The 72,089-nt window shown below is 35.2% G+C and overlaps 3 pseudogenes; 1 reads left to right on the top strand and 2 right to left on the bottom strand.

Annotated features, from left to right (window-relative positions):
• Positions 1–29,116: 29,116 nt before the first annotated feature.
• LOC136219656 (uncharacterized) lies at positions 29,117–29,947 on the bottom strand (annotated as a pseudogene).
• Positions 29,948–41,784: 11,837 nt separating this feature from the next.
• On the bottom strand, positions 41,785–43,066 carry LOC136219647 (BTB/POZ and TAZ domain-containing protein 3-like; annotated as a pseudogene).
• On the top strand, positions 43,067–44,114 carry LOC136219641 (BTB/POZ and TAZ domain-containing protein 3-like; annotated as a pseudogene).
• The last annotated feature ends 27,975 nt before the right edge of the window (positions 44,115–72,089 follow it).

Raw genomic sequence — 72,089 nt, 5'->3', positions numbered from 1 at the left:
AATATCAAAAACAGATTTTTAACGGCGTACATGACCAAGTCCAAAAAACTTTGAATCAATATTCAACACATTCTCTTAATTCCACTTCCCTTCTCTCTCTCTCTTCTCTCTGAGTTTTTGATATTGAATGGGAAAGAAGATGGATTCTATAAAGACATTGAAGAATCTGAGTTTTTGATCTTCAACGGCAAAGAATATGAATTCTATGAAAACATTGTGGAATAAAACAGAGTAAATAAAGAAAGGAGAATTATCAAAACCAACTGGACTAACCTTCAACGGCAGAAAAACAAACTCATTTGCATAGGAATAGAGAAAGGAGAATTATCAAAACTAGAGTAAATAAAACAGAACATTGTGGATATTTTACACTAGAAATCGAAATGAAAAACTAACCTTTAACTGGACTTGGTGCAACCCAATTATTCAAGAAAGAAAGCATTAAATTGCAGTAGATGAGGAGGGGGTATTGGGTAAAGCAAAAAAACCCTCTATTCGTCAAAGCATCTGAAGCTGACAGGCTGCCATCACAAATCCAGTTCTCGAGGTCCAAATACAAAATAGTTCTTCACGAACAGAATGAAGAATAACTAGCATAAAACAGATTATCATTAATGACACATTAAATCAATTTAGAAAAAAAATCTATGTAAAAATATCCAAGAGGAATTAAAGAACTTCGTGAAAGCTCCAATACTCGTATTCTTCAATGGAAAATACTGGACCCATAGAAAAACAAATGCATTAACCAGAGTAAGCAATTAATTATTAACTATACAGGAAGCAAATAATCAGAAGTCCACAAAGAAGACGATATCCAAGAAAACCCTTTATTCGTCGAAGCATCTGAAGTTGACAGCTCCAATCACAAATCCAGTACTAGAGCTCCAAATAAAAAATAGTTCTACCGGAACCCGAACAAAGAATAACCAGCATAAAACAAAGACTCATTTAAAGATCTGTATTAAATCATTCTCGATATCTCTTTAATAATTAGCCACTAATAAACCATTAAGTGAATTTTTAGGAACTAAAGTTTTACTCGGTCAAAATAATAATAATAATAAATTTAATACCTTTCTTTGATTATATATTTTTACAGTAATATTTACATTGATATAGTAGAGTGGAGATTCAAAGTATTCTAAGGCTTGTATTTAATCAGCCTAATGGGTCATATGAGCACAACTGTATATTTTAATATACTTTTGATTTCTACTTGTGTTGATATGCTAAATTAGTTTCTCCTTCATCTGCACTAATAGCTGATTAGTTATGGAAACCGACACAAGCACCGGAAAACGTTGTTTTCTAAGGTTTGGATCCGTGTTATGATTACAGATGCCCCGTATGCTTAGGTCAATATGAAGTGGATGAAGTACTCAAGAAAATACTAGCTTGCTGTCACACATGTGAATGGTGAAAAAACCAAGAGATCTTAAGGCTACTGTTTCTAATCCATATCCTTGTTTGAAGAGATCTTTGTGTGCCCCAATCAAATTTTATATTAGAATGCTACAGTGGTGGAGCCAGGACTCCATATTTTAAGGGACTGAATTTAGTCTTATGGTGAGTGGTAGATCCATCTGGGTAGAAATTAAGGGTAATTTTCTCAAGTCCAAACCTTTAGGAGCAGGATAAAAAAAATTTGGCCTTCAACACGATAAAATAATATCATTTTGATGCGCTGGAAGTTAAATATTAAATGAATAGAGAGTCCTACAATAATAGGAATTAAAAAAAACACAGACATAATTTATAGACCCGACCATGGAAAGGAAAAAATGACAGACAGAAATATCTGTTCTGTCTGTAATTACATTATAATAAAAATCTGTGGAATTTTACAGTAATGAAAGATTGGCAACAGAATAGTCCGTTGTTGATACTTAGTCCAACCTCAACTCGTAACTTTCTTTATTCCAACTCCAAGAGGTCTCTTGGTTGGCCGTAGTTTAAAAAATAAGTTCACTTCATTCTTGTAATAACTTTTCATTTAGTAGGGTTTTTTGGATAGAAATAAAATGGTAGAGATATGAAAACTTTAATGGTGTTGCATATATAAATTTTTTACATATATAACTTAATTCAAACAAAAATTGCATGGGTGCCTAAGGCTTGTGGACGGAGGGATAGGGTCATTCGGACTCCATCGAGAAATAAAATGAAATTAGTAATACTTGTTGCCACAATAATTTCACAAATATTCAGAATCTATAACAGATATGGCATCAGAGATGAAATATGTGAAAAGGCTTATGTATCCTAATGCTTAGCACCCTAAAGAAATTTCTTTAAAAGTGTTGTTAAAAGCCTGTTTTTTTTTTTTTTTGTAATGAAACTGTAATTTTTAACATATTTTATCCATAGCCAAATATGTATCTCTGGGTATTTTGTTCTGTAAAGAGAGCTATATATGGTGAACTTAGAGTAGGATAAATGATGTTAGTCACGTCGGAACTTAGACAAAATTAACATATCATCAACTACAGAGACTCCAATAATAGTAACGAAATTAAAGTTTATAAGTAATATGTACTTACATATTGTTTCAGACCGGGTCATAACATCATAGAATGTTGATGTTTGAGCAATAATTATACCAAAAAATGAAATGAAAAATATTATGATTGCAAGAAATTTCATAATGCAGGGCATGTTTTAAGAATGGTGGAGATAGGTTTAGTTCTTATATATATAAACTTAGAAAGCTTAATTAGTGGGCAAGATTTACGAATTATGGAAATAAAACAAATCATATATTTAATCAGCAATTACTTCCTTTTCTACTACTATTTCTACCATAACACATAAGCAATTAGCTAGTATATTTTATAGAATGATCTAAATGGATTCATTTCCATTTCCAAGATATCTATAGTTAGTTTTGGTAAATTACTGATTAATATATATATTATTCTTACCAATCAAGATATTAACTTAATTACTTTTTGATTGATACTTACCTTTTTATTTATTCAATCCCCATTAATACTGATTTACTTAACCCCTAATTACAAATATCAAATAATATACAAATATCATACCTGATAGAGATGGCAAGGGGTAGGGTACCTGTGGGTCGTGTCAATCCCAAACCCTTACCCGTTTATTTTTTAATTACTCGTACCCATCTCATACTCGTCCCATTTAATCCGGGGGTACCCGCAGATACCCTTACCCGTTAAGAATCAATAAATAAAACAAAAAATATTACAAATTTAACAAAGAATAAATTTGATAAATCATCAATTTAAAAATTGAACCTTAATCAGTAAGAAAAAAATAGCTTAGTTATATCACTCAATGGTTGAAGAACAAAAGGATTGGCTTCAAATATCACATTTTACATCTAAAAAACAATAATATTTTTAGTATATAAAAAACTTATAGGGGTTAATGGGTACCGGGTACCCTGTGGTGATACCCATAGCATTACCCTAACGAATAATAGTTTTGATCACATACTCATCTCATACCCTTTTATATTGGGTACAAGTAGTCCCATTAGGGTCGGGTAATGCCATACTGCAGGTACAATACCCGTTGCCATCCCTAATTTCTGATTGCAAAATAAGAATTTAATAAGGAAAGAACCAAATTAAAAAGGACACGATCAATAATTATTAATATTGATTGAACCTAGAATAGGAAATCAATAGTTCAGGAAAATGGCTTCATGGACAGTCTAGCCCGTCTAAGCTCACGAAATCGAGACTTCATTTATTTTCCTTGATTAGTCCATTTAGGATAATAAATTCGTAAATATATAATAATATGATGGTTATATCTGTAATTATTCTCTAAGGGGTATTTTTGTAATTGTCTGAAGTATAATATACAGTATATGACATATGAAAAAAATATAATTAAGCCCATGAACTTTATATATTTTAAAAATCAAGCCTCTGATCTATTATTTTTCAACATTGAGTCATGCATTATTGATTTTGTTATGGATTTGACCCTTATTTAACTGAGTATTTAAAAAGTTATAGAAAAAAGGCAAATGCACTAACCTTTCAGGAATCCCAAAAGGAAATTATAAAATTAGTAATGGTGGCTCTGTTTGTAAAAAAAACTCAAAGTAAACCTTTAAGAGTGTAGTTGAGTCAGGCTGATATTGTTCCGATCATTCGTTGTGGAGCAGACCCAAAAATATTCTTGGGTCTGCTCCACAACGAATGACCGGAACAATATTAACCTGACTCAACTACAGTTTTAAAGGTTTACTTTGAGTTTCTTCTACAAACAGAGCCAACATTACTAATTTTATAATTTCCTTCTGGGATTCCTCAAAGGTTAGTGCTTTTGCTTTTTTATGTAACTTTTCAATTGCCATTGTGTAAATAAAATTTCATGATGCTGGGAAAGTCTTGAGAATGGTGGAGAAAGGTTTTGTTCCTTGCTCTATATATATATATAAACCTATAAAGCGTAATTAGTGGGCATGTTTTCGAATTATGGAAATAAAACAAATTATATATTTAATCAGCAATTACTTCCTTTTCTGCTACCATTTCTACCATAATATATATATAATTCTTACCAATTAAGAATATTAACTTAATTACTTTTGATTTATTTTATTTATTCATTCGTTACTATAATATTGATTTTCTTAAGCTTTAAAAATGAAACAATAAATAATTATTAATATTGATTGAATCTAGAATAGGAAATCAATGTGTTCAGGAAAATGGCTTCATGGACGGTCCAACGGTGTCTAAGCTCACGAAATCGAGAATTCATTCTTATTTTCCTTGATTAGTCCATTTAGGCTAATAGATTTGTAAATATATAATATGGTAAATAATTATAAAGTCCCTATGTTTTTACTTAACTCGCTAGTAGGTCCATCATGTTATTATAAAATCCTTAGGTTTTATCTTAATCAACTCTTTAGTCACTTTATTTATTATTATACATATAGGTACAAAATTACCCCTAATTATACAAATAAACAACTTCTCATTCTAGTTTTCATATTTAATCAAAATAGTTGTAATGAAGTTTGTTTAGTGAAATTCTTATACTTGTGTATATTAATTGTAAAAAAAATTATATTTCTTATTCTCTTAAAAAAATCACTTTTATAATTTTATATAATTATACTCATATTTTGATAATTTTTACAATATTTTTTATTCATATTTTTAATGAATAAGTTCAACACTACTAAATTAAAATTTATAGTTATATGAAAATTAATAAAACAATTAACTAATAGTGGAAAGATTATTATTAGGAAGGAAAAAACATAAAATAGGAAAAATAGATATTTAATTATTGTGAAAGTTTATTTATTTGATCCAACATCCATAGCTTCCACTACACTCTCATTAATAGCCACACCAGAAGAACTCAACTTCACATGAAAAAAATTCTTAATGACGACCTCCGGTCCTGACTCTTCGCAGCGCCGGCTCCAGAGGGAGGCCACCTAGGCGGCCGCCTAGGGTCTCCGACTTACGAGGGCCTCCGATCAGAATTTTTTTTAAATTTGGTAATTATTAAAATTGTTATGGTTAAAAGGTATATAGACTTAGATATATAACAAAACAAATAGTGCTAGGTTGAATGGTAAAGACATAGTGTAGATGTTTATAAGACTAAGAGTACAATTCTCTAGGTTAGCATTTTTTTGTTCACATTTTCTCCTTTTTTTTTTGACATCACGAAAGTATAAATGATTACTTTGTTATTGTAGTTATTTTTAAATTTTTTATTTTTTTTATAAATTACAAGATGAAATTCACTTATGAATTACAATTTGTAATTTGGTACAAAATGTTATTTAGACTCTGATTTATTTAAAATTTTAATATTTGACCACTAATTTATTATTTGGTCACATTTAGACTATAAACTATTTAAATTGATGAAATTTCACTCAATTTTAATGATTTCTTGGATCATCATTTCTTGGTTTATTTTTTCTCTTATTTTTTCTTTCTTTCTTTTGACAACATCTGTACTGCTTTTTTCTAAAGTTTTTTTTTCATATTTGGAAACAATGTATAAACGATTATTTTGTTATTGTAGTGATTTTTAAATTTTTTATTTTTTTAATTACAAGACGAAATGCACTTATAAATTATAATTTGTAATTTGGTATAAAATGTTATTTAGACTCTGATTTATTTAAAATTTTAATATTTGGCCACTAATTTATTATTTGGTCACATTTGGACCATAAAGTTTTCAAATTGATGAAATTCTACTTAATTTTGATGAAGTCTTGATAAAATTGTTTCCTTATAATATGTGGTGATATTTTGACATATGAGTTTGACATGTCGTACATTTTAAAGTTGATTTACCCAAATAATTAAAGAGATTAAAACAAGAAAATAAATCTCTAAACTAAAATTTATCAAGTCTAGTTATGAAAATATCATCATATGTCAATAATAAGTTTCCATCCAAATTGGATTGAAATTTCACCAATTGGGATAGTTCAGTGGCCAAATGATAAAATTTTGGATAAATCAAACGCCAAATGACACGATTCCTTGGACCAATTTTTAATCTCGAAGATAAATTCTTCTCTTTCTTTCCATAGAATCTTGCGATTAGGTTCGAGTTCAGCCGTTCAAAATTAATTTCCAGAAATTAATACTTTGCCGTCTGTTTGCTTCTCGCATGACTACTGAGAAGAAACTTGATTTTAGATATATAAAAGAAAACTCGATTTTACATTTATTCTCTCAATATTCAGAGCTTCCACTACACTCTCATTAATAGCCACGCCAGAAGAACTCAGCTTCACATGAAAAAAATTCTTAATGACCACCTCTGGTCCTGACTCAATTCCCGACCACAGTAGAAGAACAACAACATTATTTATTTAATAACACAGAAGCTTTCACATCTTCCCAATTGAAGGCCGGAGATTTTATTGTCATGACTGTGATTGTGAAGTTTCATAAAGCTGTTAAGTGAGAATTAGAGATGTTGAAAGGGTAGACGATGCCTGAATTAATTAGAAATGTCGGTACCCGAAACTCTGGTCGGAATGAGTAAATCCCGATCGGAATAATTATCAGCAGCACCATACAAAACCAAAGCACAAAGTTACAGTTAGGTTCTTCTTCTGTCATGACCATGTCTTCGCTGTGAAAAACCAGGTTCAATCGGAAACAATGGTTTTGTTTCCATCTATTTATATAACAATAGTAATAATATAATAATTAATAATATTAATTATAATGGTTGACTTGTTTGAATGAGAAAGAAAGAATTCTAAAAAGCATTGTTTTTTATACAATTAAAGTAAAAATTTGATTAGATTAGAATGGTTACAAAAAAAAATCCAAATTCACTCTCGTCAATAATTGAGTTTGTAATAAAACTAAAACTCCTTTTGGTACGTTGTAATGAACGTTGTAATGGAATGTCCATTACTATGAATATTCATTACCGTGTTTGGATTAGTCATATTGTTTTTGTCGTAATTGAATCACAATTACATTATTCAATTTTTCTTTACAAATTTTTGTAATGGGGTTACATAAAAAAGGGAAATTTACATCGAAATTCAACTTTTAAAAATTATTTGTAACTTTGTCACTTAAAATTATGAATTATATCAAGTGGGTAGTTGGCGATTTTCCACTACAATTTCATCAACTAAAGCAGTTATGAAATTTGACATTTATCAAATAAAGACTTATACTTTTGATATTATATTAATTAAATTATCAATATTGACTAAATAATAAATATCATTATATATATGAATTTCATGTAAAAGACCCCATAAAAAATATACATGAATTCTCATTACGACTGCCCTAATATATATTTTATTATTTATATTTATTATCCACAGTTCTTATTAAACCGTAAAATATAGAATGAAAAAAACAGCGAAAATGTGAACAAAAAAAACAGAAAAAACAGAAAAAATGTGAAAAATACAAATTGTAAAAAAACAGAAAAATGCGGAAATGCGGAAAACAAACAAAAACTAATAAGTTCTTGACCATTATATATTAAGGATGTTCCCATGCATATGAAAATTTGAGAATAATTGAACTTTTTAACTACATTTGACGAAGCAAACATAAATATTGTAATATTAATTACATTTCATTAATTTTTTACATTACATTGCATTATTGTGTACCAAACAGGACCTAAGAATAAAGTACAAACAATATTTTGTTAAATAAATACATGTGGATTTTTTTTCATACAAGGACTAAAGTTTGTTGTTAAGAATAATGATCTAAAAATTCAAATGAGCGTCCGGGATCTCAAAATAAAAAATCCAAATTCTTGATTATATTTTAAAACAACTTCAACTCTTCAATTTTTTTAGGTCATTTAGGTGTTGTTTTGTAAGGTGAGAAAAAGTGAATCTTTAGAGAGAGAAAGCTCTGAAATTGATGATTTTGGAAAATAAAAAATTTGGTTCTATAGTAAACTTTGTACTAAATAATTTTAATTTTGAATTTTTTTATTTAGAGGTCGTTAACGGTCATTATTTTTATAGTGAACAAACTATAAGATCCTCGTTTTTAGCAAAACGAAAACCCGAGTTCCCTTTTGGGAAAACAATTTCCACATACACCTATTTCACAAAACGTTAAAGCACATGAGTTTTTTTTTTTTTGGACTTTACCCTAAAAATAAAGGTAAAGTCGAAAAATATTTCAAACCTTAACCTCTATGAACAATTCTACCTCTAAGGTCTGTTAATGATGCAATTTTACTCCTAAAGATAGCAGTCGAAGGCAACTTTATTCCTAATGTTGACAATTTGGGTCAATTTGAAAAATATATAATTCATCAATTTGTCTTCTCATTCATGAATCTTCTCATTTCCACTGCTTATGTACATCATTATATCACTTTGTATATTGGGAAACGATTGTTAAGAGTCGCAAAATCTATCTTAAGGAGATTGATTTGATCAGGCCTCGGATTTCTCTACCATTCAATTTCATGTTTATCCGAAGGTTCATTATATCCATTTTCTTATAATTTTATTTTTTATTTTTTTCTTGAAATTAATTAATAAAATAGTTATTCCTGTTATTATTTTTTTGTGGCTTATATTGAAGATTTTCGTAAGGCTTACTTAGAAATTTGGAATCTGGATTTTCAAATTTCCGTGGAAGCCATAATTATTATCACTTTGAGATTGTTTGATTTATTAGTTGATTATATAAAAGCATTTTATTTTTTATTACATAATCATTAAGATAGAATAAATTCATATAAGATGAAGTGAGATTATACTTTATGAATCTAATTAAATGACAATAAACTTAAGCGTAAAGTCCCAAAAAAATCCTTGTGCTTGCAGTTTTTGTCAAACAGGTATTTGTAAAAAAAAATCTCCAAACAGGGACTCAAGTTTGCATTTGCGACTAGGAGATGACTTGGTTTTCCCTTTACTAAAAATGAGTACCTCAAAATTAAAATGAGCGTTGACCATCTCCAAATTGAAATATTAAGAGACTTGATGATATTCTAAGCAATTTTAGTTCAACTTTTTAATTTTGAGATCATTTAGGTGTTGTTTGGTAAGGAAAGAGAAAACTCCGAAAATGATGATTTTGAAAACAACAAAATTTGGTTTCGTAGTAAATGTGGTACTGAACAACTTTAATTCTTGGAATTTTATATTTTCAGGTCGTTAATAGTCATTTTTATAGTGTCAAACTAAACGATCCTCGCTTTTATAGCAAGACAAAAACCTAAGTCACTATTTGGGGATTTTTTACACGTAATAGTTTGATAAAAAGTGAAAGACTTTTTTAGACTTTACCCTAAACATAAAGATCCCAAGTCAAGCATTATATTACAAGATTGATATAAAGTCGTTGAGACTTCCATGTAATGATGTCTCCTATTTGTAAAACATGGAGCTGATCTAGCAAGTTTTAGATATGAAGATATCTCAAAGAATCATCAAGGGTATTCTGGATTATGTAGTGTGATGCTTTGGTTCAGTTATCATGCATGATCCATACGGGTGTGTCCCGAGCTGCTTTTGTGTATCACATGAAGTAATCAAATGGTAGTTGTATGATAGATTGGGCATTCATCACTCTCTATAAGTGAGAGATATAGCATAGGCTACTTGTGGTAGAATTACTCTAAACCTTTCCAATGTGGTTGGTTGAGAGTGGATATGAGATTTCATTTAACCTATTTGTTGGGAGTGAATTCAACCTGAGCAATTAAACAAATGTCTCTATATATGTGACTTGGAAATTTCCATAATCACGATTCATTTTGGATATAGTTGACGAATCATCGTATTATACTACTACAATTAATGAAAAGGTAAAATGTCAATCTATTTGATTCGGCGTTATGTGAATCGCAATAAACGTATACATTTAGTTGTGCTAAGAACTTAATAGGTCACACACTATGAATTGAAAACGAATGGCAAAATTATAATTTTAGAAATGTTCCATTAGGAGAGAGAATTATGGGGGCTAAAATTTACATATTTAAATTACGGTTTAAATTGTTTAATTAATTTATAATTTAATTAAAATTAGATTATAGTTAAATATAAACTAATTAAGTGCAGTAATCTTCACATGGACCCTGATGAACAAATCAAATTTTGTCATCTATCGTTAGATTTAGGCTGATTGAAATCATAGGGTGGAGAATTAGAGATATTATAAGGGTAGACGAAGGATGAATTAATTAGAAATGTCGGTACCAAAAACTCTAGTCGGAATGAGTAAAACCCGATACGAATAATTAGGGGTGTTCATGGGTCAATCCAATGGTTATTGGATCAAAAGACCAATCCAATCCAATAAAGGAAAAAAATCCATGTATTGGTTGTAAAGAGGGACAGATTCGGGATTTGTAGGCAGTGGAGGCAAACTATATATGTAATGTAAAATAAAAAATAAAAAATAAATGGGATAAGGTCAAAATGTATACTTAACGTTGATAGCCAGAAGCAATTTTACTCCTTAACATCTTAAATGGTGCAATTTTATCTTTAATGCTAGCAGCAAAGAGCAAATTTAACTCTAACGTTGACAAGTTGTTTCAATTTAAGAATTAATTCATCAAACTGTATTTTATACTAGTTGGACAAAAAAAATTCCAAATATTTCATCGAAATTAAAAATATTAATATTCAATTCTATTATTAAAGCACAAACAATGTGAAATATATTTTTTTGAACCAATTATTGATAACTAGTACATAATAGAGAACAAAATATTTGTGTATTATAATATCTGAAATTGATCTAACTTGCTAATGTTAACGGTAAAATTGAACAATTTTAAAATAAGATTTATGGCAGAAGAAACAGATAAGTCATATTCTGTCAACTATCTCATTGTTTATACAAGAAACTAGAAAAAGCCTAGGAAAAGCCTATCGATATGAAAGTCTTTAAATAAGAAAGTTGTGTAACCTAAGGACTGAAACAGAAATAGTTTGATTGGGTCCTACCATTGGGCTGCTCGAATTTAGATTTGGATTCCTGTTACACACAAAAAGGAGTCGTTTTTGTTACCGGAAATTAAAAAACAAAAAGTGAAACTCATCTAATCCATGTTCTTCTTTAACCTTGCGACTTGACTGCGGAAAAGCTTCAACTTTCTCTTCTCTGGTAACAATGGAGTCTAGGGGCAAACTCCCAAAATGAAAAAGTATATACACAGGGTTTTATGCATTTCTAGATCTCAGTGGGGACAGTGCCCCTTTGCCCCCAACTGTAGGTCCAACTGTAGATCCGTCCATGGTTGTAAATAACCAATCCATTCTATAGACACTCTATAAAGTTGGATTGGATTGGTTTTGGTTTGGATTGGTTATGATAACTTGTGGAAAAATCCTTGATCGGAGCACTTCCCTGTGAGGCGCCGTTGGGATAGGCCGGGGACACTCCGATGCCAAAGTCAGTAATATTTCAGAGAATAAACTGTAAGCACAAAAGTAGAGAATCAGTAAGTGTACCTCAATAGCTTGGGATGCAAGCTATTTATAGTCATGTAGTTGTAACCCTCGGTAACTAGAAAGTCTCCATTAATGCTCCATTAATTTACTGATCTTATTCAAGTATGACCGTTAGCACATTAATGAGTTATTAGTTGCCTTTATTGGGAATCGGCTCTGCCGTTGAGTTGGCGTATCGAGGTATGATGGCGGGTCTCCCAAGGCGTTTGACTCTTTGTGGCGTGTTGGAGAATCTATAGATCTGCCACCTATGAGTCTTTCTTTATACGCCATCTGGAGATTCGCCAGTGGATCCTTATCCATAAGAGTATTGATGGCGGATCCTTCATTCTTTGTCTAATTATCCTTTTTCCCCATGTATGATATTTGGATGTTATGGAGATATAGATGAACAGTCATGTCATTACTCATCTTTAATTGCTATCAATTCTCCATTAATCTCAACATTTATCCTTGAAACCCTCAGAGTTGAGGTATTCGAACAGTCAAGTCTTTATTCCGCTTTAATGACTATTAATTTCCATTTAATTGTATTTATTCCCATTCATGGATGGTAATAAAGGCGCCTTTTGGTATTCTTAGATCTATCAAGGCGTATGTACGCTCTCCTTGAGAGCTATGGCGGGTCTCCACTACTCGCTCTCATCGGACGTATCTCGTTATGGCGTATCTCGCCATGGTCCACGTGGTGTGGCATAATGCTAGAAACTCCTTCCTCTTCCTCATTATTTGCATATTCGTCCATGCATTAACCCTGTATTAATTATCATTAATTCCACATTAATCATGCATAAATATCTCTTTTAGAAGGAATAATGGTTTGCCATTATTTATATTAATTTTCCCTTATTCCTTATTCAAGAATAATTTGGGTTGTTATCAGAAGCCCCCCCTAAAGGTATAAAAAGCTCTTTAGGGCTGTTTAAATGGTGTTTCATTTTTCTATCTTGGAGGAAAGTGGACCCGCCCTAGATGGGGGATCACTTTTTCCTATCTTTGAGGAACGTGGACCCACCCTAGATGGGGGATCACATATGGATATGATACGCTTTTAGGGGATTATGCTTCTTCGTGGATAGGTGGCCAACCGTATCCATTGTTAGCCTCTAGGGGCTTCTTGAGAGTTATATTTCTTTTAGAAAGGGAATAACCCGCCCTTTATAGGACCATTTGTTCCTACCGCATAGGATTATGATTCGCCTTAGGGACTTCTTTTCTTCAGTTTTGCCATATTGAGGAGAATGACCCGCTCTTAGGGATCATTAAGAATGATCAGCCATTTAGGGACTTTTGTGCATTTTGTGAGGGGTATGGACACTCTAGGCATTTGCCTTTTTAGCCTTTACTCATTTTCCAAAGTGTTTTTACTTTGCATTTGTGAAGACGAGACTTCGTTGCTTTTGATGAAGATGAGGCTTCATTGCTTTTCATGAAGACGAGGCTTCATTGCTTTGATGAAGACGAGGCTTCATTGCTTGGATGAAGATGAGACTTCATTGCTTAGATGAAGACGAGGCTTCATTACTTGGATGAAGACGAGGCTTCATTGCTTGGATGAAGACGAGGCTTCATTGCTTGGATGAAGACGAGGCTTCATTGCTTGGATGAAGACGAGGCTTCATTGTTTTGATGAAGACGAGGCTTCATTATTTGGATGAAGACGAGGCTTTATTATCTTGGATAAAGACGAGGCTTCATTATCTTGGATGAAGACGAGGCTTCATTATTTAGAGATGAAGACGAGGCTTCATTATTTTGATGAAGACGAGGCTTCATTGTTGGATGAAGACGAGGCTTCATTATTTAGAGATGAAGACGAGGCTTCATTATTTGGATGAACCCTTTTCTTTCCAGAACTATTTTTACTAATGCATTATATCTTTTAGCAAGTAACTTTTTAGAATCTTGTTTAGGATTTCTCCGATTGTTTAGGGTAGGTGGCCAGCCGTACCCCACTGTGTGAACCTTTGTGAAGGTTAGAAGCTTTTATTCCTCGTGAGGAAGTTAAGCTGCCTTAGGCGATCGATTTGCTTCCTATCTTTGAGGTGAATCGATCCGCCGCCAGGTCTTGAGACTCTTCATTGGGAAGAGTATTTGAGAGTGTAAAGTTCTCACGTCTGAGAAATGTTTTAACTCTGTCTCTGACGACGATCAATCGTTTCCTATCTTTGAGGTAGATCGATCCGCCGCTGAGATTATTGTTCTCCTATCTTTGAGGAGAAAGTTTAGGGTGTAATTTTCTCATGTTTGAGATAATTTTAACCCGCTTTTGATGGTGACTAATATTTTTACTGTCTTTGAGGAGAGAGTTGAGCTCATTTGAAAGCTCTTGAGGGTCTGTGTTTCTTATCTTTGTGGAAAGGGGATCCGCCCGTGATGGGGATCAATTGTCCTATCTTTGAGGTAATTGATCCGTCTGTGGAACTTTTCATTCGCCAACCACTGGGCGTATATCAGGAATAAAAGCTAGGCAAATGAATATAAGAAGTATGGCGAGAAAGAATAAATTATAAAATATAGGATACTATAACAGTTTAATGCACATATAAGAATACGTAAAAATACTGATTTTTAGGCCTATGGTTCCGTCTTTTCTGAGCAACTAGAACCGCATCCTCAATGATGTTTAACTTATGAGTAATCACATCTGGGCTTACTTCTGTGGGGATCTCCTTCTCCTATGCAAATAGGCTTTCTGACTCAATGAGAACTTTCGTAACATCCTCCTTGATCTCAGGTTTTAATCCTTTGGTGATCCGCACCCGCTTTCCATCAGCAATAAGGAGCGTTTCTGTGTCGCCCAAAGCTGTAGTGACAAGTTCATCTTCCTCACCTTCGTCATCTTTGAATTGTGGGCGGATCGATAGCGACGCCGAGTAGGTCTCTTGAACCGCCTTTTTGGTTCCCGCTAATCATTATTCCTCCTTTGCTGGTGGGAATGTACATTGCCATACGACGGATGGAAATTAGGGCTGCAACCTCTGAGATGAACGGCCGCCCAAGAATGATGTTATAAGCTGATTGTCCATTCATAATAGAGAACTCCAGATCACCAATCCACGCTTGATCATTATCCGCCAGCTTGCATTCCAAAGTTATATGGCCCTTGGTCTGGATAGTGTGACCTGCCACTCCTATGATGTCAACAATGGTTGTTTCTATTTGGATCGGATCAACCTTTAGTTTGGCGGATGCACCTATGGTGATGACATTGCAAGAACTGCCCGTGTCTACCATTACTCGCTTCATTTCATCTCCCATCCTTCAATTGTCAACGCATCTGTATGTGGAGAGATTACTGGACCTGTTTCTGCAAAAGGGGCAATTGAGGGATGTTTTATCCAGAACGGATATTTTTGCTTTTTCCACTGGTGGCTGATACACTGGTCCATCTGTTATGACATTAATGACACTTTTGAATTTCTTTTTGGGATCTGTCTTCTGCTTTTCGTCTTGTTATTTGTTATTCTGGACAAAGCTATCTAGTTTTCCAGCTCCCAGCAAGCTTCAGTATGGTGGCCAACCTGTAGTACGATTTGGCGTTTCTTCCAACGGTTACATGCTCCCCTCCTTTGGGTTCGGGATATGTAATGTCCCGCTTATATTGATTGTTTTCTTTTATATTGTGGCAAGTTGGAAGCTTTAATCATTTTTTCCGCCTCGTACCCCATGATTCGCGCTGTGAATGGCGAATTCCTGTTAACTAGATGGCGTATCTTTCTGCATTGTTCTCTTGTCTATCCAGAGTGGCATGCACTCGCCTTTCAATCTCATCATTCGTGTGTTCAATGTTGAATCATGATGGTGAAGCCGGCTCTTGATCTTGATCTCGATCATGTTGAGGTTATGCTTTGAGCTATGGTTTAACGCGGATGGATGTTGTCACAACCGTGGGAGCCATTTTATCTAGCTTCGAATATCTTGTCTCCGCATCCTTCAACATTTTGCTAACATAATAGATGGAGAACTGCTGACCTTCTTCTTCTTGAATAACCACGGTGCACATAGCTTTATCTATGACAGATTGATACAAATGCAGGTCTCCCCTTTAGATTGGTCTGCTTATCAAGGGTGGTTCTACTAGGAATTGTTTTGTACCTTGATATGCTTGTTGACAATCTTTCTAGTACGATGATCCGCCCGTTCAACCTCTGGATCTTTCTCACCCATAGTGGGGCTTTCATTTAGGCGCTCTTTTCACCTTTTTCCTCGCATGGCTTTTATTTAGGCGCTCTTTTCACATTTTTCCTCGCAGGGCTTTTTACTTTATCTGGATTTTCTCTAACTCCTTTTTTGCTAATGACATAGTCAAGGAATTTTTCTGAAGTGACTCTGAATATACACTTCTCTGGATTGAGCTTTATTTTTCATGCTAGTGTTTGGCACTGGTTGTATTATTAGTAATTCCCTTGTACCTGTGGGTTAGCACTGAAAGAACTCCAAAAGTGGGGCATACCCTGTCCATTATTAAAAGATTGTGGTAAGGCATAAAAGCTATATTCACTTACCTTGGGGATCAGTGGCTTGATCCACGGAACATACTTCATAGCAAAAGACTGTTTGCATTGGCCTTGTTGGCAAATATCATGTATAATGCAATGTCTCTTTATGGAATTTTTAGTTCATCTTGGAATCAACTTAATAATTCCTTCACGTTGGTCCCTGACTCTAGAATGAACTTAGTCAAAGGATAAAACCGAGTAAATATTACATGTCAAACAAATTCATAATAGAATTTTAATCGTGCTTGTTTTAATAATAATATCACGTATAACGGTCATAACCATAAAGATTGCTACTGCACATGAATATCATAATGAATTCTTAATAAATAACCATAATGAGAATGATTTAAGAATAATGTCCTTTTGTATTTCAATGCGCATTAATATCCAAGATAGCATATTTATTTTAAACGTCATAAAAGTTATGACATTCTATATTGGGTAAGATATCTTACATAGTTGCTATTTACTTGCAATTAATATTGTGCTTCCATACATTAATAGCATTCAGAGATCATTAAAGCCTCATTTGAATGAGGTGTAATTAAAGAAAGGTAAGTGATGATTTAATAATATAGTTATATATAAAATTACTCTTATATCATTTCATTTGTACGAATAAAATAAAAGAGAAAGGGTAATTTTGAAAGAAAAATACATGTACCATGATTCTCCTCCAATTTGGAGTGTAAGGAAAATTACTCAAAATCCACTCTCACCTACCTTCACATACAATCCTCCAATCTTTAAGGAATTCTCATGTATATCCTAAGAATTTTGCATAAATTAATGTTCTGATCCGAAACCGACACTTGCACTATTTTGTAGTTAGCTTAGGACATGAAAGTTTTGTTTATCCCATTTGGTAATTCGTCGGCCCATAATGGCCTTAATAGTTAGGGACAATTACAGGATAATTACAAATAGACTCAATATTTTCAAGTCTCTTGTGTTGGTAACAGAAATTCTAACAATGTCAAATAAACAGTTTTTATATGAATAGACACATCCTTGTAAAAAAGGGAATGAAATAACTGTTTGACAAAACAATATTCAAAAATATGAATTTCTGATATTAAAAGTACTATATAGGAGAAAAGCCATATATAGATGGTGGTGAATAGATGATGGTGAATTGTACCCTAAAAACCAAATATGATTTTCTTTGTAATTTATTCTAATAATTATATGCATGTTCATCCAAAAGACCGACCAGATCTAAATCATTTGTAATTACATGAGCCCTTTTATGATATTTTAATATCAAGTGACAAAATCACATTGAATGGATGATTTTTTTTTTTTGTAAATCCTAAGATTACGGGTCTTATACATGCGTTTGTACTAATTCAATAATAATATCATATTATACTTGTCATGCATAAAAATATGAGGGCATAGTAAGCATGCAAGATTTAATGAAAGATTTGTGTCTATGACTTCATCTTTCACAGTTTATTAGATTTATCATAATAACATGTAATGATATTCATAGCACTTTATAAGAGTGAGGGATCTCAATTTTCTTTAATTAAAAATGGAATAAGAAAGAGGAGGAAACTTATCTTTTTCATCATAAAATTCCAGATTTAATGTAGAAAACTCTTTCCCACCAATATATGGAGAACTGTATCTTTGGATAGATTTGTTGTACTGATTGAGCCAAAGTTTGAGATTGTGATTTCTATTCTGTTGACTCCATTGTTTTGTTCTTTGTGAAACTCTATACAATCAAGATTTTGTGATCTTCTGTTTGTTAGAGATCCACCTTCACCGCACCAATTGATAACTTGTGGAAAAATCCTTGATCGGAGCACTTCCCTGTGAGGCGCCGTTGGGATCGGCCGGGGACACTCCGATGCCAAAGTCAGTAATATTTCAGAGAATAAACTGTAAGCACAAAAGTAGAGAATCAGTAAGTGTACCTTAATAGCTTGGGATGCAAGCTATTTATAGTCATGTAGTTGTAACCCTCGGTAACTAGAAAGTCTCCATTAATGCTCCATTAATGGCGGTTACTGATCTTATTCAAGTATGACCGTTAGCATATTAATGAGTTATTAGTTGCCTTTATTGGGAATCGGCTCTGCCGTTGAGTTGGCATATCGAGGTATGATGGCGGGTCTCCCAAGGCGTTTGACTCTTTGTGGCGTGTTGGAGAATCTATAGATCTGCCACCTATGAGTCTTGCTTTATACGCCATCTGGAGATTCGCCAGTGGATCCTTAGCCATAAGAGTATTGATGGCGGATCCTTCATTCTTTGTCTAATTATCCTTTTTCTCCATGTATGATATTTGGATGTTATGGATATGTAGATGAACAGTCATGTCATTACTCATCTTTAATTGCTATCAATTCTCCATTAATCTCAGCATTTATCCTTGAAACCCTCAGAGTTGAGGTATTCGAACAGTCAAGTCTTTATTCCGCTTTAATGACTATTAATTGCCATTTAATTGTATTTATTCCCATTCATGGATGGTAATAAAGGCGCCTTTTGGTATTCTTAGATCTGTCAAGGCGTATGTACGCTCTCCTTGAGAGCTATGGCGGGTCTCCACTACTCGCTCTCATCGGGCGTATCTCGTTATGGCGTATCTCGCCATGGTCCACGTGGTGTGGCATAATGCTAGAAACTCCTTCCTCTTCCTCATTATTTGCATATTCGCCCATGCATTAACCCTGTATTAATTATCATTAATTGCACATTAATCATGCATAAATATCTATTTTAGAAGGAATAATGGTTTGCCATTATTTATATTAATTTTCCCTTATTCCTTATTCAAGAATAATTTGGGTTGTTATCAGGTTATTAACCACCAAATGTAATGATCAATTTCATCCAAACTTAATTTTTAGCAAGATTAAACGTGAAAACAGAAAAAAGAGAAAATGAATAGAGAACATGAAAACGGAATAAAAATGGAGAACGAAAAAAATTAAAAAAAAAATGAATTAGGTGGAAAACTAACAAGCGGAAAAAAGGGGAAACATGAAAACGGAAAAAGTACGGTGTCTAAACTGTAGTATAATATAATTGCTACTTGTACAAAGTTTTTTTGAACGAGCTACTCGTACATGTTTTTTTGAACAAACTACTTCTACATGTTTGATATAATTACACTAGTATTTTCTTTTCTATAATGACCCCAATAAAAAAAAATGAGGTTGATTTCAGTTTAATTATATCTTCTTCTTTTTCAAAGCCAAGGGTAGTAATGATGTGCTAACTGAGGTACTAGGGAATCCAGAACACAGTGGCAGGGTTAGAGGAGTGGGTGCTGTGAAGCCGGTAGTATTCTTCAAGCTACCGGGTCAGAAGAGGGGAAGAAAGAAGCGAGCTGAGGAGTTGCAAGCATTGCTTGAAACAGAAAGGGCAAAGTGGGAGGAAGAGTCAACAAGGAAATATGATGAAGAATTGAAGAAGATACATGAGATGTATCAAGATGAGTTAAAGAAGTCTAAAGCGAAAATGGTCCAAAAACTAGATCGAATGGAGAAACTTATGTCCAAGGGGGTTACGACCGAGATGATGTCAATAGAGAGGAGATATTAGGGAAATATGAAGCTGTGGCAAAGAAGAAGTTGGTATTAGAGGTCTCTAATACCATAGAAGAGGAAGTTGTTGGTGAAGGCGCAGATATGAGATTCCAACGATCTCAGAGGTAAATGGTTATTATGATTGTCATCTTGTTGAATTTATCACTTATATTTGAAATTGTTGAATCAGGACAATGTACTAGACATTGAGGTTGCACTGTCAGTGTTTTCATTAGGAAGGACGTAATCTATGACTTATTTGTCTTTCTTATGTCAAATGATCTGCTTCTCAGGCAAAACATTGTTTCTGGCACTCTAATTATGGATTTTAGGTATGTCTCATCCATTTTCTTCATTGTGTCCAAAGAAGGATGTTTAATCATTTGTTAGATAAGTCCATAGCTGTTGATTTTCCTGTTGTAACTATAATTAAATCTCTGCCATATAGACCTGAGTCAATTGCATCTTTTACAACATGTGGTGAGCAACATTGAATTAGGATATGTCATAGAGTTCCGAGTTGTATCTCGTTTTTAAGTTGTATTATACTCGAGATTATGTATGTTGAACTACGCTTCGAACGATCAATCAACCACACAGAGAAACAAAGTACACAAAGATCACAGATTGGATCTTGAAACAACAATCAAAAGAATACACACAGAATTTACCCTGGTTCGGCTTAACTGCCTACATCCAGCAACTTCACTAATCAATGGAGATTACAACAAGATTGAAACAGTTTCTCCTTTTCCAGAAACTCTCGTGTTTTCCCAATCCCCAATTCAGATTATCACAGTGTACACTTATGACTTAGTCTAAGAATCTCTCGTATGAAACTACTTCCCAACCCAGACCTTTTATAGCCTTTACAAAGTTGTGAAAATACCCAAAATATCCTTACTCAAAAATGTACAAACTCAGCAAGACCTACTGACCAGTGGTAACACAGCAAGACCATGTTGACCTGTATTATCACCTCAGTACCATGCTGACCACAGCCATGCTGACTTGATAACTCAGCATTCCGACTTCTTGATTTTACTCTTGCTGACGGGTTGACTTACAATTACGCTGACTTGTTGACTCAGCATCATCATCAGCAAGTGATAGAAAACAACGACTTACAATCTCCACCTTGTCTTTCTATTCACTCCATCAACTAGTGAAGAAAATATACTCAAGGACCACTGACCATCCTAACCAGTTTCAAGCAATGTTCAAATTTATTACTTGAAACAGATTTGGTCAGCATGTCGGCTGGGTTATCCTCAGTTCCCACTTTCACCACCTGAACAGTACCAGTGCTAATCACATCCCTGACGAAATGCATTCTCACATCTATGTGTTTGGATTGCTCGTGAAAAACTTGATGTTTTGACGGATGTATAGCTCCTTGGCTATCACAGTAAATCTTCAAACCATCAATCTGTGTCACTCCAAGTTCCGTTAAGACTCCTCTCAGCCACATAGCTTCTTTTACTGCCTCTGTAACAGCAATAAACTCAGCTTCGGTTGTTGACAAAGTCACAACTGACTGTAGACTTGCCCTCCAACTTATTGCAGTTCCAAACACAGTGAATACGTACCCGGTTTGGGATTTTCTGGTGTCAATACTACCAGCATAATCAGAATCAACAAAACCTGCTACATCATCCACTAGGGCTTCAGCTCCACCATAACTCAAACCTTTACTCAGTGAGCCTTTGACATACCTCAGCACCCACTTCACCGCTGACCAATGAGCTCTTCCTGGATTTGCCATGAACCTGCTGATGAGACTCACAGCATGAGCCAAATCTGGACGTGTACAGACCATCGCATACATTAGACAGCCTACAACACTCGAATATGGCACCCTCTCCATGTCTTCCTTTTCCTCATCAGTTTGAGGACTTTGCTTACTGCTCAGCTTGAAGTGACTTGCAAGTGGAGTGAGAACGGCCTTTGAATTCGTCATACCAAAACGTTCTAACACCTTGCTCAGATAGACTGACTGACTTAGGAATAGCTTCTTTCTTCCTCTGTCTCGAGAAATTTGCATCCCTAAAATTTTCCGTGCTGACCCGAGATCCTTCATCTCAAACCGTGTGTTTAGTTGTGCCTTTAACTGATTTATGGCTGCTTTGTTTTGACAAGCTATAAGCATGTCATCAACATATAACAAGAGATAAATCTTAGAGCCATCACTAAGGTCTCTACTATACACACACCAGTCATAACTAGACCTATGAAAGTCCTGACTTATCATAAACTCATCGAACTTCATGTACCACTGTCTAGGGGACTGTTTCAGACCATATAGAGACTTCTTAAGCAAACATACCCTCTGGTCTTTATCTCCTATTTCAAAACCCTCTGGTTGTTGCATATATATGACCTCATCCAGGTTTCCATGAAGAAAAGCTGTTTTGACATCTAACTGTTCTAATTCTAGATCAAAACGAGCTACAAGAGAGAGAATAATCCTGATAGACCTATGTTTAACAACCGGTGAATAGATTTCATTAAAGTCTATACCTTCCTGCTGAGTAAACCCTTTGGCCACCAACCTAGCTTTAAACCTAGGTTCCTCTACACCAGGTATCCCTTCCTTTCTTTTAAACACCCACCTTGAACCGACCAACTTCTTATCAAAAGGTTTATCTACCAAAATCCAAGTTTCATTTTTATCAAGGGATTTTATCTCATCCTTCATAGCGTTAAGCCATTGTTCCTTGTCAACCGAATTCACAGCTTCCCTATAGGTTACAGGTTCAGACTCTTGTACTTCCTTAGCAACACTAAATGCATAAGCTACAAGGTCCTCAAAACCATATCTAACCGGGGCCCTAGGGACTCTTCTTTCACGGTCTCTAACAAGTCTATAGCTTTGACTGGACTCAGTATCATTACCATCACTGACTTCTTGCTCGGTTTTACGGGTGTTTTCACTATTTTCTTCAAGCTCCACCTCATTCTTAACACTCTTAAGGTTTTGAATGGACTTAGGACTACTCGGTTCTAACTGAGTTTTTTCTTGGTTTTTCCGATAAGGAAAATCCATCTCATTGAACACAACATTTCTGCTGACTATGGATTTCTTATAACCAGATTCTAGGCACCACAACTTATAGCCCTTGACTCCTATAGGGTAGCCTATAAAAACACATCTTAGAGCCCGAGGTTCTAATTTTCCCTGTCTAACGTGTGCAAAAGCTGAACAACCAAACACTCTAAGTTTTTCATAATCCTCTGGGTAATCAGACCACATTTGCATAGGTGTTTTAAAACCTATAGCAGATGATGGGCACCTATTGATTAGGTAACACGCAGTTTGCACTGCTTCAGCCCAGAAAGACTTAGGGAGACTGGATTGGATTAACATGCACCTAACTCTTTCTAGGATAGCCCTATTATACCTCTCTGCTAGGCCATTCTACTGTGGAGTTCCAGGAACGGTATGATGTTTAGTTATACCTGACTTCTTGCACAAAGTGATGAAATCTTTGTCAAGAAACTCCAAACCATTGTCGGTTCTCAACCTTTTGATTTTCTTTCCTGTTTGGTTTTCCACTAACACTTTCCAATCCTTGAACGTTTGCAAAGCCTCATTCTTATGAGCTAGAATATAAACCCATACTCTTCTAGAGTAATCATCAATAAGAGTCATAAAATAGGTCCTCCCACCATGAGACTTAGTTCTTGTTGGCCCCCATAGGTCAGAGTGAATGTACTCAAGAATGTCCTGGGTTCTATGTATTGCTGACTTAGGAAACTTGACTTTACTAGACTTCCCTAAGACACAGTTCTCACAGAAATCTATCTTTCCTATGTGATCTTTACCAAGACAACCCTGCTTCCTAAGTTCATGTAAACCAACTTCACTCACGTGACCTAGTCTAAGGTGCCAAAGATTGGTTCTATCAGTTTTAGACTCGGTGAGATTTGCGGTAGAGACTAACACAGTACTACCTAGGAGTGTGTATAGGCCATTACTCATGGTACCTTTCATAACAACTAAAGGTCCTCTAGATATCCTTATGATACCCCCTTCGGCTCTATAATTGTATCCTTGTTTATCAAGCGTACCCAAAGAAATCAAATTTCTTTTCAGTTCTGGCACATACCTCACACCGGTCATAATCCTTTCTTGACCATCGAACATCTTCAGCCTAATGGAGCCTTGACCCAGTACCTTGCACAACTTGTTGTTGCCTAGAAGAACCCTCCCACCTTCCTCTTGAAAGTCTTCGAACCACGTCCTGTTGGGAGTCATATGGAACGTACATCCGCTGTCCAAGATCCAGTCAGTGTTTGGATCTTTATCAGTGACAGCAAGGACCTCAGCGCTCTCATAACCTTCTTCTACCACAGCGGCTTCGCCTTGATCTTTAGGCTGACCTAGACTCTTGTTCCTCTCATGACAGTTTTTCCTGAAATGTCCTTCCTTATGGCAGTGAAAACACTTGTAGACCTTGCCTTCTTTATTGCTTGAGGATGTAGTTTTGGACTTTTTCCCGTTCTTGTTCTTTGGCTTGTGAGAGTCCTTTTTCTCAGACCTTCCACGAACAAACAATCCTTCTGCAGCTTCAGTGTTGGTGTTGGCCTCAATCTGTTTTGACTTTAGCGCCATCAGAACTTCTTCCAGACTTAGTGTTTTCTCTAGCGTACTTCATGGTTTCAACAAAATGACTGAAAGACTGGGGTAAAGAATTCAAGATCATTATGGCCTAATCTTCATCTTCAATCTTTACCTCTATGTTCTCTAGGTCAATTATGATCTTTGAGAAATCATCAAGATAGTCTTCAATTGGCTTGTCCTCGTTCATCTTGAAGCCGAAAAGCTTTCCCTTAAGATAAACCCGATTGGTGAGTGTCTTCGTCATGTACAACTGTTCAAGCTTGAGCCAAACCCCAGCAGCTGAGGTTTCCTTCGAAACTTCTCTTAGCACTTTATCGCCAAGATACAGGACGATCGTACTGTAAGCCAATTCAAGAAGATCTTCTTTCTCCTCCTTCGTCATTGTCGCCGGAAATTCCTTCTCGCCCTTCAGAGCCTTCACAACCTTCATTTGAACCAAGATTGCCTTCATCCTCTGTCTCCATAGAGCAAAATCTCCCTTACCATTGAAACGCTCGATCTCGATCTTTGTAAAACCCATTGCTCTGTTCTTGATTAGCTCTGATACCAATTGTTGAACTACGCTTCGAACGATCAATCAACCACACAGAGAAACAAAGTACACAAAGATCACAGATTGGATCTTGAAACAACAATCAAAAGAATACACACAGAATTTACCCTGGTTCGGCTTAACTGCCTACATCCAGCAACTTCACTAATCAATGGAGATTACAACAAGATTGAAACAGTTTCTCCTTTTCCAGAAACTCTCGTGTTTTCCCAATCCCCAATTCAGATTATCACAGTGTACACTTATGACTCAGCATCATCATCAGCAAGTGATAGAAAACAACGACTTACAATGTACCTCAAGCTCTTTCTCATTATGGTTTGAGATCATTTTTTTCATCCCAACGTGGGATCTAATGCCTTTTTTAGGTCATTGGGCTGAGGAATGGACTTCGTTTGAGTGGTATCTCTAAGCAGTTAGTCATCCATGCTTTTGAAAAATCTCTCGAGTTGTTCAGACTAAAGATCTAGAGGTTGTAAAGTAGGATCACGCTCACTACACCAAATGTTGGGTGTAGTCCAATCTTCAAGTTGACTTTCACGAATGCTAGTTGATATGCATTGGGTTGGACCCTTAATTAGGTACACTTTGATACCAAAGTTAGAAACCAGTTAGAATAAAAAATGGAATATCACATAATTAAGATAAAGAAAGTAGATAACACTCATTTATAGAATGTCATGAGTGTGAAAGCCATATTGTACCCTAGACTAGGCGGTGGGGCGACTCTCGGTATTCGTGATGTTGTCGCCTTCTCCTGTATCATTGGGTTTTTAAAAGATGAATGGGCCTCACAAAATGATTTGTGCTTCTACTTAGATTTGATCCGGAACATATTGTTTCATATTTTCAGTTCGGTTTGATTGTTAAACACCCAATTTAAACTAGAGATATGGTGCAAAAATGTCTCAAAAGTTGAAAGTCAGGAGCAATTTTACTCCCAACTAATGTTGGCAGCAAAGAACAATTTTACCATTAAAGTGTACATTAGCAAGTTTAGTCAATTTCATATATCGTTATAAAACACATATATGGTTTAAAAAAAACAAATTTCACATTTTTTATGATTTATAATAGAATTGGAGATTAATATTTTTAAATTTGACGGAATATTTGGATTGTTTTGTCCAACTCGTACGTTTAACAGCATATAATTTTTTATTTTTTTCCACGTCTATTCATACGTTTATGATCTGTTACTAATGTGAGATAGAATGGTGCACATGCTAAGTGTAAATGATAAGATTAATGACAGAGAAGACAATTTGATGAATTATTTTTGAAATAACCCAACTTGCCAATGTTAGGAGTAAATTTTCTCTTGACAACCACTAGAGATAAAATTACACAATCGTAGGCACTATAGGTAAAATTGTTCATCCTTATTCCTTTCTGTTTTTTTTTTTACTTATCCCTTTAAACTATAAATTGAAAATTTAATTAACCATTTGAGAGTTAAGAAGTTAATTAATTAGAGAACTAGTTAATTTAACTCATAAAATAAATAAATGGTCGAATTGGCTCTTCAAAGTTGGCATGAAGGGTCGTTTTAGCCCAAATTAATAGATGAGTATCAACTCATGCATGTTCTTTGTTACTTAATTTCAATATCAGTAATTTCAGTTCAATTCAGTTCAGTAGCATTCGGTTCAGTAATATTTAGTTCAGTTCAGTAATTTATCGTTATTTATTATAATTATAATTATAATTATTTACATATAATTTATTATTATTTATTATGATTTATATGTAATTTATAATTTAACATTATTTATATATAGATCATCTATAATTATAATTAATTATTTATATATATATATTTTATATTATATATATAATTTAACATTTGTTATATATAATTCATCATTATTTATTATACTTATAATTATTTATGTATATAATTTATAATTTATTATATATATAGTTTATCATTATTTATTATAATTATTTATTATTAATTTATTATTAATTATATATTTTATATATTATTTATAATTAAGTATTCTTTAAATATAATTCATCATTATTTATTATACTTATAATTATTTATATATAATTTATAATTTATTATATATATAATTTATCATTATTTATTATAATTATAATTATTTATATATAAATTTTATTATTTCAGTTCAATAATTTCAGTTCAGTTCAGTTTAATTCAGTAAAAAAGAATAGGGCCTCGATCTTTAAAATTGGCGTGAATGGTCAAATTAATCCATGATCAAATCATCACTTAAAGTATAATATATTTTTGATACCCAAATTTTATCATGTTTATGTTTTGATATCTGAGTTAAAAGTTGTTGAAACCGCACTAATATAGAAAATCTCTCAAAATAGGAGTATGAGCCACAAACAATTTATTCTAATAGAAACTTCTTGAAACAGAGAGACAAACCTCATGAATACTGTAAACTTTTTTCTTTTATTTCTTATAAATAATTTTTTACTATCACATATAACAAAAATAAATTTTGGATATATTTTATTTACAAAGAGAAAATACTCAATTTTAAATAAGAATTAATTGAATTTACAATTTTATTCTTTTGATTTTTTTCTAATGAAATAATTTTATTAAGTGATAGAATGCGAGAGAAGTAAATAAAAGTCAAAACCGCACTAATAAAAGAAATTTCTAAAAATCTCTTGAAATAGAATTATGAGCCACGAACAATTAATTCTGATAGAAACTCCTCGAAACAGAGACAAAAAAAAAACTTAACTAGTGTGTCGATATTCTACACTAGCGCATAAAGTAATCTGTCCATTGAGTACGACAGGGGACAAGATAACAAATGCCTAGAAGTCTAAAATATGAACATATTTTCTATGATATCGACCCATCATTTCTTAATTTATTATATTCTTAATTCTATTTTTTAATGGATAAAAATTTATTCGGTCTCTCAAAAATTTATTTATTTATTTGACTTGGACTTGATAATTGCGTCAAAGCGTTCTGCGGCTGCGTATTATATAATAGTTTTTAAGTATAAAGATAATTTTAGATATCAAAATATAAACATGATAAAGTTCGGATATTAAAAATATATTATATTTTTAGAGTTGATTTAAATTGACCCTACATACCAACTTGAAGGACCAATTTAACCCTTTATTTTAAAATAAGTATAAGAGTATGACTTTCCTTTTCTTTTTCTGTTTGAAAATTGTACCATTTTGTAGATTTTAAAATGAGAACCCATAAACCTATTGAATCGTAATAACAAGATTTTGCCATTTTCATGTGAGAAATAAAATCTCATAAACGCCTTGGTTAAACATTATATCCACTATATAGTGCGGTTAACCATAGATGAAACTATAGTAGCTAATCTACCAATTTTAAATTGTGAAGAAACCGATGGATTAGCTTCCGGTTTTATATCTAAACTATTATTTATTATTATTTTTTTTAAGTGAATCCGACAACTAGTCTACCAGTTTCATGTAACACTATTTTAAAAAAATTATGTAAATGGTGGAACGTTTATAAAAGGGATAAGGTACCAAAATAGGCTTAAGGTTTTTGGGGAAGTATCAATTTACGCTCAACGTTCAAAATAGCCCCAATATAGGCTTAACGTTTACACCATAATATCAATTTAGGCTTAACGTTTACAATATAACATCAATTTAGGCATCACGTACAAAATAGCACCAATATAGGCTTAACGTTTACAAACTAATACGTATTTAAGCTTAATGTTTTACAAAATATATACAATTTAAGCTAAACGTCATAATTGACATGTATCAATATTATTTTAACTAGTGTTCAAAATAGGGTAAATTCCAAAAACAACCCCTATGGTTTAGTGTTGTTCAAAAAAAAACCCTTGTGGTTTGTTTTTACCAAAAAAAAAGATTGTGTTATACGCCGTTACACGAATTAAGAAAAATGACTTAACACCGTTAAAGTTGATGACGTGGCAAAGGGTAAAATTATCCGAATTAAAATAAAAAATGAAAAATAACAAAATTAAAAAAGAAAATTAAAATAAAAAAAAAATAAAAAAAAATCTCAAAGTGGGGCTTCTTCTTCTTCGGCCTCTTTCTTCTTCGCCTGAATCTACTCCAATATTTCCTTTCCCAATCCATGGTTTCACTCTTTAGAAGTTTACAAATCCAAAAATAATAATAAAAGAACAATTAAAAAAAGTTAAATTGAAAAGCAAAACCAACACTGATGATGAGATTAGAAAGTCCATTTCCAGATCTTGATTTTCATATGAACCTTACATTTGGAACCACTATTCACTGCCACCGTCGGTGACTTACCTTTCGGTACACTTCCTTTAATTTGGTCCCAAGTAACTCTGATTCCCACTTTCTTCGTCTTCAATCCGCCCATTTTCACTTTCACTTTAGTGTCCAGCTGAATCTTCAATGTAACCGCCGCACCACTCTTCTTCTTCGGATCCGATCTCAATGAATTAACAGACTCCGCATCGTAGAAGAAAGTGAGATGAGAGTTAGGATTTTTGGAAATTACAGTGAAATTAACAAGAGTAGATAGATGCGAACCGACCAAAAGCAGCAGCAGCAAATGCTACGACCACTGCGGGAATGACGACGGCGGTTATGCGGCTGAGGTCGGTAAGGAGCTCCAGCAGTGGGGTTATAAAGATGAGATTTGGCGGGCGGTGGTGGAGGATTAGCACTGTTGGCGATGGCGGCAGGTTTGGAAGAAGACGAAGGAGAGAGAAGGAACCGAGAGAAAAAAAATAAAAAAAAATTGGGTTTTCCCATAATACTCTTTGCCACGTCATCAACTTTAACGGTGTTAAGTCATTTTTCTTAATTCGTGTAATGGCGTATAACACGGTCATTTTTTTTGGTAAAAACAAACCACAGGGGTTTTTTTGAACAACACTAAACCACATGCGTTGTTTTTGGAATTTACCCTTCAAAATATTGTGGATATTCAATTACATTTAGTTTGCATATATTACATGAGCCATGGAATTTAAGAGTCATGGAATGGTTGATGAAAAATAAATATAAAGTTTTAATGGGCAAGAAAACTAATTAATTGTATTATAATAAATAAGAAAATAGAACTAAATAAAAAGATAACATATAAAGTTAATAGGAAAAAAATATAATATGGTTAATTTAATTGTGACGTTTAGCTTAAATTGGATATATTTTGTAAACGTTAAGCTTAAATTCGTATTATTTTGTAAACGTTAAACCTATATTGGTGCTATTTTGTACGTGAGACCTAAATTGATGTTATATTGTAAACGTTAAGCCTAAATTGATATTATGTTGTAAACGTTAAGCCTATATTGGTGTTATTTTGAACGTTGAGCCTAAATTGATACTTCCCGAAAAACCTTAAACCTATTTTGGTACCTTATCCCTTTATAAAATTATACTGGCTGCCTGTTTTACCAAACAGCACATAATTTTTAAACAGCACCCTTGCTGATTTTACTTGTCATAGAAACTCCATTCTAGGGCAAAATCCCCAATAATCTCAGTTTTTGACTGTTTGTTTACTGCGGGAACTAGTGGATCTTCCATGGTGGAAAGTGAGGGAAGTGGAGTTGGAAACTGCGATTCAGAAAATGGAAATAAAAGAATCAAATTCGGCGAAGAAGAAGAAGACCGCCATAGTGCCTTGCCGGATTTTCTTATTCACCGCATCCTCTCCTTCTTGCTAACAACCGATTTAGTTAAGACTTTAGTTCTATCCAAATGGTGGAAGTATCAATGGACTCATGTTCCTGTTCTCAAATTCTTTCCTAATGATGGTATGTCTCACGAAATGTTTTCCAATTTCATTGACAAAACCCTAATTCTTCATGATTGCTCCAATATGGACAAATTCTTCATCAAATTGAAACCTTTCACTGAGTATCAATTTCCTAAGTTGGATTCCTGGATTCGTTTTGCTGTGAGAAATGATGTAAAGGAGCTCATTGTCAATTTCAATACCGACTTCGTCTACTACTCCTTGCCGCAATTTCTTTTCAACCATTCTTCATTGGTTGCATTGAAGTTATCTACATGTCATTTAATGTCGGTTGGAAAAGTAAATTGGGAGTCTCTCAAAACTTTGTGGTTATGTGATTGTGAAGTGGACAATAAAGCATTTGAGAATGTTTTATGTGGTAGTCCTCTCCTTGAACACTTACAATTATGGAACTGTTATTTGTTTTCAGAGCTTGTTATTGCCTCTAAAAGTTTGAAAACTATAATTTTGAATGGAGTTGGCCGCGAATGTAATGTTATTGAAATTTCATGTCCTAATGTTAAGAGATTGAGAATATCAGGTCTAGTGTGGTTTAAATCTCTTAAGTTAATGAATTTGCCTTCTTCACTCTATGCTACTTTTGATTTCTACTTCGACGATGTGGAGCTTGAAGACGAAATGAGTCACAATGACTTCATAAATTTGGTACAAACTCTTGGGCAGATTGAGCATGTTGAGAAGCTAGAAATTGGGCGTTGGTTGATTCAGGTAAGTTTCATATTAGGAATTCAGTCTCATTGAAAGTTTTTTAAGTTTAATTTGGTTTAAGAGGTGAATAGTAGCATTTGAAATTTGAATGATTATATAATCGTTACTGATTATTCATTGTGTTGTTTTTTTTAAGATTCTATCAACCTAAAGAATTGCAGATTACAGTAGGAAGAAGCAAGCTCTCGAGTTTGAGAGAGAAGAAGAGGGAGAAACGTTTGGGTTTCTTCTCGTAAACAGAAAAGAAAGTAAATGCACAAGTACAGGAGAATGGAAGGACTTTAAGTCTTCCGAATGCACAAAGGTCAAATATCCAGGGGCACATGCGTCTTTTCGCATAGAGCAAGGGCAGTTTCGTCATTCCCAAGTCTGTGGTATATTCTAGAAGAGCTTCACCAACACAGTATGCTCCCTGGCACACATGATTACTCCACGACATGAAGTGATTTCAAACTCCCTTTCCTTTTTGTAGTTTTCTTCCGTTTCTTTTGTTAGCAACTTGTCTGACATCTCATTATCATCTTTATGCCTATTGTGATGGCCAAAAGAATCAGACCTTTCAGTTGTACATCTATATATTAGTTTGTTGAATTTGCCCATGTTACTCATTTTACTTAAAACAACAGTTACTCGTCAATTTACAAAACAATAATTATCTAATAGCTGAATCAAAAAGGCCCTTATATATGTTTATGCATCCTATCTACTAGACCATTTTGCGGTGGTGTTTGAACACAATCTTTGATGAAGAGTTCCTTTTAAACACAGGCTGAAATAAGGTTGAATTCTAGATCATTATCTTCCCTTGTTACTTTGAGCTTTTTCTGAAACTGAGTTGAGGTGAAACTGAGTAGATGTTGACCTTCATATGTATGCCCATTGTCAGGATTATTAGAGTAATTAAGGAGAGTATTTTAGGTATTATTTAGGTGGTTAATTATCTTGTTAATTAGTGTTGCATTGCTTAAATAGTTGTTAATTCTATGTTCTACCTTATTTTCTGTTCTTCTGCTTCCTTAAACCCTATTTCTTCTCTAATCTCTACTGTCAGAAAATCTAATCATGTGCACCATTTCATAGATAAATATCCTAGTCTTGAGTACCAAATATTATCTTTATGGGATAAGGATAACGTTATTTAGCTCTAACGTATGAAATGGTTTAAATTTAACCCTAAAATTTCCACCTAAGATCAATTTTAGCCCTTATGTTACCAAATATTTGAAAATGATGGTTTCACTTTTATTTAACTGTCCCATCAGATCTTACAAACTCAGTTTCGTACATTTTTTATGGGTTATAACTATATCAGTAACATTTTTTATGGGTTATAACTATATCAGTAACATTGTAAATATTTTAGATACATTGACAATTTTTTGTGATATTAACTTATATGTGGTAGACTTAGTTGTTTAACATAATAGGTTTTTTGTAACGGTGTTAGTAAGATCGTCTCCTAGATACTCCTAGTCCACTTTCAATTGACTCTGAGTCACTTTGACATATTATCTCCAACAATACTCCTCATATTCACTCCTTATTTATTATTTATAAAAAATGAAATAAGGAGGCAGTATGAGCTCCTCAATAATAGAGAGGATGTAGAAGCTCCTAGTAATTTGAGGAGTCGCTAAGAGGCTGTTGGAGATGCTCTAACAAATTTAGGGCTTGTTTGTTTTAGATGCTGTTGTTTACTGCTTGAAAAAACTACTTTTCCAAAGATTCACTGCTTTTCAGCTACGGAAGGCAAACAAGAGGTGTTTAACCAAACACCTAAAATTGTACTTTTTAAAGTGAAAAGGCAAACCGGATGTGAAAATGGAGTAACCAAACACCTCTTTAATAGCTTAAACATAATTGATGTTTGGAAAGTCTGATGTGACAGTTAAATAACGGTTAAAACATCGTTTTCAAATTTTCTATAATGTAAAGATAAAACTGATATTGCTTGAAAACGTTAGAGTTAAATTTTGATCATTTTGTATGTTCGGGTCAAATTTGGCCCTTATCCCTATCTTTATTGCTGTTTTTAACATTGTCATTCTTTCCAAAGGTGCTCTTATCCCTATCTTTATTGTTGTTTTTAACATTGTCATTTTACAATTCATATTCCAAACGGAAAACTGTATCATTCAAAGTTGTCAGAGTCAGATGATACAATCAACCAATTTCTGATCTTAGCTGCCCTAATCTTGAAAGTTTGTGAATTGTGTATTAAGCATTGATTAAGAGAAAAAAATTAGGATCACAAGACAAAGTTGAAATGATCAGCTAATTTAACAGTTCCCATATGAATAGCAGACTATGTTGCACGGACACTTCTGATTAATAGTGTTTTTGCATTTCGTGTCTGTGTCCATTTTTGTTTGTAGGCTATTTTATGAAGGTTATGTTTTAAAAATAATGTTTCCGGTGTCGGTTTCTGTGTCCGTGTCAGGTGCAACATAAGCATTTAGGATTTTCTGTGACTTGTGAAGTAATTAGAGCAATTGTTGAACCTGACTTGAGATAAAGTTAGTGTATTAGTGTTAGTAATCTGCACATTTGAATTCATATGAATAGGATAAGAACCTGAACTTATCCTGTGTCTGTTTCTTGTTCATGTCCGTTCGGTTTCTGTGTCCATGACGGACAACATAGATAGCAGATAAACATTTAGGGTTTTGTGTGCCTTGTGAAGTAATTAGAGCAATTGTTGAACCTGATCTTGAGATCAAGTTAGTGTACTAGTATTAGTAGTCTGCACATTTGAATTCATATGAACAGGATAAGAACCTGATCTTCATTTTATAGGACTTATACATCTGTTAATACATTCTATTGCCCCGTGTACTTGGCCCAATATTTCAACTGTCCCCCTAAACTGTTAAAAGTTACAAATGACTCTATATTCTAGTCCAATTGCATTCAATAAACCTTTATTTTCAATCGAATTTGTTGGATGCATAAATGAGAGACATGCTTTGTCACGTATAAAAGTGCTAGCCACGTATAAAAAAAATGCCAAATATAGAAACTTTTGAAAGTTTATGAGGCAGTTGAAGTTTTTGAGTTATTGAATGAAATTTGACAAGAAATGCAATTAGACAATAGTATAGGTTATTGAATTGAATGCAGTTGAATAAAAATATATGGTTATAACTTTTGAAAATTCGAGGGGCAATTGATTTTTTTTGCCAAGTACAAGGGGCAACAGATGTATTGAGCCTTTTATACATCTATTGCTCTTATGAATTTACTTATAGTGATCTATTGTCTTCCAAAATTTACTTAAAGTGTTCGGAGCCTTCTTGTCCTTCAAACCTCATTTAAGAAAGAATAGACCGTCACAGATGGGTCAACGTCCGTTGAACCCGCATTGATGCCTAAGTAAGCAAGAGTTTGAAGGGTTGAAGGTAACAGAATACTCTAAAGTAGTGAAGTTAATGTACTTTTAGGGTTCTGCCATACTTGTCCTTTTATGGGGCTTTAGGAAATCCTTCTTCTAGGAAACCCTTTTCTATTAGGAGAAGTCTTCTGTTAGGATACATCTTCCATCATGACACAAATGGTTTCAATTTACGAGCAGATGGGTCTTCCTTTATGGAAAACGGTTCCTGGAAGCTAATAGATCTAAAAGACCCTAATGCTCCATGTGATCATTTGATCTGAACGCTCTCAATGCTTCACGTGGTCTTTTGATCCAAAAGCACCTAATGCTCCATGTGTCCTTGTACTTTGTTATGATTATTAATGAATTACCTTGCATTGAGTTTCAACTTCCAGATTTGGAGCTATCAACCTCTTATTTAGGACTCTGATTCCTCCCACACTTCAATCATTCACTATGTCTTCTCATTTTCTTATCATTTTTCCTATAACGATAGGGTGAAATACATTGTTGGTCACTAAACTTACATGGTTGTCTCAAAATGGTCACTCAATTTCAATTTGTCTCAATAAAATCACTCAACTTTGAGTTTTATCTCAATTAGATCATTCCGACGATTTCAGTGATTAAAATACATCGAAATGATGTTATAGCTGGCATGTGAGCATGAGTTAACTCATATGTCTAATTGAAACGACACGTGGCTGCTTGCTTATTTTTATAAAAAAAAAGGCTTAATGCATCATTTGCCCCCTAAACTTTTAAAGTATTTCGACAGCCCCTTGAACTTGCATAAAATGTTCAATTAGCTCCCTAAACTTGCATAAAATGTAATCAATTAATCTTTCGGTTGTAAAAAAAGTAAGTTAAATGCGGAAGATATGTTGCACGCATCTTAAAAAAGTAAAACGACTAAGGTCGGGATTGTTGGTGTGTCCTAGTAAGGCATTGGTTCTTATAAAATGTATTTGTGTCACATTAATAAAGGCATTAATCTAGTTCATTTATATCTTGTGCTATCATATGAATAGAGAATCCATTGATTGATAATCGTAAAACCGTATCCCAAGTCTATTATATCATGGGAATGATTAGGACCACAGACTTATATATTCGATGACTGTATAGTAGTAATTGATACTAGTCATAGCACTTGATAAGTCAGTTGTGAATATGGGTACATGTTGTATACATGTGACTGGATCGATCCGCTCGAGAAAACTACATGGTGGTTGTGTCATTAGTTTTCTTAAGTAGGTCTCTAACTGTCTTCAGACCAGATTTCATTATAATATCAATGTAGGATCCGATTCACTTTGACATACGCCTAACAGGTCTATAACAGGATGCCAAATACGGGTATGATTGGTTGAACAGGTGAACACATTGGCATTGATAGTGAAGTGATGGAATTACCACACATAATAGTGAGATGATATCACAGGCCACTTGATAAGTGAGATTGATAAGTGTGTGGCCACACCCTGATAAGTAGTTTACTTATCGAATTCATCAAGAAATATCATAAACATCAGAGAAGATGACAGCCGCCATGCCTCTAGTTTATAATATCGATATCAAATGGTAAAAGACATTAAGAGATAACTACAGGGTCTTTGCATCTTTAGACTGCTGAAATAGCTGTATTGGTTAGGGACAGTAATGGTTTGCTAGAACCCACTTAATTAGTTGACAGTAAAATGTCAAGGTAATTAATTGGTGGTTGATTAATTGATTAATTGATACTTTGTATCAATGTAATTGATTAATAGATTTAGGCGTTGAGTATTTAATTGGTTAATTAGAGTACGGGATGTAATTAATTAATTTGTAAATTAATGAAATTGCATTCGTGAATAATTAATCAAACTAATATGTCAATTTATTAATTAGTGTTGTTTATTTAATTGGAGTAATTAAATTTAATCTAATTATAAATAATTGTATAAAATACATACTATTAGTATTTATTTAAGTGATTATGTTAGGATTAGATTAGTTTTGTAATTAACCAATTAACCCTAAACCAATTAGGTTTAGGAATAACTACACTATATATAATAAAACCTAAAAAAAAAACTAATACACATATTCGGCCAAATATATTGCTAGGTAAGCAACATGAATGTAGGCGGCCACTAATTTCTCAATGTGGAGAAATATTTGGATAATTGCATAATCTCTCCAGTTCTTCATCCGTTCTTCGGCTAGCACCGGTTCTAGCTCAATAGATGTTCGTGCACCTGACTACGAAGATCTTACTACCTTATGGATTCTTCAACCGTCTCTAGAAGAGACAGTCCGGGTATATTTATATCCTTAAACGGATCAAAAGGTTTTATTCAATCAATGGTTAACGGACAAAGATCTAGCTATAAGGGATTAGAAATAAATTTTAAACCGCAATTCCACTGCGCTACAGTTGATTAATTGGTTATAATCCCTAACAGTGGTATCAGAGCTATGGTTTAGTCCGTTTTGATTGATTGAAAAATTAATATGATTTGGTTTTATTATTTTTCCAAATCAATTTTTGAAATTTCCTATTAAATTCCTCGTGTAGAAATTGATCCAGGAAGTTTTCATATTTTTATTTCTGTCTGTATTTTGTTTTGTTTGGTTCTGAAATTATTTTAAATAATTTAAATTAAAAAAACTATATATACAGCAGCGTTTTTGTTGTTAAACAGAGAAAAAAAATAGTTTCGGAGACCAAACAGCAGTCACGGGACTGCTGTCCGCGAACAGCAGCCCCGCGGCTGCTGTTAGGCGGACAGCAACACTGTTGCTGTCCGCCAGACAGCAGCCACGGGGCTGCTGTCTCGGATCCGTTTTTGGGTCTAAATTTAGTCTAAATTTAGATTATAGGGACTCATTTTAAGTTTTAATTTTTTTTCGGATAATTTTAATAAAATCAGGGCCCTAATACCGTTTAATTCATTAAACGTGTTTTGAACGAAAATTAATTGGTATTAAAATGTTTTTGATTGGCATGCATATTTAATTTTAATCGAATTGATAATTTGTGTAAAATTGAATATGGTTAATTTGTGAAATTGGCCCAATAGACCGTGACACCGGTTTAAATCGGGAGGGCTAAATTTTAGATATGTGACGACCCCAAAATTTAGTGGGAGCGAAATTGTAATTTTGCATACAAATGGATGTTAACCGTTTGGGCCTTTATGGGCCTTAGTCACATATGGTAAAATTGGCGATTTCACCCTAAGTAACTCGGCTTAACTTTATTAGATGATTTTGGAATGCAATGATCATGCATTATATTTATATGTCTTACCGTGCAACAATGTGTTATAGAGTTCTATGGGCCCTAAATTAAAGTCGGTTTGTAATTTAATTTATTTTGGGAAAATATGGCCTGCGTGCCATTCTTTCATTAATGTAATTTTAGAATAGGTTCTATTCATAAATTTGTAATTGGTCGTGAAGAAGCCCAGATGGTCCAAGCCCATGGTGGGAGCCCAAGGAGACTTGAAGCAAGCTCGTGAAGATTAGATAGTATATCTAGTTTCACTAGGATGTATTATAAGGCCCATAGAGTTTTTATGTTTATTTTGATTATACAATTGCTTAGTATAACATGAAATATAAGTAGCATTGATCACCAGATCATCGCCAGCGATAATTATATGTTAAAGCTGTATCACTTAATTAATCCGGATAATGAAATATTGAGTCGCTTAAAAGTGCTTTCCAGATTCACACCTCTTCCTTCCAGGTAGTGCTACAGTGTATGACGTGCTCTAGCAGGTATGCTGTAGTAATTAGTGGGCCGTCGAGGGTTAGGATACTTCGGTATGGCTAACACGTGTATGGTGGTTGGACTAAACGTGGGTAGCATTAGCTCAGAGCGGGCCCTAAGCACAGATAAGCTAAGTGTCACAAAGCCCATCAAACCAAGAGTCCTTGCGGAGGATTGGATAGTTTATCCTACCAAATCGTCAATGGTCGACGGCAGAGCCCTAGCTCGGTCGATTGTTGATGGATTGTGGATCTTGGTCAAGACAGCCAAATAAATATCACTAATAACGAATTAAAATGGATTATTAATCTGATCTTTGGCTTAAGCCCTTTATTCTAACTCTAATGTAATTTTCCACGTAGATTAAACTCCACATCAAAATTACAAGAAAAGAAAATTAAATGGCTGCAACAAGTAACAACTCACTCAGACCACTCCTGGAAAAGGAAAAGCTTTCAGGGACTAATTTACTTGACTGGTCCAGGAACTTGCAAATAGTTCTTAGACACGAGTCGAAGGAATATGTGCTGACTGCTGCCTTACCAGCAGCTCGTCCTACAGGTCGGGGCGTAACCGTTGATCAAATGGCAGAGTACGACCGACATGTTAAGGATGACAGAGATGTGTCATGCATTATGCTAGGTACCATGGTTCCTGATCTTCAGAAACAGTTCATGGAACAGCACGCCTTTGAGATCATGGATCAACTCAAAAGGATGTTCCAAGATCAAGCTCGTCAGGAAATATACTTGACAACAAAGGCGCTATGCAGCACTATGATGCAAGCCGGGACTTCTGTTAGCACACATGTGCTAAAGTTGAAGGGTTTTATTGACACATTGTTAAGGCTTGGCTCACTAGTGCCTGCACAACTAGCAGACGGCATCATTCTTGGATCACTTTCGACATCCTACAATCAGTTTATCATGCACTACCACATGCAGGGCATTGATAAGTCTGTAGTAGAATTGCATGGCATGTTGAAACTTGCTGAGCAATCCTGCAAGAGTACTACAGAAGTGTTGTTGGTCAACAAAGGGAACATGCCTAAGGGAAAGGCCAAGTCCAAGTCCAAAGCGAAGGCCCAAAAGGCCAAGCCCAAAAAAAACCATTAAAGTTTTCATATCTCTACCATTTTATTTCTATCCAAAAAAAACCCTATTAAATGAAAAGTTATTACTAATTATGGACTAAGTATCAACAACGGAATATTTTGTTGCCAATCTTTCATTACTGTAAAATTCGACAGATTTACCGATAGAACAGATACTTCTGTCGGTCATTTTTTCCTTTCCATGGTCGGGTCTATAAATTATGTCTCTGTGTTTTTTTTAATTCCTATTATTATAGGACACTCGATTCATTTAATATTTAACTTCGAGCGCATCAAAATGATATTATTTTATCATGTTGAAGGCGAAAATTTTTTGTCCTGCCCCTAACAGTTTGGACTTTAGAAAATTACCCTCAATTCGTACCGAGATGGATCTACCACTCACCACAAGACTAAATTCGGCCCTCCAAATATGGAGTCCTGGCTCTGCCACTGTCCGGTTCTAATATAAAATTTGATTGTGGATATACAAGGATCTCTTCAAACAAGGATATGGATTAGAAACAGTAGTCTTAAGATCTCTTGGTTTTTTCACCATTCTATGAATTCCACTTCCTACCCCTCTTTTTGCCTTCTCTCTAATTTTGTCTTCCTCCAAGTAGTGGACAAGTCTGGGATTTTGATCTTCAATGGCGAAGAAGAGATGAATTCTATGAAGATAAATTCTATGAAAACATTGACCCACCCAAATTGGTGGACTTAACTCACCAGATCTCTACTAACCTCGAGATGATCTTTCTAGGTTCTGTTTGAGAGTTAGGTCAGTTTTTCTTATTCAAAATTTAGTTTGGTCTCTTACTTGTCTGGTCAACTATCATTTTAGTTTTTCTTATGACAATAAAAATGATAATTGCGTCAAATGCATAGTTATAGAACAAAACCTGACCTTAATCTATAAATATTAATGCTCATCACTACACCACCCTTCAGGAATCTATTACAATTCCAACACTGTTGACCAGAAGAGTAAGAGACCAAACAACATTTTGAATAAGAAAAACTGATGAATCAAACAGAAGAACCAGGAAAGATCAAATCCAGGTTGGTAGAGATCTGGTGGTTTGAGATCTAGGAACTTGGGGGCCTCAATGTTTTCATAGAATTCATATTCTTTGCCGTTGAAGATCAAAAACTCAGATTCTTCAATGTCTTCATAGAATCCATCTTTCCCATTCAATATCAAAAACTCAGAGAGAAGAGAGAGAGAGAGAGAGATTGGAAGTGAAAAGAATAAGGATGTGGTGGAATTTGTGGAGCCTCATTTGAGATAATGTGTGCATACACAAAAACAGTATAATTTTTAATTTTTTCCCTATTTTTTTTTAGTGTATATCTATGTTTGCGATTTGTTACTCATGACAAGTAGATTTGTTCATAGGCTTTGCCAGATCACAACTAATTGTAGGTGGAGTTTGGTAGGTCTGTGGTGGTTATTGGTCTTTACTCGAACTCCCCATCTTGCTATGGGATGATTATAGACAATTGCAAAAGGCTTTTGAATTCGTGTGGGACTTTAGCTAGAGCCTGTTCTTCATGCTTTATATGTCCATTCCCACTAATGAAAGTTTTTCAGTTGGAAAAAAGGGCAAAAACTAGAATTAAACAATTTAGCCTGAGAATAACAAAACAATTTAGCCTGTTCTTCATGCTTTATATGTCCATTCCCACTAATGAAAGTTTTTCAGTTGGAAAAAAGGGTAAAAACTAGAATTAAAGAAAGCAAAAATTGACTAACTGATACGTCTGAATTCAAAGAATAACAAAACTTGTAGAATTCAAAGAAAAACTAATGGAAACAACCTTCAAATTCTCACATAACACAACCACATTTTGTATCCTTTCCTCCCATTTCTTCACAAACCATAAATCACCCCAAAATGCTACTTTCATGGTTCAACAACAAAGTGAGAGCTCCATCTCTTATTCTCTCACCATTCACAGCTTCACTGCACTCTCATTAATAGCCACACCAGAAGAACTCAGATTCACATGAAAATTCTTCTTAATGACGACCTCCGATCCTGACTCTTCCAAAATTAAATTCCCAACCATTATTAAGTGAAGTTCCAGAAAGCTATTAAGTGAGAATTAGAGATGTTGAAAGGGTAGACTATGGATGAATTAATTAGAAATGTAGGTACGGGAAACTCTGGTCGAAATGAGTAAAACCCGATCGGAATAATTATAATATGAAATGCCTGTTAACAATCATGTCAAAAGATTTTAGACCCCTTAGCCCGAACCTTGAAAACAAAGACAAATAAAATTGTGCATGTCTTTTCCAGGCTTACCTATAAAGTGGAACCTTGCAAGCTTCTGGCTTATTGCATATATTGGAATGTAGTTCAAGAAGGTGCCACATACGATTGCAGTGAACACATCAACCAGGAATTCGAGTCTTGCAATTCGACTAATGTCGTAGTAAATTCTCAAGTCCTTTACAAGCAGGAAATTTGCACTTGATCTACCAATCTCTCAGCACTTTGTCACAGGGACCAATTGTCCTGCACCCATGGCTCCATATGTGAAGGAGGGCCTTCATTGTCAGGTTGAGTTGCACGTACACCTTTTTCTCTTCGATTCTCCTCAACCTTTCTTGTTCTCTCTAAATGAATGCAAAAGACAATAGTTCCTTAAGTTGAATACTTGTATGGAACACATCATAATATCAAGAAATACATGACATGACATAATTAATATATTATCTCAATATTCTATTCTATTAATAAGTTGCTTTATTTTCCATAGGAACTTACATAATCTGCTTCAACTACAAAATTTCAGAAGCTCTTTTTCAAGGTCAGGATTAGAGCGCGTCTCATAACTTTTCATCCATCTGCCGATGATATAGATTTAAAATCCTTCACAATCATACGAACACAAATCAAGGAGAGGCGTGGAGAATCACAAGCCCTTGGTAAATGAAGCATATCTACTTCATTTTCTTTGTCAAGCCAACTGTACTCCAGAAAGTGTACACAAATCTTTTTGAGTGATTAGTTTGAATATGAGTGCGACAATGAAGAACAAACTTCTTCATATCTTCTTTCTCAAAGCTGAATTTGTATATAAAAGAATGAATTCTATTAAGACATGGTAAAGCAAAAATAGCCAAACTCTTTCTCTAAGACTACAAATACTATGTACATATGACATAGTATTTGTAGTCTTAGAGAAAGAGTTTGGTTGTTTTTGCTCTACTATGTCTTAATAAAATTCGTTCTTTTATATGCAAATGCAGTTTTGAGGAAGAAGATATGAAGAAGTTTGTTCTTCATTTACTAGTTTTGTCACACTCATATTCAATCCAACCATTCAAGAGGATTTGTGTACACTTTCTAGAGCAGTTGGCTTGACGAAGAAAATGAAGAAGATGTGCTTCAGTTACCAAAGGCATGTGATTCACCACGGCTCTCCTTGATTTGTGTTCGTATCATTGTGAAGGATTTCAAATCTATATCATCGACTGATGGATGGAAAGTTACGAGACACTCTAATCCTGACCTTCAACAAGAGCTTTTGATATTTGTAGTTGAATCAGATTATGTAAGTTTCTTTAGAAAACAAAGCAACTTATTAATAGAATAAAATAAAATAAAATATTGAGATAATATGTATTGAAACCATTCATCTTTTGGTTATACGATTTTCGTAATATTAATTATGTCATGTCATGTATTTCTTGATATTATGATCTGGTCCATACATGTATTCAACTTAAGGAATAGTTATCTCTTGCATGCATTCAGAGAGAAGAAGAGAGGTTGGGGAGAATCGAAGAGAAAAAAGTGTAAGTGTAACTCAATGTGACAATGGAGGCCCTCCTTCACATATGGAGGGATAGGTGCAGGACAATTGGTCCTTGTGACAAAGTGCTGAGAGGTTAGCTGAGCAAGTGCAAATTTCCTGCTTGTAAAGGACTTGAGAATTTTCTACGACATTACTCGAATTTCAAGACTCGAGTTCCTAGTCGATGTGTTCACTGCAAACATATACGTCACCTTCTTGAACTGTATTCCAAAATATACAATAAGCCAGAAGCTGGCAAGGTTCCACTTTGTAGGTAAGCCTGAAAAAGACATGCACAATTTTATTTTGTCTTTGTTTTCAAGGTTGGGGTTCAGGGGTCTGAAATCTTTTGACATGATTGTTAACAGGCAGTTTGAGGAAAAAATGCATATTACAAAGCCTCCTTAAGCTTACATATATTCTAAGCATTAAGATTAAGAAATCATTTCAACGTAAGTTATAAACTTTTGGCATATTATTAACCATGTCTCCAATCCTAATCAATATCTTCTTATCCTAATCTCAGCCTCTCAAAATTATTTGTCTAAGGTATATGTTAGCTGTACCTATATAGTGCATTAACCCAACTAAGTAATCTTCTATTGATATTATCACCGAAATTAAAATAGAAATTACTGACATCACCATCCTAGGATGGTTTGACTACGTACACTAATCTTCTATTGATATTATCACCGAAATTAAAGCAAAAATTACTGACATCATCATCCTAAGGTTGGTTTGACTACGTACAATTATGCTCATAGTAGAAATTAACAAGGGCAAAGTACGAAAAAAATGTTTGTGGTTTGCCTTATTTGCAAATAGAGTTGTGTGGTTTAAAAGTTTGTAAATAAGGGTTTGTGATATGTTATTCTTACAAAATAAAGTATTTAAAATTAAACTTTTAAGTAATTGATGACAATCAAAAGCATTTTTTTTCAATTACATTTATATATTGACAAAACATAGATTTCAAAATAAAATTGCAACTTGTAAAATGAACTTAAATATCAATTTAGTTCATAAACTTTCAAATTAGTAAAAAACGTAAAACTCCACCATATTATTTATTGTTTCCATTTAGGAAGTTCTTTTTTTCGGGAGTTGTGTTTTGGTGATATGTATGAATAATTATTTTTCAACATAAAAATGTTTTTAGTTGTAATGAGAATTTAACTGTGTAATTGTGATACTTTGTTTTGTAAATAAAATACACCACAAGCCTTTATTTGTAAAATTTTAAACCACGTGTCTCTGTTTGCAAATTCGACAAACCATGAGCATTTTTTTTACTTTCCCAATTAACAATATACTTAGAAAATGAAAACTATTATTTGAATTAAAATTAAAAGATAGAATGAGATAATGGTCCTCAGATAAAATGTGTCCTAGCATTTCCAAAGGGAGATTTTTAAAGCAAATAAAAATAATAAAATAAAGAAAGAGAAAACAAAAACCGAGAAATCAAATTCTAGGAACAGTTTGGTGAATACGACAAACAATCAGCCATTAGCAGACAAGACAACTTTCTTCAATAAGATAATGTTTAATTTTTCAATGCACTTAAGAAAAGACAAGCATGTGAAAGCAATTCCGTAGACTATTGCATCAGTCCTAAAACTCCGGATTTCTCCTCCTCATGAGGTAATCATCTTGTAACTCCCTCTTGTTTGGTTGTTCTTTTTTCCAAATAGATAGCAAACAGACCGTAAACATAAAAGCTTGCAAAGATAAAGCAATTTTTGGTAAATAAAGGTAGGTTGGCTTCTTTTAGCTCCGAGATATATATAAATCCCCTAAATAATTAGGTATAAATTGCACTTATCAGTTTTGTCAAGAGCCAATGAAGATATATCATAATCATGTGTCAAGGCGATGAAGGTGGAGGGACACCAATAATGAGGAGTTTCGCAACTCTAACAGGGTGTGAGAAAATCTTATATTGTCATAAGCAACAAAGAGGAGAATGAGCATGTCATATTTGCTAAGAGAATTCAAGACAATAAGAGTGGACACATGACTACTTGGTTAAAAAAGTCAACAAGGAAAAGAAAATGAAATCCTAAATGCACTAATGAGTCAGCGATTGAAGAAGCTACAGTAAAGAATCTACAACATATAAAGAAGTATCACCAATCAAGGAGTACATAAAAGTTTTGGAAGAGAATTTTCAAAAAGAAAATTTAAAATGTCAAGTAAGTATGAAGTATTAAAAATCGATGATGAAAGGCAGTATTAGAAGATATTACCGACTAAGAAACTATCCAGACAATATTATAAGACGATATCTAGTGAAATATAGATAATTATATCAAAGGCCTAAATATGTGGCCAATAATTTTTGTGCCACCAACATAGTAAGATATAAATAAGGTGACATTGTACTTTTGAATGTGTGAATATAAAACAAGTGAGCGATACTTGATAAAACCATGTGGTTGCAAAATTTTGCATATTTTTACTTTACCAAATTTGACCGATAATGATTTAAAAATGAAAATTTTCAAGAATTAAAGTTGTTTAGTATCATATTTACTATGGAACTATATTTTTAATTTTTCAAAATCATCATTTTTTGAGTTTTCCCTCTCTAAACATAACATTCTCTCTCATAAAAAAACACCTAAATGACCTCAAACCTAAAAGGTTGAGGGATTAAAGTTGCTTAAAATATCATTTAACTCTTAAAAAATTTCATTACATGGTCATTATCGGCCAAATTATGATAAAGTTAACCCAAATACAAAATTTTACAAACCACATTATTGGGTTTGCAACAAAAAAATCCACATGTGCCTATCTACAAATCGAAGAAAGCACATGACATCTATATGTAATTAACCCTATAAATAATTGAGCCAAAGTTGCTATCGTAAAATTTTATTGTTCAAATTAAGTCCTTCAATATTGAATGCTGATGAGCGTTTTCTTTGGGCTAGAAATAATTTAGAATGGAACAGTACTAAAAAGGGGGCAGTAGGTACTTTTGGTTTGTCTTGTGCTTTGGTTGACTGGCGAGAACCCATTCAAATACTCCAATGTTTGTCGTGCTATTGTAACTGGGGATCCATTTGCTAAATTACTTCGTGGGCTAGGCCTATGTTCTTGCTTCTGAGAGTGTACGTTGATATGTGGATTTATTAGAGCATCTCCAATGCAACGTTCTTAGAAGGGCGTTTGATAAAGTGGATGGTGTTTGAAAGAGGGTCTTGCATTGGAGTAACAAATATTGTTTATGTTATAAATAATGTAATGGATGACCATTATACCCCTGTTATATCTATATATATATATGTTACACCCATAAGTAATAAGACACACACATTTATAATACGTTATCAGCACGAAACCCTAGCCGTCTGAGCACGCCCCCCATCAATCGTAGACGAAACCCTAGCCGTCTGAGCACGTCTCCCTTCAATCGTAGACGATCCTAGCCACTATCGTTCGGTTCAGGTACACTTCCGATTTTTATCTCGATGAATTAACATGAGAATTGTTTATGATTATTTTGCGACAATATTTGATTTGATTGTATTTGATATATTCTTGATTTCGTTGTATGAGATCCTGGATTTCGCCATCGTTCGTCCTATTCTTTTGTAATTAATCTATTTCGTGTCTGAAATTAGCCAGATACAGAACTTGGTCCCAGTTATAGGTTTTACGTAATTAGTTAATGGTGCTGAGTGCTATCAAAGAGCTATTGCTATAATGTTCAGACACCATTGGTTGCTCAAGCTTCTGAATTCGTTATTTATTTCTTTTTTTGTTTGGATCTATGTTTTTATTTCCTAATGTTTTGATTCGTAGAATTAAATTTGAGGTCATAGGGCCTGATTCTTAGAAATTGCCATGTTAGACTTGGAGGATCGATTTAGTGATTTGGTAACAGTATCTTATGTTTATCTGTTAGCTGTATGTTGAGTTATAAGAATAAACAATGCTGAAATTGTTCATGAAAACTTATTTCCATGAAGTGCTGTTGCAATTTTCTTTTTGTAATGGTGAAGTAATATGTTACATGTCATCTACTTTCTTATCATTTGATCTATGCAAGGAACAATGCTTTCTAATCTCTGTATACTTAGACATTGCAGAGTAAAAAGGGACATGGTTATTCAATATTCATTTATCCAATCAATCTTTATATTCAGACTCTTCCTACACTGTGTTGTAAATAGGTTTTAGTTTGTTCTGGGAACTAAATATTGTTTTTGAAACCAAAATATTACTTAAGATGCTACATTAAATTGTACCTTTCCTTTATTAAACTCTTGGTTATTGATATTTCCTTTTAAAGATAGCATATACAATTTCGAATAAGTTATATGCAACACATTGCACTTTTTGGTGCTACTTGAGCTGGCGAGGCACTGTCCAGCCTTATTGAAAGTTGCCTTACCCAGGATGTTCTGAGGCGCTAGTGCTTGGCCCTTCCTCACTGCACACTTCCACACCTAGCAAGTGTTCTTTCACCTTTAATGACAATGATTTCAGTTTGGCTTATTTAGTCAAACAATTCATTTTGATTGAAAAATTAAAATTCCTAACTTTATAAGTTGGTTTAAGAATTCATTGCAATCACACACTGAATTAGAATTTGAATATCCCTAGATATATGGTTAGTATGGTTGAATTACACCTTCTGTAAATTATAAATTTCGGATTAAGTGAAATATTGACTACATTTGCATAATTCTGCTGTGCATATAATATGAGTTATTTATTGCTGTAAAAGAACTATAGCATATGCTAATAAGATGGATTTGTTTTCATACTAGAATTCATTTATTATAATTTTGTAACCATTTTTGTTTAAGCTAATGATGAAGAACACTAATTTTTGTTTCAAGAGCATTTACCCATTCTCAAACACCTGAAAGTTTCCAAGTAACTGATACTTCCTTTTTGAAGGTTTAAAAAAAAAAAAAAAAAAAAAGGAATTTATAGAAATGATTTGTTTCGAATGAAGTGAGTTTGTAATGTGACCTGCGAAACAGTTTTCTTATATTTGAGGAGAAAACTTTGAAATTGACATTGAAAAAAAAAAAAAAAATTAATATGTTATGTGTTTATGTTGAAGGGGGAAGAAGTTAAGCTGACCTTCTGGAGGTGTTATAGTAGGATATGTTATATGATCTGGGAGATTAGAGAAGAAAAAATCAATGGAGGATTTTTTTTATTTCTTTTCTGCATGAACTTTTGTTTGAGATGACAAGCTTTTCCTCATTAAAAGGGCATGAATTAGGTTTTGTTTTTCTTGTGAGTTTTTATAGTGTTGTTACGTTGTTACAAATTTTTGTCTGTTGAGTGCATACTGTAGGTCATTAATATTATCCACTGATGTTGAAAATCATTTTCTTTTGTCTGATTTTCTATATCTCTGCTGATTAATTTTTGTTATATATGTAGTAGACTTGTTACTAATGCCATTTTGTCAAATGTGCTGGTTGTGGTTATACAACATATAGCGCCCTTCTGTCATTAGGATATCTCGGTTGACATTGAGTATGTGATTGGTATTACTCGGTTGATATGTGATTAGTATGTCCTAATTGATATTGATATGTGATTAGTATGTCCTAATTGATAATTTGTTTTTCTTATATATATATAGTGAACTATGTCGAACCTTACGAAACTTGAATTTGATGCCCTTGATATTACTGGAGACAACTATTTATCTTGGGTGTTAGATGCTGAAATTCATCTAGATGCAAAAGAACTTGGTGATACAATCAAAGCAGGAAATGAAGCAACCAATCAAAACAAGGCAAAAGCTATGATATTTCTTCGTCATCACCTCCATGCAGATCTTAAAATTGAGTACTTGACTGTGAAAGATCCACAAGTCCTTTGGAATAATCTAAAGGATAGGTATGACCACCAAAAAAATGTGATATTACCTAAAGCTCGTCATGAATGGTCTAATTTAAGACTACAAGACTTTAAGTCAGTAAGTGAATATAACTCAGCCATGTTCAGAATTACTTCACAATTGCTATTATGTGGAGACAAAATCACTGATGCAGAAATGTTAGAGAGAACATACTCTACTTTTCATGCAAATAATGTTGTCCTGCAGACACAATATCGTGAAAAGGGATTTAAGAAATATTCTGAGCTTATATCTTGTCTCCTTGTGGCTGAGCAAAATAATGAATTATTGATGAAAAATCATGCGTTGCGTCCAACTGGTTCTGCTCCATTCCCTGAAGCGAATGTGACATCATATAATATGAAAGAAAATGACCATAATAGTAGTGGTCGAGGACGTGGCCATGGACGTGGTCACGGACATGGACGTGGACGTGGATATGGTCGAGGTCGAGGTGGTTATTTTAAGAACTCACAATCCCACCAGAAGTGGGACAATAAAGATGGTCACAGACATGGAGAAGATAACAATGCAGGAGTGACCAATACATGTTACCGCTGTGGAGGAAAAGGCCATTGGTCTCGCACATGTCGTACACCAAAGCGTTTTGTTGATCTTTATCAACAATCGTTGAATCAAAACAACAAGAAAGAAACAAATCTTGTGTATGAAGATGGCGCATATGACTTTGATTGTAGAAATACAACCCTGAAGGTTGATGATTTCATTCCCCCTCTGGCAATGATATAAATTAGACATAGAAATAGTAGACATTATTTTCATTATTTTTGGATGTTACTAGGATTTCTTTATTATTATGTTTTTATGGATTTTATTTTGAATTTTATATGCATGAGATATTATTGAACTTGAGTTGTTAAAGATATTTATGTGACTATTAATTTATTTATTTTGAAGAACATGGATAGTGAAGAATTATGCCTAGCAGACAGTGCAACTACTCATACAATACTGAGAAGTAGGAAATATTTCTCTCATTTGACAATGAAAGAAACTTGTGTTAATACTATATCGGGTAGTTCAAAAATTATTGAAGGCTCCGAAAGAGCAAATATATTATTATCTATGGGAACGAAATTTGACATTATGGATGCATTATACTCTCCTAAGTCTCAAAGAAATTTATTGAGTTTTAAAGATATCCGTCAAAATGGATATCATATTGAGACAATAAGTGAAGGAAATGTAGAATACCTTCAAATCACGAGTATTACCCAAGGCACTAAACATGTTGTTGAGAAATTACCTGCATTCTCCACTGGATTGTACTACACTAATATTAGTACAATTGAATCATATGCTATAGTAAACCAGAAGTTTACTGATAATGTTACTGTTTGGCATGACCGATTAGGCCATCCGGGTTCAATAATGATGCAAAAAATAATCAAAAATTCATGTGGACATTCATTGAAGAACCAGCAGATTCTTCCTAATGATTTTACATGAGTTGCTTGCTCACAAGGAAAATTAATAATTAGGCATTCACCAGCCAAAGTTATACATGAATCAATCAATTTTCTGGAACGCTTACAAGGAGATATTTGTGGGCCAATTCACCCACCGTGTGGATCATTTAGATATTTTATGGTTTTAATCGATGCCTCGACTAGATGGTCACACGTCTCCCTATTATCAACTCGCAACCTGGCGTTTGCGAGATTACTTGCTCAATTAATTAGATTAAGAGCACATTTTCCAGATTTTCCTTTGAAGGCAATTCGCCTCGATAATGCTGGTGAATTCACTTCACAAGCTTTTAATGATTATTGTATGTCCATTGGGATAAATGTTGAACATCTTGTAGCTCATGTTCATACACAAAATGGTCTAGCTGAATCGCTAATTAAACGTCTGCAGTTGATTGCTAGACCATTACTTATGCAGTCCAAACTTCCAATATCAGCTTGGGGACATGCTATATTACATGCAGCAGCATTAATTCGCATCAGGCCAACAAGTAATCAACAATTCTCCCCATCACAATTGGTTCTCGGTCAGGAACCAAATATTTCTCATTTGAAAGTTTTTGGATGTGCGGTATATGTTCCAATTGCTCCACCACAACGCACTAAGATGGGTCCTCAAAGGAGGATGGGAATATATGTTGGATTTAAATCCCCATCAATCATTAAGTATCTAGAGCCAGCTACTGGAAATCTATTTAAGGCTCGATTTGCTGACTGTCATTTTAATGAGTCAGTTTTTCCAACATTAGGGGGAGAAAAGAAACAGTTGGAAAAAGAAATTAGTTGGAATGAATTATCTTTGTCTCATTTTGATCCTCGGACTAAAGAATGTGAAATAGAAGTTCAAAAGATAATTCATTTACAAAACTTAGCGAATCAATTGCCAGACGCATTTTCTGACCCAAAGAGAGTGACCAAATCACATATTCCAGCTGTAAATGCTCCAAAGATAATTGAAGTCCCTGAAGGACAACATCCAACTGCTAATGAGTCTCACACACGCATAAAGCGTGGTAGACCTATCGGTTCCAAAGATAAGAATCCTCGAAAAAGAAAAGGAGCAGAAATTGACAATGGCCTTTCCGAGGAACCAAAGAACAATAAAGGATCTCCTGAAGAGACTATAAACATGACAAAGAAAGAAATTCAGGTACTTGAGAATGAAGAGATCTCTATTAATTATGTCATGTCTGGAATAAAATGGAATCGAAATAAAATCGACGTCGATGAAATTTTTGCATGCAATGTAGCAGTTGATGTTATGGATAAAAATGAGGATCATGAACCAAAATCCATTGAGGAGTGTACACAAAGTAATGATTGGCCAAAATGGAAAGAAGCAATTGAGACAGAATTGAAATCTCTTGCAAAGAGAGAAGTATTTGGACCTGTAGTCCGTACACCTAAAGGTGTAAAACCAGTGGGACATAAATGGGTCTTTGTGAGAAAAATGAATGAAAATGGTGAAATTGTGAGATATAAAGCACGCTTAGTTGCACAAGGATTCTCACAAAGACCTGGAATTGATTATGAAGAAACATATTCTCCTGTGGTGGATGCAACTACTTTTAGGTTTCTCATGAGCCTGGCAATGAGAGAAGGACTTGATTTACGTTTAATGGACGTAGTCACAGCCTACTTATATGGTCCACTGGATAATGAAATTTATATGAAAGTCCCGGAAGGATTTAAACTGCCAGAAGCAGCAAGATCTAGTTCCCGAGAACATTACTGCATAAAGTTAAATAGATCTCTTTATGGATTGAAACAATCGGGGCGTATGTGGTATAATCGCCTTAGTGAATATTTGATAAGAGAAGGCTATAAGAATGACCCTATCAGTCCGTGCATTTTTAATAAGAGATTTGGATCTGCATTTGTCATAATTGCAGTGTATGTTGATGATTTAAATATCATCGGAACTCCTAAAGAGATTTCACATACAGTGGAATATTTGAAAAAAGAATTTGAGATGAAAGATCTTGGAAAGACAAAATTTTGCTTGGGATTGCAAATTGAACATCTGAAAGATGGAATACTTCTGCATCAAACAACATACACAGAAAATGTGCTTAAGAGATTCTATTTTGATCAAGCACACCCGTTGAGTAGCCCAATGGTTGTAAGATCACTTGATGTAGATAAGGACCCATTCCGTCCTCGGGATAGCAATGAAGAAGTTCTTGGTCCAGAAGTACCATACTTAAGTGCAATTGGGGCATTGATGTACCTTGCTAGTCATACAAGACCCGACATATCATTTTCTGTGAATTTGTTAGCAAGGTTTAGCTCATGTCCAACCCGAAGGCATTGGAATGGGATTAAACATGTATTCCGTTACCTTCAAGGTACGAAAGATATGGGCTTATTTTTTTCTAACCAGTCCAAAGAGGACTTGATTGGTTTTGCTGATGCAGGATATTTGTCTGATCCTCATACCGCTCGATCACAAACAGGATATGTGTTTACATGTGGTGATACTGCAATTTCTTGGCGTTCTATGAAGCAAACCATAGCAGCTACTTCTTCTAATCATTCAGAAATTTTAGCTATCATGAAGCTAGTCGTGAATGTGTATGGTTACGGTCTGTAACGCAACATATTCGAGAAGATTGTGGTCTATCTACCGGAAAAGAAGCTCCAACAATTTTATATGAAGATAATGCTGCATGTATTGCACAACTGAAGGAAGGATACATTAAAGGAGATAGAACAAAGCATATCTTACCAAAGTTCTTCTTCACCCATGATCTACAAAAGAATGGTAACGTGAAAGTTCAACAGATTCGTTCAAGTGACAATTTGGCGGATTTATTCACCAAGGCGCTTCCAACTGCTACTTTTAAGAAGTTAGTTTATCGCATTGGATTGCGTCGTTGTAAAGATTTTTAGCTATGTATTCATGAGGGGGAGTAAATGCGTGCTGCACTCTTTTCCTTGACCATGGTTTTTCCCACTGGGTTTTCCTGGTAAGGTTTTTAATGAGGCAGCATCCCCAAACGCATTTACTTATTTTTGTATAATGGACATCCAAGGGGGAGTGTTATAAATAATGTAATGGATGACCATTATACCCCTGTTATATCTATATATATGTTACACCCATAAGTAATAAGACACACACATTTACAATAGTTTAAATGATTATGACAATGTTGCCAATTTTTGGCACCCTTTGACACCATTTCTTTTTCTTTTTTTAATATATAAAAAAATGATTTAGTTGCCTACTATTGGTGGAATTTTATGACAATATTTATAAGGTATAACTAAACCCCTACTATCACGCACTGTCATGTGGCATTTAAGGTGTTGTTTGTTCCAAATAAGCAAAGTGAGGAGGTTAGTTGCAACGTTTTGAGTCAGTTGCAGTTTTGGATAACTTGGGAAGGCGGGGGGTGGGAATGTATTACGCCTTTAAATTATCTAAAATATGACATATACATTAGAAGTATGAATCCAAAGTCTAAGGTCACTGTTAAATTGTACAACCTCAGATCAAAGTTATTAACACATTGATAATGACATAAATATAAGGTATGTGTTACAGGTCGTTAGCAAACAGATGCTAAATTGACTAACGGTGTTAAAATTCAAAGAGAAGAGAGTTAATTTGGTCCTTATATTTATTTATTTTATAAATTAACCCCCCTAATTATCTAATTATCACAAATAAACCCCAAAATAAAAAATAAAAATAAAAAATACCATCTTTTCCATCCCTTTTTAATTTTTGATTTTCATTCTTCTTTCTCTCTCTTCTCTCTCTCTCCTCTCTTCTTCTTCTTCTTCACACACCAAACCTTTAACTCTCCACTGCAGCCCCACTTTCCTTTCTTTTCTCTTCAACCAAACACACAATTTCTCAATTATCAATTTCAATTTACACAAACATGGCTTCATCTTCTCTCCCTTCTGCTTTCTTGCAATCTCAATTCCATTTACCCCAAATTTCTCAATTATTAGTCGAGGAGCCATTAATTCACACACACAGTTAGCCCAAGAGATAAGATCGGTACTAAAATCAAACGGTGGAGAGGTGACGATGGGTGCTCTTGAACAGATGCCACTGATGAAATCAGCAGTGTACGAAGCTTTCCAATCGACCCACCTGTGCCGATGCAATACGGAAGAGAAAAACTTGGTAATCCCATTTAATGCCACTATAGATCTCTCATTCAACAATCTCACCGGAGAAATTCCAGATTTAACGATTTTTTGAACTAGAAATCGAATTCTTTCACCGGAAATCCTGATCTCTGCGGCGGAGCATCAAGAAACCCATGTCCAATTCCATCTTCCCCTACTTCTCCTCCTGCAATTGCTGCAATTCTGAGAACCATAGCTTCCGTCCCATCGGAAACCGCTCATTCCAGCAGAGACTCAGGGCATAAACCAGGAACAATCGTCGGAATCACCGTCGGCGTTGCAATTCTAGGAACAATTTTCTTCTACGTTTACCAGTTAAAAAGAAGAAAAAATTCGAAAACACAGTTAAAAAAGAAGCAAATAGAAACAGAATGATGAAGCTGTGCGACAGAGGAGGAGGATAAATCAGAGAAGAAGAAGAAGAAGAAGAAGAAGAAGAAGAAGAAGAAGAGAGGAGAGAGAGAAGAGAGAGAAAGAAGAATGAAAATCAAAAATTAAAAAGGGATGGAGAATATGGTATTTTTATTTTTATTTTTGATTTTGGGGTTTATTTGTGATAATTAGATAATTAGGGGTTAATTTATAAAATAAATAAATATAAGGACCAAATTAACTCTTTTCTCTTTGAATTTTAACACTGTTAGTCAATTTAGCCTCTGTTTGCTAACGGCCTGTAACACATACCTCTGTTTGCAAAAAAAAAATATCAGAGGTTCGAGTTTGCAAAAAGTGTATACCACAGGCATTTTTTTGTAGTTATCCCTATTTATAATCGTCGGATCCTGTGCTTAATGATCTTGACAAGATTAACCGTAGGTTCCTGTGGGGGGAAGCTGCGGAGGGCAGGAAGATCCATCTTGTGCCTTGGAGTGAGGTTTGCCAGCCTAAAGATTCTGGGGGTCTGGGTATTAGGAAAGCAAAGGACAATAATAAAGTTTTATTAATGAAACTCCTTTGGCGTATGTGGCAAAACCCCTCCTCTCTTTGGGCTCACCTCCTTTGTGGTAAGTATCGGAAAGACAAAATCTTCGGGGGCCCGAAAGAGAGAGTTGCTAATTGTTCCTTCCTCTGGAAAGGACTTAGTGCTGTGTTTGATGAGTTCTGCTCGGGAGTTGGCCTGGAGGTGGGGAATGGTAAGTCCATTAGTTTCTGGTTTGATAACTGGATTGGGGATAAACCGTTAATTGAGGTGTGTTCTTCCCCCCCCCCCCCCCCCCGCCTAGTGATATACGCAACTGGAGGATTGCCGATATGGTTGACTCGGAAGGGGACTGGATCTGGTCAAAGTTTGATACTTTCTTTAGCCTTGAGACTCTCCTTAGAATGCGGGGAGTGAAGGTGAGTAATCAAGAGGAAGACTTGGATAGGCACTGTTGGGCGCTGACTAACAATGGAGTTTATTCTTGCAAATCGGCCTTTGAAGCTTTCTCTCTCTTTAGATCTCATCCTCCCTCGGATGTGTGGAAGTCGATTTGGACCCTTAAAGTTCCTTTCCGTATTAGGAGTTTCCTGTGGCTGGGCGTTAAGGACAGGCTTCTTACTAATTCGGATAGGCATAGAAGGCACTTGGCTGATTCTAGAGCTTGCAGTAGATGCAGAGGCCATGTTGAGACTTTGTGCCATGCTCTTAGAGATTGCTCTAATAGTAAAGAGGTTTGCAGGAAAATTCTCCCACACCATATTTTCTCTTCCTTCATGGCACATTCTGAGGTCGACTGGTTCTCTGATGGTGTTAGAGGAAAGTTGCTTCCATACATGGAGCATGGTGACATTTTCTTTGCTATTATCTGTCACCAAGTTTGGAAATGGAGAAACGAGGAGATTTTTGGAGATAAAACTATTTTTATGACAAACTTAGCTGATTTCTTCTCGAAAAAACTTTTCTCTATTATCGATAGTTTCAAAGGAGAGTCCCTTGCCAGAGCCTCTCAGTGTTGTGATGTCCATCTCGTGGGATGGAGCAGGCCAAGAGAGGGGGTTGTGAAGCTGAATACTGATGGTTCCTGCCTCAGTAACGGTAAGATTGCGGCTGGAGGTGTGCTTAGAGATGTAGGGGGCGTCTGGCTTTCTGGGTTCTCCCAGAATTTAGGGTTGGGTTCTTCCTTTTCTGCGGAGCTCTGGGCTATTCTTACTGGAATCAATCTTGCTAAAAGGCTGGGTGTTAAGAGGCTCTCTGTGGAGTCTGATAATTTGGAAGCAATCAAAATGATTTCTGAGAATCATTCTATGGGTCTTAACAGTCGCAACCTCATCAAAGCTATTATAAGGCTTTGCTCCTCCTTTGAGTTCGTAGAGTTCAGACACATTTTTAGAGAGCAGAATCGTGTTGCTGATCGCTTGGCGGCGGCGGGCCATGAAGGGACGTTAGGCGTTACTACCCTTCCTGTTTCCCCTAGTTTCATCTCGCATCTTCTCTTAGAAGATAGGATTGGGGTTAGCTTCCCTAGGCTAATTCCTGGGTAGTTTGTTGTTGTTCGTTTTTCTTTTCCTTTTCTACCAAAAAAAAAATAGTACTTTTAAAATTGTTAAACATTTTTTTAAAAAACTTGTTAAAGATGATATGGATGAGAGAGAAAATAAAATAATATATTTTGAAACGATGTGTTAAATTTTGACAACTTTGAAGCGTGCTTGCATTATAGAAGCTAGAGATTTAAAATGGTGCAATTTTATATTCTAACTTTGTCAGTCAACCTTGATAAGTTAGTCAATTTCATATCTATTCTCATATTCTCCATGAGTTATATATCACCTAATTTAAAGAAAAGATTCTACATTTTTTATATTTTGATAATAGAATTAAAAATTAATATATTTTTAATTTAAACAAATATTTGAATTCAGATATATTTTTTTCGCCGGTCAATTTTTTTCTTAAATTGCAAGACAAATAATGACTCGAAGTTAAGTGGGCATTTGAGCAAGGTTGGCTCCATCTGTGGCTGGAAAGTGATTCGGAGTTTGTAATCTCTATTGAAACACCTTTCCACATGATTTTGATTTGACAAAATTCTTTAAGTAATTGATAAAAAATATTCTAACACATTAAATTTAAATGCTTTGATTTATTCACACTAATGTGTTTGTTCAATGTTGAGTTTATTGATTTATAAGACAAAAAGTCTAAAGGCCCATAAGTGAAAGTCAAGCCCAAGTCAACACATCAAGACCTCACGGCCCAAGAAGCTAAAACGCAGTCGTATCAAGTAAAACGACGACTCAGCATGAAGAAGGATCGAGAAGCCTTCTAACAAAAGCTTCAAGAGGAAGCTGCTGAGTTGTGCGACAATGTGGTCAGGTCAGCGGTAGAACAGAACCAACTTCTAGACAAAGTATTTCTACTTTGGGTAAAGTTCAGAAGGCGCAGGAAGCTGTCTGGAAGACTTTGCCGTAAATGTCGAAACATTCTGTTTATCTGACGAAAAGCTACTGAGCACTGCCGTAGACAGAAGATGCAAGAATCTCACTGGCCAACGACACTGAGCACGTCCTGAGTGACAACGACAGGAAGCCGTTTGCCTCCAACGGTTATTTCGAAATTCGAAATTACCGGTGCCTCAAGTGTCACTATAAATAGGCCTCTCAATTTCTTCATTCGATGCAGATCTTCAATTAGTCGAAACGTTATCCAAATTCATACTTGAAGTTCTGTGAGAAAAGCAAAGAAAAATCTTACACCAATTTCCAATCATTGTGTAAAAGTCTAGAGTGATTTCAATCATCTAAAGTGTCTTAGCAATTGTTGTTTAGGACAAACACTTTATCATTTCTAGAAGAATAGAAAGGAGAGGCTGAGTACTCGGTTATAGTACTCAGCGGTAGATATAGGAGTGAGTAGAGGTATAGAGGAAGGTACTCTTGTATACTCAGCTTCTATTGTAAAAGGTTTCGTGCTCTACCTTTAAAGAGCTCAGTAGAGAATTCAAAAAGCTCTGAACGTGTTCTGGGGACTGGACGTAGGCGGAGAGGCCGAACCAGGATATGTCTGCTGAGTAACATATTTCTAACCCTTAAACTCCTTTATATATTGCTTGCTATAAAACTGACTAAGTAACGAACTCACGCTGAGTTGAGTGCACTAAGAAGCTGAGTTCAGGAATAGACTCTAAGTGCTATCTCCTGATTCAAGGAAAGAAACAGACTTAGTCACAAGTTGACTAAGCTTGTGTCTTGAAACTACTTAGCGTCACTGTGTAAACCTTTTCTTAAGAAAAAAAGTCGGCCTTAACGGACAAAATTTTAAATAGTTCCTATCCCCCCCCCCCCCCTTGGAACTAACCTTGTCACGTTATAAGGGACCAACAAGTGGTATCAGAGCTTAACAGCTCACTGAGCAAGATATAACTATCTTGAGCTGATCCCCACAATGGCTGAGAACAGCACTCGTTTCCTCCTAGGAAATCAGACAACTCAGATTTTACCTGAGGGACTGTCCATTACTCGGCCTCCTCTGTTATTCGGGTCTAACTATACCTTTTGGAAGAACAGAATGAAAAATTTCATTCAGGCAACAAATATGAGTGCATGGCTTTCTATAGTCCAAGGCCCATTTGTTCCTGTTGAAACTATTGACGGCCAAACGGTTGTTAAAGCTGAGACTAAGTGGACAGAAGATGATCTCAAGAAGCTACAAAACCATGCTTCGGCTATAAACATGCTTCACTATGCGTTAGATGCTGCAGAGTACAACAAAATTTCAGGTTGTGAGTCAGAGCAGGAGATCTGAAAGAAACTGGAGGTCACCTACGAAGGAACCAACAAGGTCAAGGAGTCCAAGGTGAACCAGCACATGAGGTTGTACGAGCTTTTTGAAATGAATGATGATGAAGGAATCTCTGAGATGAACTCAAGGTTCACAAACATTATCAACGAGCTCAAGAGACTTGGCAAGATCTTTACTGAGGAAGAGCAAGTCAAGAAGATACTGAAGAGTCTTCCTAAAAGCTGGCAAGCCAAGAAAACTGCTGTTGAGGAAGCTCAAGACTTAACCACCTACAAGTATGATGAACTCATTCTCGCTGCTGACCCATGAGATCTCAATGAAGAACTTTGAGGTGAAGGAGAAGTCTGAAGACAAGAAGCAAAAGTCTCTTGTCATGAAAGCTGACTCCACTGACGGGAGCTCAACAGACGATGAAGAGATGGCCATGTTCACTAGAAAAATGAAAAGGCTGTTCAGAAAGAATGACAAGTATTCAAAGAAGCCTTACAAGAAGTTTGATAAGTACAAAGCTGAGCCAATCACATGCTTTGAATGTCATCAAACTGGCCATATCAAATCAAGCTGTCCTACCTTAAGGAAGGAAAAGAAGAACATCAAGAAGGAAATGGTGGCAACCTGGAGTGATAGTGATGAGTCATCATCATCAGGAGACGATGCCACTGAGTTAGCAAAGATCTGCTTCATGGCAGATGAGCTTGCTGAGCCTTGTGTTTCTGAGCATGCTGACCCCTCCGTTGCATCTGACGATGAGGCACACTCAACTGAGGTAATATCACTACCCCTGCTCAGAAATGAAATGATAAATGCCCTGAGTGACCTCTACACACTTATCAAAAAGTGTAACAAGAAGGTTAGAGCACTCAGTAGGCGATGTGACGAGATTGAGGAGGTCAAACTGAGTGACCTTCGATATCTTCTCCAAGATAACTCAACCTTGCATAGCAACGTAGAAATTATGCAAAAGTTTGTCTCTGAGGTCCAATCAGATTCTAAGAAACTGAAGAAGGATGTCACGTCTATTCAGAACCAACTCAAGGTTCTGAATAAAAGAAATATTCATCTGAACACTCAGTACCGAAGTGCTAGTCAGCATAGATGGAATCTTCAGCGGAATGTCCAGTGTGACTTTTGTGGGAAGAAAGGACACACCACAAAGGTGTGCTGGCATGCTCAGCACTGGGGTGCTGACTAGTTAGTGAGATATCCTAAACGGAAGGTCAGCTGTGACTTCTGTGGGAAAAATGGACACACTATCCAAGTGTGTCGTCATAAGATTAAGTATGATGCTTTACCTGCTGAGCCTAACAAACAAGGACCCAAAAAGACTTGGGTACCTAAAGATAACTAGTTATATTACAGGTAAGCCTGAGGTGTGCTGAGAAGTCAAAGATGTGGTACATTGACAGCGCATGCTCGAGGCATATGACTGGTGATGAAACTCAGTTCATCACATTTGTGCGTAAACGAGGTGGAAGTGTAAGTTTTGGAGACAACAAAAAGGGTAAGATAGTAGGGTCAGGAACCGTTGGTGGTAATCCTACTATTGAGTCAGTCTCCCTAGTCAGTGGACTCAAATATAACTTACTCAGCGTAGCTCAGCTATGTGATAATGGGAGAAAAGTTATATTTGATGACACTGGATGTAAAATATTCGAGGGTAAAACAAATGAGTTGATTTTAACTGCCCCTCGTATTGATAATGTCTTTATGCTGAATTTAGAAAAGAAATTTTCAAAAACTGTATGCTTAGTGTCAAAGGAAGAAAATTCCTGGCTATGGCACATGAGACTTGGTCATGTAAGCATGGACCTCCTGGCCAAATTAGCAAGAAAGCAATTAGTTGAGTGACTGCCAGAACTTAAGTTCGAAAAAGATCAATTATGCCACGCTTGTCAAGCTGGAAAACAAACCAAACAATATTTTCATAGTAAAAACATTGTCTCAACTAAGCGTCCATTAGAGTTGCTACACTTGGATCTCTTTGGTCCAGTCCAGCCGCTGAGCTTGGGTGGTAGAAGATTTTCCTTGGTCATTGTAGATAACTTTTCTCGGTACACTTGGATATCATCTTGCTGAGTAGCAAGGATGAAACCTTTGAGACGTTTTCAACTTTAGTAAGAAAACTTGAAAATGATAAAGACCTTAAGTTAGCTCACATCCGAAGTGATAATGGTGGAGAATTCAAAAACCAACAGTTTGTTGAATTCTGTGAAGCCAACGACATTGACCATAATTTCTCTGCTCCTAGAACGCCTCAACAGAATGGGGTTATTGAAAGGAAAAACAGAACCTTGGTTGACATAGCCAGGACAATGCTGAGTGAGCATAGGCTTCCAAAGTACTTTTGGGGAGAAGCTGTCAACATAGCGTGCTACATACTTAATAGGGCTCTAGTTAGACCCATATTAAAGAAGACCCCCTACGAACTTTGGAAAGGACGAAAGCCCAACATTGGATACTTTCGTGCCTTCGGCTGTAAATGTTTTATTCTAAATACCAAAGACTGCCTAGCTAAGTTTGACTCAAAAGCTGATGAAGTTATCTTTTTAGGCTACTCAACAAACAGCAAAGCATACAGAGTTTTCAATAAACGAACTCAGGTCTTAGAAGAGTCAGTACACGTTGAGTTCGATGAAACTAACCCTGCAGGAAAAGATAAGCAGCTGACTGAGGATGATCCATACTCAGCACCCGCTGACCAAGAAACAGTCGCTGAGTCACTACCTCAAGGGCTGACCAAAGGTAAAAGCGAAACTTAAATTGTTTTCACTGACCAATCTACACCTGCAGAGATTGTTGAAACACAACCAGCTCAAGACATCACTCTTCCAAAAGAGATCAGAATACTAAGAGGACACTCAGAGAGTGCCATTCTTGATGCTGCTGAAAACACGCTGATGACAAGAAATCAACTCAGGAGATACCTGAGCAATGTAGCATTCGTCTCAATTCAGGAACCAAAGAACTTCGCTGAAGCTGAGTACGATGAGTTCTGGATGAATGCAATGCAAGAAGAACTTGATCAGTTCAGAAGAAATGAAGTATGGGACTTAGTGCCAAAACCAAGAAGCCACAAGACTATAGGAACAAGATGGGTCTTCCGCAACAAGCTGGATGAACAAGGGAACGTGGTCAGAAATAAAGCAAGACTTGTAGCTCAGGGCTACAATCAGCAAGAATGTATTGACTACGGTGAGACCTTCGCCCCAGTGGCAAGGCTAGAGGCTATAAGAATTTTATGTGCCTATGCAAGTTATATGAATTTTAAATTGTTTCAAATGGATGTTAAGAGTGCATTCCTTAATGGAGTTATAAACGAGGAAGTCTATGTTAATCAGCCTCCAGGGTTTGAGGATCCCAAGTTCCCAAACCACGTTTATAAACTCAAAAAGGCTCTATATGGTCTCAAGCAAGCACCACGTGCTTGGTATGAGAGGCTGACCAGTTTCCTGCTGACTAGAAATTATGTCAGAGGTAAATCTGATACAACCTTATTCATTAAGAGAAAGGGTAAAGATACCCTACTGGCTCAGATATATGTTGATGACATTATTTTTGGTGCAACTAACGAGTCAATGTGCAAGGAATTTAGCAAGCAGATGCAGACTGAGTTTGAAATGTCAATGATGGGAGAACTCAACTTCTTCCTTGGACTTCAAATCAAACAAGGGAAAAATGGCATCTTCATCAGTCAAACTAAGTATGCTAAGGAGATATTGAAGAAGTATGAACTTGAGAATTGCAAGTCAATATCTACCCATATGGGCACTGACACTGTCATACGAATTAGAATTAAAAATATAGTACGATAACATTCAAACAGAATATTAAAAATAATTGTATCAAACGTAAATAAAAATATTGTACGAAACTTGACAAAACATTATAATAATAACGAAAATGAGTTAAAGTCGGAAAGGATAAAACCTATCAAGGTGAACTCGGTGGAGAAGGCGTAGTCTCAACTCCTTGGCGTCGGAAGAAAGATAGCAACCGGCGACGAGTAGATTTGTGCTCACGTCTCAACGTAGTGATATTGGTATCCACCGTGTTTATCCTCGAACTCATTTCGGTATTGTTGGCAATGACTTCATCTAACCGCAAATTCATGTGATGGTTATGCTCGTTCATTTGTTGCAAAACACGTTGCCAACCAACTTGCTCATCAACATTTGGTTCTACATTTGCTTGCTCGTTGGGAGTAACATCAACATGCTCCCCCTCCTACTCCTCTTCATCAAATTCCTCTTCATCTTCCTCATCATCATCTTGGGCACCCAAACCTTGAGAACTCGAAGCTTCACTACCCATGGTAGCAAAAACACGTCTTGTACGAGCTTCATAAGAGATAAAGGCGGGCGGTCCCATTTTCTTCAATAAATTGGCCCTTTAAAGTGCCGTGAGATCCAATGAAGGTAAACCAACATGAGGCATATTTTGATAATCGAATAATTCACCCCGAGCACCCAAAACAATGCCGGTAATTAAATTACCCATAGGCACTTGCTTATTGCGGGACTTGGAAACTCGAACTAAATTAGTAAATATCATCTCAATACTATCAATGGTCAAATTCTTAAAAATACTATCCAACACAAACAAATCACGGACTTGCACCTTTGAACTTTCAACCCGACCAAATAAGGAAAATGATAAAAACTTGTGAAAGAAAAAGATACAATTGTCCTTAAGTAGCTTACTAGAAGTGTTCTTTGGATTAAAAACATCCAAACCGGTTAAAGATTGCCAAACCGTGTGTGCATTAAAAGTCTTTGGTTTGGAATAAAAATTCCGAGTAGGAAGTCCAAACCATCGATTCATAGCCGCATACCCAACTTCAAAACGAACTCCATTATTCCGAAAAGAGATAACTCCTTTCTTCTTGTCATAGGTTAGAGTAACAAAAAATTCAATAATATGCGATTTAATACTAGGAAAACGCATACTAGAAAACCTTTTCCAACCAAGAACGGATAGATATTCATCAATACGTTCGGTAAAAGAAAATGTGTTTACCGTGTCGGTGTCAAGAAAAAGCATGTCGACGAACTCAACTTGGCTATTAGAAAAACGACGAAATTTGCGTCCTTCGGCTTCCGTAGCAATATCAAACGGTGCTCCATATTGAACCCGTAATCTATTGACTTGAGTGGCCTTAGTTTTGTTAGCAACGGTCTTTTGTCTAGGCATTTTGTTTGTGAAATTTGGCGAAAGAGATGAAGAAATTTGAAAGAATGAAAGGAAGAGTAAAAGTTTATGGTGGTGATTTAGGGAAGAAGAAGATGAATAGGGTAAAGATTTATGGGGAAGGTGAGTGAATCTTTGTGTTGGGAAGAGAAAAGATGATTGATTGGTGTAAAAATAGGTGATTTAAATAGGTGTAAGTAATAGGTATTGATTAGGATAGATGAATAGGTATGTAAAATAGAGTAGGAATAGGAAAAGATGCAAAAAACCATCCAAATCCCGTCACAGCAGCCGCAAGTCGCGACTAAGATTTTCAAAATCTCAGTCGCGACAGCAAGCTTGCAAGGGGGCGGATTTGTGCTGAAAAATTGCTCTGTTGCTGTCTCAACTGAGATTTCAGAATCTCAACTGAGATTTTGGAATTTCTGGGTAAAAATTGGACTATTTTTGACAATTTGACATGACTAATTCAATTCCTCTTGTAATTAAGTGACATTAATGCTAATTTCAATTCCTGAAACTGAAACAAACAAAACTGAAACATTAAATCGAAGGAAAACCAAAGGTTCTTCCTTAATTAAAAGAAATTAATGAAATAATTAATGCACTTTATTAATCATAATGACCTATTAATTACTTATCAAACATATGTACACAAAAACAGAAATAAATCTATATACATGAACATCAAACATATGTACAATATATATATTTAAAATCAATCAAACACCATAAATGAAATTTAAATGGTATCCCGGTGAATTGGAATACGTCTTATTCTGGCCCTTTCTAATTGCTCATGAACAAAAACTTCCCTTTCTTTTAGAGAAAGAAACTGTGGACCGACACGAAAAACTCGTTTTACGATTCCCTCACTTTCCGAGAACTCGTAATCAAGTATGGGAAAAGTCTCTTTATTAGTCCAAGGAATAGAAACTGATCCTTTGGTTCCTAGGATTATTCCACATATAATATTCCCAAACTCTATTGTCCAATTCGTCGAACGGGAAGCGGCAACTAATCTCTCCATCAAAATTTTTGAGGAATTAACTGTGTTACCTTGGAAAATATCACCTAGTACATACAAATCAGTATCTTGGACAACACTGCTTCGGACTCGACCAAATAGTCTATGACAGAGAAATTTGTGAAGATACAAAATGGAGTTAGAATTTATTGATTTGTTGTAGGCAAGACGTGGATTGAATCTCCAAAATCCCGTCAACATTCTCCATATGTCTGTAGAAGTCATATCCCGTCCAGGATGGTGTTGAGTTGTGTCTCGGGGTGGAAATCCAAACTAATTATGAAGTTCTAGATATCCAAAAGTGAATACCTGCCCCTCACAACGAAAACTGAGACGAACACGTCTCTTATTGACGAATCGAACGGTGGATAAAAACTCTAGAACCCAATTCCCAATTATAGGAAATTTCATAGAAGCAAATTTGGTCCATCCCAAATTAGTCAGATAGCGATCTATGTCTTCGCTTATCCCGAGTTCCTCGTTCAGAAACTCGTCCATATACAGCATGCCACATAATTGTGCATATCTAAACCTTAAATATCGTCTTCCCTCATATTTATTGTAGATGGGAAACCATGCTCATTAGCGTGAAGAGATATCAACTCTCTTGCTTCGAGCAGAAGCGTGTTTTCGAACATTTTTCAAAGATTTGGTCATGTTTGTGAGAGAGAAGAAAATGAAGTCTGTAGGATTGAGAATTTGAGAAGGAAAGTCAGAAAGATGAAATGAAAATGGAATAAGTTTGATCCTACAGGAATATATAAGATATGGAAGTGAAAGGTTGTGTCTGTTAAAAAGAAAAGATGCAAAAGTGATACCTCTTCGATTCAACTGACATAAATTTTAAAATCAGATGGCTGTAATCCCTTACAATTATTTCAAATTGGAAAAGACAGAAAATCTCAACTGAGATTTTCGGAATCTCAACTGAGATTTCCAAATCCTGAAACATGGAAAATCTCGACTGAGATTTCTAGATATATATTTTCAAAAACACTTAACACTTTATGAAAATAGATTTCAAAACATGACTAAATTTGATTTTTATTTTACAAAACTTATTTTTTTTTTTTGGTAAGAAAGGAAAGGAAAAAAACAAAACCAACAAAAAACCTACACCGGGATCAGTCTAGGAAGGCTGACTCCAATCCTATCCTCTAGGAGAGAAGGCAAAAGAAAAGAAGGAGGAACAGATAGGGTAGAAACACCTAACATTCTCCCATGCCCAGCAGCTGCTAAGCGATCCGCCACACGGTTTTGCTCCCTAAAAATATGGGAGAAATTAAGATACTCAAAGGCAGGACGAAGCCTCAAAATAGCTTTGATGAGATTCTGGCTCTTCAGACAAACAGCCTGGCTATCTGAAATCCTGTTAATAGCCTCCAGATTATCAGATTCCACCGAGAGCTTTTTAACACCCATGCGAATGGCGAGTTTAATACCTGACAAGATACCCCAGAGCTCCGCAGAAAAGGAGGAGCCCGTCCCCAAGTTATGGGTAAACCCCGCCATCCAATTGCCACCAGCATCCCGAAGAACTCCTCCAGCAGCAATTCTGCCATTGCTAAGGCAAGAGCCATCAGTATTCAACTTAGCAAACCCTTCTCTAGGCTTACTCCAGCCAACTAGCAGGATCTCTTTATCCGGGGAGGGGCGAACAAGGGAATCTCTTTCAAAGCTTTTAGTAATAACAAAGAGCTTCTTCGAGAAGAAAAACAGTAAATCAGGAATAAGGACAGCCTTACCCGCAAATAATTCTTCATTCCTCCACTTCCAGATTTGGTGACAAGTAATAGCAAAGAGGATGGCACCGTGCTCCATGTTGGCCAGCAAGTTCCCCTTGGCTCCTTGAGAGAACCAGTCCCCTTCAGAAAAGGCCATGAAGGAAGGGAGGATGTGATGAGGGAGGATCCCTTCCCAGATCTTCTTACTATTTGGGCAATCCCTCAAGGCATGGCACAAGGTTTCCACATTGCCTCTGCATCTACTACAGGCACTAGACTCAGTCAAGTGCCTTCTGTGCCTATCCGCATTCGTAAGGAGCCTGTCTTTGATACCCAGCCAAAGGAAGCTCCTGATACGGTAAGGGATCTTGCGGGACCATATGGACTTCCAAATCTCCAAGGGAGGATCAGCCCTATTAGGGGTAAAAGCTTCATAGGCCAATTTACAAGAATAAGTACCATTATTCGTCAAGGCCCAACAATGTCTATCCTTATCCTCCTCTTGATTGCTAATCTTCACTCCTCTAATGTTAAGAAGGGTCTCCAGACTAAAGAAAGAGTCGAACTTTGACCAGATCCAGTCTCCTTCCGAGTCCACCACATCAGCAATTTTCCAGGAAAGGAGATCAGCCGACGGAGGGGCATTACACACATCAATCAGCGGTTTATCACCAATCCAGGTGTCATACCAGAAGCTAATAGATCTACCATTACCCACCTCCAGGCCAATCCCCATACAGAATTCAGCAAACACGGCACTGAGCCCTTTCCAGAGGAAGGAACAGCTAACAACCCTCTCCTTCGGGCCACCAAAGATTCTATCTTTCCGATACTTCCCGCACAAGAGACGGACCCAAAGAGAGGAGGGGCATTGCCACATTCTCCAAAGAAGTTTCATTAACAGGACTTTATTATTGTCCTTTGCCTGCCTAATACCAAGACCCCCCCTGTTTTTAGGCTGGCAAGCTTCCTTCCACGGGACTAGGTGAACCTTTCTCCCATCTCCAGACTCACCCCACAGGAAACGCCGATTTATCTTATCCAGGTCACTAAGGACAGGCTCAGGAAGCTTACAGGCCTGCATGATGTGGTTCGGAGTAGCGCAGTTAACTGACTGGATCAAGGTAAGGCGACCTGCAAGGGAAAGAGAATTAGCTTTCCAGCTAGCACACAAACCATTAGTTTTGTCCAAAATATCCTTGAAAGAGGCTTTGGAAACCCTGTCACTGTGAAGAGGAACCCTAAGATACTTCCCCAAAGAGTTCGTCAGAGGTATGCCAGAGAGCTCACTCAGTCTTCTGCACAAGCTATTGTCCATATTTTTGGAACAAAGCATACGGGACTTTTGGATGTTAACCTTCTGGCCAGAAGCCTCGCAAAAACAATCAAGGATATCCATAACTGTTTTAATTTGCTCCTCATTACCCTCAACGAAAAGCATGACGTCATCAACAAAGAGTAAATGGGTAATAGGGGGGCAATGTCTGTTGATAGAAACAGGGTGGAGAGTCCATTTGCACACCGCCTCTTGGATCAGGTGAGACAGTCTTTCCATGGCAATAACAAAGAGGAAGGGACTCATAGGATCTCCTTGACGAATTCCTCTGGAGGGAGAAAACTCATCCGACATGTCCCCATTGATCATAACCTGGAAAACAGGAGAGGAGATACACTTCTCAATCAAAATCCTCCAGTTCTCCGGGATGCCAGCTTTGGCTAAACTATCCAGAAGAAAGCTCCAGTTCAATCTATCATAGGCTTTCTCCAGATCCAGTTTGAGGGCCACAATCCCTTTCTTACCTTTCTTAATCTTCATAGAATGGACAACCTCCTGGGCAATAACAACGTTATCCATCAATTGTCTACCAGGAACAAAACTTATTTGTACACAAAAACTAGAAATAAAAATTAAAAAAAATGAAAATAAAAATAAAAATAAATTAAACTAAAAATAAATAAAAATAAAAATAAAAATTATGAACGAAAGATAAGAAAAACTAAAAATTAAAAATATGAAAACGAAATAAATTAATTTTCATAGAACAAAAGATATCTTATTGAAAATTATGCGTGTCATGGTCGAGAAATTGGAATATCGATCACGACTGCTTTGCATTGGTCCTCCCTAGTTCTATAGAGAATTGTAAAATCTTAATTGGGAATTAAAAATTCTCAGTAAGTTCATAAATTTATAAGACTTCAAATAAAAATCACTATAGAGATTTGTTTAAAAATCTCTATACAATCAGAAACTTAAATTATGTGTGATTTTAATTGAATTGAGATTTCTTTAAATCTAAAGACACTTCCCTCATTAAGTACAAATATTTAAGATGCATAGCATATTTTCAATATCTTTCGATGATCACAAAAAATTTTATTTCTAATCTAAACATTATTGCTAAACTAAGGATGAATATAAAAATTAAACTAAAATAAAATGTAAAAATTAGAATATGAAATATTAAAAACTAAAAATGAGATAATCCTTAAGAATTCTCAAGGAGAATCAAAATTATGGACATAGTCAATTATCTAGACCGGTTCTAAATAATGGTTCTGTTTACTTACCTGGGAATAATTTCAAGTGGGAATAAAAGAAAGTAGAACTGTATCCCAAACTCTGAAATTATTATTTTTTTTTCCTTCTTTTTTTTTCTTTTTTTTTTTTGCATTTTTTAAGCGGTTTCTTTTTTAGCGTTTTCTCAATTTAAGGATCTAATGATTTCGGTTGAATGTCCGAACTTCTGGTTCTAGTCTCGAACAAAAACTACGCACATTAACTGAAACTTTCAAAACTAGTGTAAAAATCAACAATTCCTTCCTGGGGAATAAGATAATTTCAAGGACTGTATTCCCCATTCCTACTTCCTAATATATCTGTCTGAGAAAAGTTGATCGGCTATTTCTTGGAGAGATAAATGTAGGTGTTTAAGGAAATGATATGATAAAAGAAGAAATTATGTGGGTGTAATGTAGGAATTGAATAATTTTTATACAAAGCGAAATGATGTTTTGGTGAAGGGTTAGTGTATAGAAAAGATGTAAATATGTTTGGGAAGAGATTAAAAAAAATTTATGGTAAAACCATCTGTTATGTTCCTGACAAGGTTTTCAAGAATTTTCTCTTCTATGATGTATCTGCCGGCCAAATTTCTTTTCTGTAGACTCCTTCTGTAAATTTTATTGATAATCAAATCTCTAGGTTATCTTTGAAAAAAACTTGGATTTTTTTTATCTGCAAATATCAAATTGCAAACATTAAATAACAACGAGGATTTAGTCCTAGTGACCATCCTCAAATAAATAAATAAAAACTACAAAATAAATAAATACATATAACATAAACCAAGGTTCGGAATAAAACACGAAAAATATAAATTTTTGTTAAAAATTTGGCGTTCCCCGGCAACGGCGCTAAAAACTTGTTGAGCGATTTCCGCAAGTGCACGGTATACGCTTGTAGTAATAAAAGATATCGAACCCACAGGGAACGCTTTTTAACTAAAAACTTATTTAATTCAGTTTTATTCATGTCTTTAGGTTTAACTAAAGAAAATCGTTTAATTGATTGTATTGGTTTGGATAAATTAGGATTAGATAAGAATATTATATTGAATTTAGAGAACAATTTCGTCTTGATTATAAGACAGATACTTTCGTAATTGGAATAAATAGAAGGTATAAAAATTATTTTCATAAAGCAAAGAAAACAACTTTAACTTTGGTAAGATTATGGACATGTAATAATATGGGAATTTATTCAATTAAAAGGCTTTGAACCGTAGAAATCTCTCTAGTTCGGAGCAGATTTCTACCTTAATCAAATTAGTATTTTATATCTGATAAGTCGCGATCAGCAATCATATCATCCATAAAAACTAAATCTGTCAAGTGTTCAACAAAGTTCTTATATGAATAAGATGGAATAGAACGTTTTAATAAAAACACCAGTTTATCATTTTGAAAATCATTTTGTCAGAACAATATCAAAATAACAACAGAAAGAATGTATTGCATAAAATAAATATATCATTAATGAAATGTGAATCTTCACAAGTTAACAGAGAAGTAGAAACATGGAGAGCATTGCGACGAAAACTTTGAGATCCGGGTTGTCAATCTTTCCCTCAAACTCCGTAGGTTTGTCAGACCCTATACGCTTCAGCCGTTAATTCTTCTCGCTGAATGTTCAGAAT

Source organism: Euphorbia lathyris, chromosome 1 (assembly GCF_963576675.1).
Source record: "Euphorbia lathyris chromosome 1, ddEupLath1.1, whole genome shotgun sequence".
Taxonomy (NCBI): domain Eukaryota; kingdom Viridiplantae; phylum Streptophyta; class Magnoliopsida; order Malpighiales; family Euphorbiaceae; genus Euphorbia; species Euphorbia lathyris.
This window is presented reverse-complemented; position numbering and strand designations above follow the sequence as displayed.